Genomic DNA, 71,192 nt, shown 5'->3' on the forward strand with positions numbered 1-71,192 from the left:
TGTCCCCAAGGGGAATTTTGTTCTCACCACCATAGCAGTCTTGTCACAGCCTACATCAGGCATACATAAGGCATTAATCACAGACATCAAGACATTAAACACCATTGAACATTGACATACTAGACATTGATGACAGTCACATAGATGCAGTACATACCCTCTCAGACATTGACAGACAGCACAAAACACAGCATGATGACAGACACTGTATACACTCTAGGAGGGTCAAATGCTGGGGTCACTGTGGGATGTTGTTTAGTGCCGTGTTTCTCAACAGGGGTGCCGCGGGCCCCCCTCAGGGGTGCCGTGGAAACGTGGCTGATAAATAAATTATGTAATATAACGGTAATACATATTTGTCTAAATTGATAAGTTAGTGCTCGTCAGTGGAATCTTTCATCTGCCATTTACACACAATAAAGTAAATATAGGTCGCCCCAGTCAGCTGCAACTTCGAACGTAGGTCATGCGACGTCTGCAAATGTGTTACTTTTCTAAGCTTGTGTGTCGGATGCGGTGCCATGTTACGGCTTGTTGGTTTGGGGTGCCTTGAAATTTTTCATGATTTGAAAGGGTGCCTCGCCTAAAAAAAGGTTGAGAAACACTGGTTTAGTGCAGTAATGGCATTTGGAACCAAGCTTTTGCTGAAGCATGCTCGCCCCATATAATAATTTCACATAAGTCATATTCAGAACTCGCATTGTTTTGCTCTGTTGCCGCTTTCATTATATAGGTAGATGAGGAACGATTGCACCAATATACGGTAAATTCCACCATGGAGAAGCCTTGTAATGTGCACTGTTTTTGCCAGTGTCAGTGAAACAATTTACTATCCTCTAACTCAAAATCTAACCACGGTAGTACTAAATAGCAAAATCACCAGTGTCAATATAACTCCGTTTCAGATAAATTTGGTCTCACTTTACTCTTTGGTCAGTGTAACATTTTGCTCACATAGAGCAAACAAAGTGCAACAAATGGAAACATACAGTTGAAATTACACTGGCCACCTGCAGAATTTTACACTGACTTTTGACTCCACTGTTACAGTAACTTGTAAATACTCTATTTGGTTTTATTGAACCTACTCTAAAATAGCGACACTAGATTTTTCTTATAGTGCACTTTACTGTATAAGACATTACACAGAGACACGGTCATTGCCATTCTGGTGACAACAAACTCATAACAGAGTACATACGTATATCTTAAACTTCGGAGAGCCCTGTACTGGGTCCAATGACTTTTAACTTCAACTTGATCTTCATTCCGCAATTGTTTGTAATCCAGGTGGTGTAATAAACCCAGGAACATTTTATATCATTGGAAAGCTTAGACCCTCAGGAATACATTTAGTACTACTTTACAGAGGTTTGAACATATTGTATGTGCATTATTATGAATTTATTACACAATGTCACCTTTCAAATTTGACCCCCTCAAGCACCCCTCGCCTGATGTCTCCCTACCTTCCTAGGATGAGTGGACATCCAAACATGAACATATCCTTATCGGCATGGTCTCAAAATGTCTGTTACAATCCAAGGTTTATGAGAGTGCAGTCTTTTTTTTTTTTTACTTTATTTCAACCACAAGTTGTACAACTCCACTCAAACTAAACCACTTTATTGTGAAAAAATGATCATGTTTTTCCCCTCAGGAATTCTGCTGTTTTTGCCCACACTTCCATATTTTTCACATGATCCCCAGACTCTGATGATTACATGGGTAGCACTAGAGTGACTCTGTGACATTCCTGCCCTGAAAGACAAGCCTTAGAAGAGAAGTAGGCAGGTCCTGTTTTACACAGCTTCATATTGGCTCATTTGCTTTGAATGACGGCAGCTCCCTCAAAGCAAGAGCTAGAAACTCCATTCAAAGACTGAGTGATAGTCCAGAGTCAGAGTCCAGGTTTTCAAATGAGTCATATACAGTGAGTCCAATATGTATTTGATCCCTTGCTGATTTTGCCGGTTTGCCCACTAATAAAGACATGATCTGTCTATAATTTTTTGATAATATGTATTCAAACATGGATAGACAGAATATCAAAAAGAAATTACAGAAAATAACTTAAAATAATATATTTTAATTTATATGTCTTTAATTTAGGCAAATAAGTATTTGACCCCTCTAGCTAAAGAAGATAAAGTGCTTTGTGGCAAAGCCCTAGTTGTCTAGCACTGAGGTCAGATGCTTCTTTTAGTTGATGACAATGTTTGTGCATATAGTAGAAAATATTTTTGCCCATTTTTCTTTGCACATTATCTCTAAAACATTAATAGTTTGTGGCTGTAGCTTGGCAAATGGGAGGTTCAGTTCTCTCCATAGAATTACTATAGGGTTAATATTTGGAGACTGTCTAGGCTACTTCACGACTTTAATATGCTTCTTATTGAGCCACTCCTTCGTTGCTTTGACTGTATGTTGTGTATTATTGTCATGTTGGGAGATCCAAAAATGGCCCACCCTTCAGTGTAGTGGTGGAGGGAAGGACGTTTGCACTCAGGATTGCACATTACATGTCTCCCTCCATCCATTCGTTGACGATGTGAAGTTGTCCTGTGCCTTGGCCAGACAAACACCCTCAAACCATAATGATACCACTTTCATGCATGATGGTGAGGAGGGTGTTCTTGGGATCATAGACAGCAGTACTCTTTCTCAAAACACATTCAATTGTGATAATGCCAAACAGCTTGATTTTGGTTTCATCTGACTACAGCACATCCTTATCATATCCTAAACCAGTCTGATGTCCGTTGGCAAACCTCAAGTGGGACTGCACAGGTTGCTTCTGAAGTAGAGGTACCATGTGTGCACTACAGGATTTTAAAACTCTGTGGCATTAAGTGCTACCAGTAGTTTTCTCAGAGATTTTGGTCCCAGTAGCTTTGATATCATTGCCTAGTTCATCCCGTACAACTCTAGGGTGATTTCTTTCTGTTCTCATGGTTATCAAATCCCTACAAAAGGTCAAATCTTGTATAGAACCTCAGACAGCCTGATGGATAGTCGTTTTGTATTCCTTACATTTTGGAAGAAACGCATCAACAGCTGGGTCATTAATACCCAGTCTCTTTCTTGTGGCTTTGCAGCCCATTTAATCTTTGTTCAGGTCTAAAATCGTGTCCCTGATATCATTTGACCACTCTTTGGTCTTTCCCATGCTGGTGAGGTTGGAGTGTGACTGATTCACTCATGCTATGGACTGATTCCCCTGATTCAATGTGTCTTTTATGCATGTTAGTATGTACAGGTGTCTTTAATTCAGATGACAAGTTGATCGGAAGTGCCCATCTGGTCTGTGGGCCCGGAACTGTAATCAGTTGGCAGGGGATCAAATACTTATTTTGCTCGATGAAATGGAAATAAATTAATATATATTCTCTTCAGTTAATTTCTGGATTTTCTTTTTGATATTCTTTCTCTCCATATTAAAATACATATTATCATAACATTTATTGACTTATCATGTCTTTGTTAGTAGGCAAACCAACAAAATCAGCAAGGGATCAAATACATATTGGACTCACTGTAGCTCTTCAGTATTACACCCAGGGACAGAGGAATCTCAAATCTGCTCAACAATACCCATTTCTTCCCATGTTTTTACTGTACATAGTAATAATAATAATAATAATAATAATTATTATTATTATTATTATTATTATTATTAGTGTACAGTACCGTACAGTACTGTACAGCAACATCTCTGTAATACTACCCAAAAATTTTGACTAACTAAAAAAAATACAAAAGGACACTTGATAAAACGCATGTGTATATCCACACACAATTGTCTTGGTAAAGGTCATATATAACTGTAGCAAGTTCTCCTTTGACAAACAGCTTCAGTAGACCTGTGATTAAGTCTTAATATGTTTCCAAGGCCAAATGTATCAGCTATACTGCTGAAATGTAGTAATTTCTAGGGGGTCTTCATGAACGCATTTCAGAAAAAAAATGTTCTAACCCCTGTAAGTCCTTGGCAGTACATCACAAAATCTTCCTGTCACTTCCTCAGGATTCTACAGAGTCTCTACTTTCAAGTGGTACCAGCCACTTCATGATGGCTCAAAGTATGCAGACACAGGAAGCATCTAAGTAGACATTGTGCAAAACCTGAAAAAACTCAAAATAGCCCCGAAGCTTAAGAGGTTATGGTAGAGACAGAAATTCGAAAGGTCACAGGTCAAATGCAGTGAATTGATTGAATCTATACTATATTTTTTTTCTTATGCAAGCTGTTTGTCCTGGTAAAGATTGTGGGATTAGAGGTATATCGTAACTGGTGTCAGATGTGGGCTGAGGGTCAAACATGGGCAGCATCAGCAGCATACTGTATATAGTTTTGCCTCATTGGGATTACTGCCAGTAGGGCTATTATTAGTCCGCATGGTTACTGTTTATGCTTATGGGTTATGTGTTTGTTCCACATACCGTATGTAGAGCATGTACGTACGTGTATATAGTGATGCCCTTACAGTGACCTAATGGATATTTGACTGGAGTAGGTGGACGTAAATTCAACAGGTATGGAATTTAAAAAGCAGAGAAAGAAAGAGAAAGAAACATGACAGACAGAGAAAGAAACATGACAGACAGACAGAAAAAACTGACCTGTGACTTGTGAGGGTCGTAGGCTCATCAGCTAAGTGTAATGTAATGTAATGTGTAATGTAGTAATGGCACCAACTGTCAGAAATGCTATTGAGGTACCCTGACAGAGGATTTTGCATTGAGGACAATGCCGAAGTGTGTACTGTGGTGTGCAGTAATGGTGTAATCTCAGTGACAAACGGCAATTATTTTCATACACACTGAATATAAAGACTCATATAGACTCATACTGAATATGTAGACTTTACTTTACTGTATTTGGTATGTACATATATGGCGTTGATAGCCATACATACATTTACCGTTTATACTATTACAATAGTATTTCAATATATTGCCTTTACAAAAGGACAACAAATCACACCTGATGACGCAGTAAGTATAGCAAGCCCACACATGTGTCCTTAAAACACGTCACAGATATGTTTGTCTCCAAGATATGATATGCTTACATTACAAAAACTATAATCAGATTTAGCGTCCTGAAATAGTTGTCAAAGTAGTTTTCACTACTCCTGACCTACAATAACCTGTGTGGTGTTTTTCAGGGACTTTCTCCAGGCAGGTAATGAGGATAAGTAGTCAGTCTTTCTGTCTAAACAAGACCCCTTGGTAAAGACCATGGCTTAACCTGTCTTTCTGTCTTCTGCTGTTGACTCCATCGACTAGCTTAGCTGGTGGATTCATGTTCTAGTGTGTTTGTTTATCAGGCTCTAGGTGAGCTGTATATTGTATATGTTGTTTTACACAAGGAACTCCATTTGGCTCTTGGAAGAGGGTTTTTCATCTTTAAAATGGTCACAAAATGTGTCTGGTTTACCTGGCTAGGCGAGTTCTATGACTGAAAGTGTTCAACAGAACAATTGTGCTTAACTTCCAAAATAATAATAATAATAAAAAGGTTTTGGATGCAAGTTTTAAAAAAAGACTACGCACTGACAATGCCTTAGGCCGAAGTGCTACTTTTCCTCTACCTTAATTGGAGAGACATAGGACTGCTACTCTGTAAGTTTCCACCGTTCCTATAGCTGTTAATTTGTGCCTGAAGAAGAAAACACATATGCATTCAGAGCAGCATCCACTGTATCTCTCTACTGACAGTAACTGGGTCTTCTGAAGCACTGGCATCCCACAACACAGATGTGCTTTTAACACGTGTTGTCTCCACAATTGATTTTTTAGTACAGTGACAGTCCCCCATCACTTTGCACACTACCAGACAATTAGTATTAAAAGGTCAGCGGAACCAGACGCTGGTCATTTCCACAACAGGTTCAATTTGATTTCTCATACCGTTGTTGTTTTATTTTTAGGGTGTGGTGGTGTGCATGCAGAGTAAAAAAGAAAAATAGTGCTAATTCAACACATAGAGAGTACACTGGAACCATAGCATTCTAGAAGGTGCTAAAATGGACTGTCTGAATGTTAAATTAACACTGTGTTTTTGACTGTGTTGTGGTGGGCAGGGCTGGAGGCTGCTAAGAGTCTGATGAGAGAGCAAATGGAGCAGGGCTGGAGACATGGCTTGCGGGGGTGCGACGTGGTGGCCCAGATTCAGTCTTCATGAAGGAGAACCCGTCATATCCCAAATGGGGTCAGACAGCAAGCAGGAAACATGGTAATCACATCACACAGCCATTTCATTAGACATGATTATTGCCCCATATACAGTACAGTATTTACACATTTTGGGGTTATGTTATGCACCATACGCATAGACGTACTGTAGTTGATGAAAATCCATCTGTTTTAGAATACCGGTAGTCTAATACATATTAACAATTATCAATCTTCAAGCAGTCATTTCAATAGACATGATGCTTATTGTTGCTCAATGTATAATACAGTACATACATGCTTTAGATTACATTATAGTACATGTAAACGAGGCAAAATGAGTCCAATAGTTCAATGCTGTTGTGCAGGTCGTGTGTTTGGTAAGTTTGGTTTGGTAAGATCTTGGTAAAATCCCTCTGTTTTGGAATAGTCGTTGGAATAGTATTGGTATGGCGAACAACAGAGGTAAACAAACGTGAAGCTTGTTGGCAGTGGTGACTTGTGAGGCTGCAGTGTTGACATGGGTCATTAGTAATGTGTGTGCAGAGGTGCGGGTGGATGTGTGGGCGAGGAGGAACCCATCGTTTATCAGCTGGTTTATCGGTGTGGGCAATGTGCCCGCCGAAAGACCCCGCTGCCGACCGTAACATCATCCTGTCACACGCTCTATCTCACACCTTCACACACACACACGCACGCACGCGCACGCACACACACTCACGCACACACACACACGCTCACACACACAAACACACGAGCGCGCGCGCGCACACACACACACACAAACACACACACACACACACACACACACACACACACACACACACACACACACACACACACACACACACACACACACACACACACACACACACACACACACACACACACACACACACACACACACACATACATGCATGCTCACAGCAGAATCACACACACATAAACAAATGCTCTCTTTCTCTTTCTCTTTCTATCTCTATCTCTCTCTCTCTCTCTCTCTCTCTCTCTCTCTCTCTCTCTCTCTCTCTCTCTCACACACACACACACGCTCACACACACACACAAACAATTCTTGTGGTACCCTCCTATTACAGTAAAAGTCTAGTACGCTAAAGGTTGTCCTGTCCAAACCCATCCATAATCCAAAATTCTCAGTAAAGAATGATTCGGCACTTTCATTAAAAAAAAACACTTATAGACACACACACACACACACACACACACACACACACACACACACACACACACACACACACACACACACACACACACACACACACACACACACACACACACACACAGTAGGGATGAGCAATCCTCCCCCTCTCCCTACACTCCATAACTATTGACAGGTTTGACTTGCTCAGTGAGTGGAAAGTATGGGCAAATTGGAATTTCAGCGTGAGGTCGGTTGGGCGGTCGGACGGCAGCCCCTAGGCCACAGTCAGTGTCTGTAATGGAAAGATTAAAAGCTCCTACCCTACCCCTACCCCTACCCTACCCTACCCATCAGCCTTCCTCTTTAGCCCCTCCCTCAAACCCGTCCCTTTCACTGAGACCAGACTTAACCCCCCATCCACCACCACGCATACACACACACACACACACTCTACGTCCACGTTCAGCCAGCCCAGCCCAGCCCTTCTAAATAGATTACAGGAGCTCACTTATTTAAAGACCCGAGCAAAACCTGCATGTGGTTATTTTGAGCAACTAGCTTAACAACAACAAGCCACACGTCGGGCGCCATAAACAGAGCAAGAGGGATCTAATTAAGGCTCGACCTCCATTCACTGGGTAACTTGCTCATCCTCAGTCCACCTTGCTGAGCGCAGCATAGAGGATAAGGCTGTTCAACAGAGGATCATACCAGGGACAGGAGCAGTTTGTACCGCACGGAGCTCTAACCACATCCACACTCACATTTCGCACATCCCTCACAGCACCCAGGCACTCACACAAACCCACATCAGGTCAGTCGGTTGCATCCCTGGTTGTGGTTGGTTTTTTTCCTCTACTTTTTTGCTGATTACCTGGGGCAGGACCACTCTCATCCAGGAGCCCCCCCACCCTGCAAGCCTCCCCAATTTACGAACCTCCTGACGTCCCCCCACACAGGCCTCCAAGCTGTCTCTCCGGCTGCTCCCCGCGTTCGTCATGGACAACGAGGAGGACGATGACGGGAACTTCACCAAGTGGATGAGCAGCTACTGGGGCCACGGAGACGGCAAACAAGAGCAGCAGCATCATCACAAGGAGCGCAAGCACAGCTTCCGCACGCCGGCCGGACGCCGTCAGGCCGACCGCCGCGCCTCGCTGCCTTGCCCGGTAAGGAGAAGCACTGATGAGGAGGAGGATGGGCAAGAACATGGGCGCCTGAGGAGGGCGGTGAGATGATGATGATTTCCGGAGGGTTTATTGCACGTGGATATGGCTGAGCTGAGCTACTGGGACTGATGCTGAGGCTGAGGCTGGGGATGGGGATGGCTGCTGGCACTGGGGCTGGGGCTGGGGTTGGGGTTTGGGCCGGGGCTGTGCATGGCCGTGGTAGAGAGCTACACTCGTGCATGGCTGCAGTAGAGAAAGAGTCAGACATAGAGCTAGAAATAGATGGGTGCCGATCGATGCGTTTGGGTTGATGAGAGTTTAAATTAGATGTTCTGCTTGTCTGTGGTAAAGGCTGGCTTCTGGGGCATGTGCTGCTGAATAACAGCTTTGAGAAAATTACTTCATGCTTAGGGGCTGTAACAGGTCAGCTTGAATGTTGCATGTCTGAATGCTGTTTTGCTTATGTTTTACTATTCTTTATGTCTATAAGCAGTGTTTTAAGTGCAGCTGTTCTTAGGAGAGGAAATTATCAGCAACTCTGTGAACTGGCACAGCATTGTTTGACAGTTTATAAAGTGGTCACTGTTAGTATTCAGATAGCAGTTGTGTCTGAAGCTCTGATTTTGGAATTAACGATTGACAAGTACAGTTCACGAAATACAGGTAGTTACACTGTTATATAACACAAAAGGAGCATGTCCTAACAAGTGACTTGGTCATCAATTACCACACACAGCCGAGGGCACAATTTCCTTTCTCATTACAGATGAATAGATACGCACTCATTTCAACACTGTCACACATGCGTTTCTTTCACACGCTAAGGTGAAAAGGTCAATATGAAACGTGGTGGTACATGGTGAGATCAAGGATGTGTTTTGCACAGGACTGCAATCACATAACTAGGGGGTGGGTGGGGGACTTCTGCTCTTACTTTGAAAGTACATGCAGTACTAAAGGGGCTTTTCGTGCAATTAATCGCTCATTGGTCTTATTACTTTTTCATTACGCATAATGTGCACTGTGTAGGTTTATGGCCAGAGTAGATATTGTAAGTATGCTGTTCATTGAAACTGTTCTTCCTATTGCCAAATCTGATCTTTTCATGATTGTTTACAGAGTAATAAACTAATGTTTACCAGCATAACCAAAGTACAGTAAGTTTTGCAGCTAAAAATGTCTATTTCTGGAAATTCGAAATGGCCGACCATGGAGAAGATCCCCCTTTTCATATATGAAAAATGCAATTTTCCAAGTCATAATGAATATTTAGTATGTGATCGTGGTGGAAAGTATTCATGAAAAAGGTAACAAATGGGCAATAAACAGAATAAACTTCTAAAAATATTACACAGTGCACCTTTAACAGCAACAGAACAACCATTCACTTCCCAGACTGTCTAACCACAAGGACACAGCAGCCTCAGTGTTAAAATTCTGCTACTGCACATGTAGCCACTGGTGTAATTAGCTGGAAGTGGTCCAGCTGCCAGGGCCCTGAAGCATCAGACAGTCATCATTTCAGTCTGTCAATTGGAAATCATCAATTGTCTGTCAGTGCACATTTTATGAATGATGTACTGCATCATGAATAGAGGAGTATAGGTTTTGGATACCGACAAATTGGGTTTAGTTGTAAGATGCTATGAATTAATAGTTTATCAAAACACTCAGAGGTAAATCAGCCGGAAGGAGGTATATTTAAAAAGCCCTGATGAAGACCTATATGGTCGAAACATGTTGGGATTTTAATTTCAATTATGAGTAGCCACAATCAATAAAGGCTTTTTAATATACCTCCTTCCGGCAGATTTACCTCTGAGTGCCTGGGACCTGCTGCTTTTCTAATTCTGGATTTCCCAACCTCAAGAGCACCATTTTGGACTGTTTTTTTCACACACCTGAGCGCCGGGTTGACTTCTCTCTTTTTATAAAATGTGTAACCATTTGGATGCTTTTGGATGAAAGGCCACACGCCTTTATAAGTTGGCCTTTGTTTTCTTTTCTTATTAACACAACAGTGCATCCATTTAGGATATACTTTTTTCTGTAGCAAGAGATCGCAAGATATTTCCTTTGTTTCATGCACTGTTGTGTCTATTTCTAAGCATTGACCTAGTGGTGGGCATTCTTGCACTAGTCGGATGATTGCAATCAGAGGGTTGCAGGTTCAAATACCGCTTGAAGTTCCCTTGAGCAAGACACCAAATCCCACATTGGACCAGGGATTGTAACCAATACCCTGTAGTAACTGTACGTTGCTTTGCATAAAAGTGCAGGGCAGGAGAGTCACCCCACCTGACTTCAAACCTTGGCCTCCAAGGTATCAAACATGGACTCAGGCTGGCTTGGCATGACTGTCAGAGGACACCCACAACCATGCTGATAGTAACTCCATCATGCCCCCTAACCCTTGACAAGGGAAAATATCAGTATCATATCAATTTGTCTAGAACACACGCCACAGGGGGGCTACACCATTGATCTGCATAGTGGTAGGAGGCATGGATGTTTGATTTACGTACAGTACATCTGCACCCTATGATATCACGTTAATGTGGAATTGCTTTTGATGTTTGGCTCTTTTAGGTTACAGTATGAACTTATTGATCACACCCACACTGATTGTCTTGGTTGAGTGTTGACATGAGGCTCTGTGAAGTCAATTTCAATGTGGGGTGATGGGGGATGGAGTGAGATCTTTTTTTGTCTTCTGATATCTGTGGGATATCCTTTTGTGTTGAAATTAGCACAGGATCTAATTGCTACCATCCAGAAAGAACAATATGAGTACTATTGTTCCAGACGGATAGACTGAGTGTTTTCTCTCTCTGCCAAGGAGGTAATGTTTTCGGTTGCGTTTGTCTGTCTGTCTGTCTGTTTGTTTGTTTGTCAGCAGGACAAGTCAAAAAGTTATGAACGGATTTTGATGAAACTGTTTGGAGTTGTTGGAAATGACAAAAGGAACGGGTGATTAAATCCGGATCCAGGAATTTTTGAAAAAAATCAAATTTTCACATTCCAGCTTCTAACTCAGAAAGACTTGAAAAAAATATGGATGTATTATAGTCAAATGCTCTATCAAACAGCTTCTTTGGTGGAGGTCTGCACACCCTGAGTGCATTTTTAGTAATTATTAGGCTGACTTCTTGAAGTCAAGCTATGTATGCATAGCAATAATAATTTGCCCACAAGATAACTTTTGTGCACAAATGCATCACGTACAGTAGTGGTAGGCTTTCCTCTGTCTTGCTGACTCTCTCCTCCCAGAGATGCTTCTTTCAGTATCTGTGATTGACATACTCTATGTATATGCACCAATATCATTTCTCACACATTTTGCACAGAAGATTGTGATGATTACAGTCATTTGGACTGTTACTGAATGTTCACTGCTCTGTAAGATCTCACAGTAACATTAGCTCAGTGTGAGGAGCTTACGCCGCCATTCTAGGCCACCGGCATTATAATTAAGCCATTACTCTCAGTGCTCGCCTTTAAGACGCTCTCTCCCATCATCCCTACAAACACATAAATATATCTCTTACAGGCATGTGCACCTGTAGCTATTTTTATGTCAGCACTGCCACTGCACCTAAGATGATTATGTCACCACTAAAGTTTGTGACAAGACCCATTGATAGGCTGAGGGATCCACATGGTGGTCCAACTCAGAGGTGTCAAAAGTAAAGTAAAAGTACTTTTGTGGTGTAAGTACACTAGCACATGGTATCACATAGCTGTTACACCCTTCACTCCATAGTACCTAATGAGATGGACTGTGTTGTTACTGAAAAACACTGAAAACCTAACAAGAACCCACCACAAACTTGATCCAACCAGTGCAGTTAGCTGATCGTAAGACAAGTACACAGGTCTACTGGTTACTCAGATAAGTTACTTGTGTTGAAAGGAAACTGTGTTTCTTTTTTTTAAACTTTAACTTTTGACACCTCTGGTCCAACTACATGTGTGTTGTCAGCGGATGGTTGGACGTGACAGTCAGTCTTGAAGGATGGCATCCATAGTTTACACAGTAAACATTTCAGAGTTAATTCCACACTTGGAGTGTCAAATCTATCACTCAGTCTAACTGTAACACTCACACAGTGTTTCTACTCTCTAAGTGTTAACACAGTGTTAATTGTATGTTTTCAAAAAATATGTAAATTATTCTATTGACCATTACGTAATTGGACATAAGTATTGGCTCAGGCTCACTGGTCCACGTGCAAGGGCATTGCAGGTCACTTGGCTTGACAGTCATTATCAGGGGCCTTCAGTTAACTGACAATACTGTTTCAAGCTGAAACTACTGGATACCAACAGCTGTGGTTCATTGCTGTGAATCAAACTATCACTTTGAGGGAAATTGAATTTTGAGATGAGAGGTAATATGCGACAAGTAAGCAGAAATCGATTATGCTAGCCCATGGGCACTGGTGTCCGTTTAATAGACAAACACTTTTTTTAGAGCGTTTTGGTTCATTATTTTTTGTTATTGCGAATTGTTTTGCTTTGTCTCAGGGTCTTTGAAATACCTTTTCCATCCGTGTGACTGGCCTCCCATATCCTATCATCTTCTGATTGAAGACAGAAAAGCATACAGGGCAACATTTTTTACCATTTGCATCATCTAACACACTAGATTCCTCAAGTGTCTAAAGGTACAAGATGATCTTAATCTACTTACAGTCTACCTTGATGTCGCTCTCTAAATATGTCTGTCTATGTGTTAGGGGTGTAAACAATAATCGAAATGTATCGATATATCGCGATATAGTCTGATGATTGAATCGATTCACTTCGTATCGTGGGGCATTCTTAAGTATCGAAAATAATCAAATCGCTGGGCCCTGCCCAAAAACATAATAGAAGGGGAAAATTCGAATCGAATCGAATTTAATTGAATCGTATCGTATCGTATCGTGGGGCATTCTTAAGTATAGGCTAGAAAATAATCGAATCGCATCGAATAATACGATATTGATATTGAATCGTATCGTCATGGAGGCTGACACTGTCTGTCTGTATACCTGCTTTCTGTCCCAATTTCCCCGGCTGTCTTTCCCTACTCTCAGTCACAGCTAGATGCCATGCACCTGAGTCGACTGCACACTGCCACAATGGCTGCCGCCCCGGCGCACCTGAAGACGGGCCGCGAAGACAAGGACACCAGGTTACACCCTCGGGCGCGCAGGGTCTCGTCTGACGAAAACGCCCGCAGGAGCAACATCCCGGCCCCCAACATCACCACTATCCCAGAGCTCGCAGAGACCTTCGAGAAGAGGTTGCGCTTCCGCAACCAGAAAATCTTGTCATTGGTGAATATCAGCTGCCGTCAAAACCTAAACATGATGAAGACATGCTGTTGTGTCTTGAGGATTCTCATTCATCCTGGTTGTCTTTGTCAAAAGAGTTGTACATATACAACAGGACTTGTGTTTTGAGCTCTTTCTATTTCAAGCTCCAAAGAGACATGTCTACAAAGTACATTTTTACAGAGTGAATTCAACATTTACCGAGTAGGACCAGCACCACAGGTGTTCAATTAGACTCTCTATGTATCAAACACAAACAGATAATTGGAGTGCTTCTGGGTCTTCACCTTTTACCTGGGTGCTCATCAGTGTAGGGGCTCTCAAGTTTAGTCCAGGAAGAGAAGTTCTGAGGCACTCAAGGTTGTGATTTTGTAATACTCTTTATTTTGCTACAAAGACGTGTTTCAGCCATAAAGGCTTTCTTTGGCTGAAACGCGTAGGCAATTGTAGCCAAATAAAAAGTATTGAAAAAATCACAAACTTGACTGCCTCAGAACTCCTCTTCCTTGACTAGACTCTCTAACATTAACTCTGTAATGTGTACAACTAAATTATTTTCAATCCACATGTAGTTGTGGCTATCTGACCTGAGGATGGCCGGGACCGCTGTTAAGATTTTGGAGGCCCTTAGCATACCTGGTCAGGAGGCCCCCTCATGATAAAATAATAATAATATTAATGCGGTTTTTTTTAGTCAATCTCAATTTAGGAGGCCCTAATTTTGAAGGCAAAGTGGTTGAGGCCCTAAGCACTCTGCTTACTCTGCTCTGCGGCCCTGGATGTGTCTAGTCTACCTCCTTTCACGGTGAGGTCTCACTTTTCTAGATTAACTGTGTAGCTTTTATGGTTGCAGGGTGACGCCGACAATATCTGCCTGCTTTGCCATGAGGACAAGCGCACGGGGCCCGTCCAAGAACTGCACTGCTCACATGGATTTCATAAAGAGGTAAGGAGCTCTCTGTTACCGTCTTGGGGCATGGGGTGTGTAGTTGGTGAGGGATTTCAGATTACAGTGCATGGTTTGGTGACAAGCTTGGCTTGGTTACCTCAGGGAGGAATTGAGATCTTCAAGAAAAATAGGGATTCCTTCTCTTAGCAACTAGAACCTTACTTTGGGTAAACTAACCCGTGTTTTGTTACTAAATATATACTGTAACTCAGGCATGTGCATGAAAAAGGATATTCTCACCAAGAACTTGCATGCCATCTCTTAGACTCTCTCTTTATCTCCCCTGATGCTGGAGTGCGCTGCACTGCATGATATAGTGAAAAACACTCATACAGATTTTTCCCCTTTATGGATCCATCTCTCCATTAATATTTTTCCATGCACCCCTTGATGCATGTTCATCTACCCACTACTCCATGCATGTTCATCCACCCACTAGTCCATGCAAGGCAACTGACGGCTTTGGCCAGGTCCAGGACATTTTTTTCTGAAAGGGCACCCCCGAATACATACAATGTAAGGAGGACCCAATTCTGGGCCCCACCTCTCCCTGGGCCTGGAACAACTGACCCCTTTGTCACCGTCCCCTTGTCAGCTTCCCTGCGTCCATGCATGTTTTTCAATACTGAGAGCTGAAACCTTTGGATTTTAAAAACTCTCCATTGTGATGTGGTTGGCACTGAAGCCAGCAACGAACGTGAAGTTGGACCAGGTGCGTCCCCGCAGCCGCAGCTCGGCAGCCGCCTGCGACCGGAGGAAGGGCAGAGGCGAGAAGAAGACGTCAGGAGACTCAAACACACTCACTGTGGAGGAGGATGACTTCCACCCTCCTCGCCGCCAACTGTCTTTGCGGAGACAGCGCTAGCAGGGCCAACACAAAAGATTTGTTTTCTTTTTTCATAGCACTTTGTAAATAACAACTTCCTAATACGCATTTAGTTTACATTACCACATGGGTGTCGCTAGGGGAGAAAGACGTTACAGATTCTAAGGACCCAAGCACTGACAGGGGACAAAACTTTGACTCTTTCACGGGCCCCAAAATTTCTGTTGAGGCCCCTGCATTACCTAACGTTCATGACTCGGTAGTCATTGCTTTATTTATAAACTATTTACTATCACAACTTTTTCTGCTTTCACATTTGTCAATACCATACAATACATTAAGTACTGATGAGAAATAGTTTAAGTGGAATGGTTATCAAATCACGAACAAAGTCTTGAGTAAGAGTTAATTGATTCATAATAAACACTTATTTGGAGGCAATAATTAAAATCTGCCACATTTTTGCTTCAGGATGAGACTTGTTCATTTTTCAGCCACTTGTCCTGAAGGTTTGTGGTGTCACTCTTCAGTGCATCGGAGAGTCTCTATTTAACTGTAACTCCACAAGAACATGTTAGAGGCAGAGGCGGACTTTCCATTAGGCAAACCTAGGCAATTGCCTAGGGCCCCAACCAAATCAGTCCTCCATAGGGGCCCCAACTGTCTTGGCAGTTGCGGTAAAAGCATACAAAAAAGACTTGATCTTAATGTGTCGCTTATGTACAGTAATCAAAGATCTATATGAGACGAAACACTTGAACAGCACCAAAACACAGAATGTTATGTCTATACAATGACTTTTGAGGGCCCCGTGTTTATATTTCACCTAGGGCCCAAACATGGCTAGATCTGCCCCTGGTTAGAGGTGATATTAGAGTTAAATTCAGTATGCCCTGGGTATATTGTCCTATACTGTATATGTTGAACTTAAAAGACGATCTCATGATCTTCCTCTTTCATTTTGACCTTGATTTAATAAATAAGCCTATATGTATCATACAAGTGTTTGAAAATTATTAATTGAAATCCAAAGCCATTTAAGGTGTGGGGCTGGTGGGTTGAAGGCCATCTGATTGATGGCCCAAACCTTGAATGGCTACTTGCAAATTATGTAAAGCACTGTGCAGAAACCTTCGACTGTCTCCCCTGACTAATGGAATTCTTGGTGTTGTGATTGTCAACATGTTTTCATATACAGTAGTTGTTCTGATTTTATGTGTCTGTTTATGACATTTTTATCCATCCAGTGTTGATTTCATGACTTAATCAAAATCACCAGTAAACACACATTTTGATTTCCTTCTTGATCCAAAAAATACAACTTTTGATTTCTTCCTTATCCAAAGAGATGAGTTCTCTGAGTTCACAGTGCATCGTTATATGTACATAGTACTTGGTAAGCCTCCATTCACGTGTTAAAACAACGTGGGAATGCATGTTGCATGCTTGCGGACAAAATCTTTACTGTTGTCACTGTGGTCATTGTGGGCTGATGAATTAGGTCACATCCATATGTCAGCCTCATGTATGAGTGACCTGTATAGGGGGTCATCAAGGGAGGTTGTTGTCCCTTGGTCACTAGTCGAGAGGGGCACGATGTTGTCTGTTTTGAAGGCTAAATAGGTCACCACCCTTCCTGGAAACTAGTTGGAGGCTAGGTGGATCTCTTTTCAAATAGTGGAAAACCCTTTCCAGCAATAGGAATCAATAGCTATCAATGAGCCCAGTGTGTCACTCACGAATGGGCATCCATGAAGGCATAAGCTGCCTTGCACTATAGGTTCAAATGTATTTCACACTTTCTGTGCATGCATGGCATCTTCTGCTGTCTGACTGTGCCTATGACATTAAACTATAAAGCTAGGATAGCAGTTTGGAACTATTGTGATTGCGATTGACTTGCACTGTCAAAATAGCCAATTGTTGGAAGAACCTTTTTTATTTCAGTGTAAGCCAAGCCATGTTTAATATACTATAATAAGACATGATGGGCAAAGCATGTACATGTATCTGTCGCAGAGATTGCATGTTAAAAAAATAGCTAACACACCGTCCTATTGGCAGACTGTGACTAATGGCCCATTGTGTGTTTGCAGTGCCTGGAGCAGTGGCTCTGGAATGAGAGCAAATGCCCCATCTGCAAAGCCAAAGTGGCCATGCCTCAACCCTCCTACTGGTCCTCTGCACGTGTCCAGTTCCCCTGATTCTGACCTGGTCGGGACCGGCACCTGGGGTCTCCTCCATCCACCACCACCCAGCATGCCCTTACTTTTCCCACTCCCCTGCTTCTCCTCCCATCTCTGCATGCAGCTACTACTACCACTAACAAGACACGCGTCAGGCTGATCATGGGCTTTTTTCAATGTGATGTCAGACAAGTTCCCTTTGGAAGCGAAAGAATGTTTTTATACGTATGTGTCTATGGCAACGGATGCAACTTATGCCTGTTTTGAGTGCATAAAATGTTCAGTATTTGAATGTGTCTGACGTCATGTGGAAAAGGCCCACTGCATGTGCTCTGCTTTGCTGTCTGGCTTGGGTGTTTCTCAGAGCAAGAGCGCCACCCAGAGGACATTTAGTGCAACACCGAACCTGAGAGCAGTAACTCAAAGCCACTTGCAGCCTCAAGAAGTCATAGAGCCAACTGCAATCCAAGCTACAGTTAACTCCAAATCTAAGCTAACTAATTACTAGGTGTAGGCTTGTCATCGGTTGGCTCAGTGCTGGATAATGGCAGTTATGTCATGCTCACTGCCAGTGACTCTTCAACCAGGTACAGGGCAAGGGTCACGTCAGTACACTTTACTGGACTTAGCAGTTAACACATTCCATTTCAGAGTTAACAAAAAAGGACAAAAAAAGCAACATTGTATGTTTCAGGCAAGGAGAATCTCACAAACCTCATTGTTTTGTAAATAGGCATGTCTTTCTCTCTATTATTATTGTCAAGGCCAGATCCCCATAGCTTGATGCTGACAATCTCAATCTTTGTAAATGTGTTTTTTTTCTCTGTTGGGGAAAGCAATAGTGCTCTCCCCTTTGGTACTGTATTTTAATTATGTACTTTTTCTTACCCCTTTATTACACTATTATACTTCCATATAGTCATGATGAACTTCTATGTAATTAAATGGTGACGTGATTTTTTTTAATAGCTGTCGGTCGTTCCCTTGTCTTTAGGTGGCTATGGTCTACTGTACGATGTGGGAAAGATATTTTCTTTTGCTTCATGCCAAACTGTCTCAAGTTTTTACAACTTAGACAAAAATAATGTTCTGTAAATACTGTAAATATTTAAAATTATTTAATTCTTTTGAGTGATTCTTTTACAATGAATAGATCTAGCACACTTTGCTTTCCAGCGTCACACTGCTGTTGACATTGTGATTAGGGGAAATGCTTTGGTGTGCAATGCCGACTAACCACTTGCCAATATCTACAGCGATTCTTATGTACCAGTTCATTAGCCTAAAAGCAAAATGGACTTTTCACTTCCATGGCCAAAACATTAACTGTGACTATCTTCTTCCTAGTCCGGTGTAAAATTCTGTGACAGTGAATAGGTGAAAATACTGCAAGTGTGTTGATAACCAGCTGAAATAAAGTGACGATGGACAGACTCTGCCCCAGACTACATTCATTACAAATAGTGTCCTTAATATGCACTTTCAATTTTTGTAAAGTAGGCCTTCATTAAAACTCATGTAATTTTGTAGTGTAATAGAATTTACAGACATAATTTTACCGTTTTGTCACAATGTGTTTTCAAAGTGACATTCATTTTGTTCCAGGAACTGCTGACAATGCTTATCACAATACAACACATTCTGTTTTATTTTGTGTGCATTCACTGTCGATGACTGATGCAGCTCTCATAGCCAAGACTTAAGACATCAGTTTCAGAATAGGCAGTGACAAAGCTATAAGTGATGTCTGCAAATAATAAAATACTTTACAAAGTTTTAAAAGGTAGAGCATGTCATTTTTAGTAGTTAACTTCCAGAATTTAAGCAGCCCATTCACAAATTAGAGCTTTTTCATGAGTATTTTTCATTACCAATCAAGTATTCATTGTGACAGGGCAATGACACTTTTCATACATAAAAGGGGGGGAATTTTTCGCCATGTGTCATTTTGAATTTCCAGTAATAGACATCTTAAACGGCAAGTCGTATGTGCTTTCGTCAGACCAGTAAATTAGTTTATTGCTTAATAAACACTCATGGAAAGATACAATTTGGGAATGGGCAGAATAATTGTAATGCCTGCTATCCGACATACTCTACCATCCTCAACTTGATTCAATGTGGGTCTAGCACTGCTAAGCAACCATTTGAATGTTGTTGTTTTTTCCTCCATGTTTTGAAATCCAGTACCATTATTCATCACAAGTTGTACAAGCCTCTCTTCAAGACCACATACACGTTTGTGCACAGTAAGAAAAGACTGGTATTGAATGAAGTATGGTTCGGTTGTTGTTTTTCAGTAATATATTTTTTGCACATATATGAACAAAATTTGTTTTTCCATTGCAATTAGGATTGTCACTGTTTTACATTACCTGTTGTCAAGGGAGGAGGGGGGGGGGGGGGGGTTAAACAAGAAATAAGACATGGGTAAAGGACAGCAACCTTTATAATGCAATGATTCAGGACACTTAGATTTCTCAATGCTTTTACAGTATGGTACACAAAAAAAGAAGATATTTAGCAACTTAAAACACAAAAAAAATGTTACAAAATGTGCATTGATCGCAAACATAAACACAGAAAATAAAATCCCAAATCAAGTAAGCTTCTTGAAAGTAAATCCTGAATGTGTACAAGGCAGTCCTGATGCAAATCAATACAATTCTGTAAACATCCAAAACAGACACAAAAAGAATCCTCATTTCTTTTCTTTTCACACCTCAATTGTCTTCTCATCGTCCGCCTTTTAAAAATGGAGGGCACATGCTCAACATGATTTGGCCTTCCTCTCTGTGTGTGTTATCGTACTCGGGTGAAGAGATTCAAGACAGATACGGACTCCTGTAAAAAAAAAAAGCAAACAAAGGAAATCAATCTTCTTAAAATAACAAGAGCAATCATAGATGGCAGCCTGGCACCCTGCACAATACCAGATGCATGATGTGTTTGGCGCCACCCACCCGGGTGACCCAAAACACTGCAGGCAGACACACGCATGCGCGTGCGCGCACACACACACACACACACACACACACACACACACACACACACACACACACACACACACACACACACACACACACACACACACACACACACACACACACACACACACACACACACACACACACACACAGCAATACCTGGCCCATGTTAATGCATTGAGAGAGTGTTTGTACTGTGAGTCTAAGTTGAGAATACCGTGACTATGATACCGTAATATTGTTGTGTTACTGATTCAGACACACCCCCCCCCCCATACTTGTGTTGACCACGTAAAATATAATACAATGGCCTCTAAATACAATGCCAAGACATTTTACAGTACAGTAGGCTCTCAATGTGCAAAAGCCTTTTGTACCACATGATCACATGCAGATTCACAGTTAGTAATAAGAATGAATAAGTTATTGCTAAAGGTGTGATAAGGGGGTGGGGTGGAGTGTGAGCAGTACCTTAGTGGAGCGGGTTTTGCTAAAGACATTCCAGAAGCGCAGAGTCTCGTCGCCAGCTCCTGTGACTATGGCCTCCCCGTCAGGTGACATGGCCTACACACACACACACACACACACACACACACACACACACACACACACACACACACACACACACACACACACACACACACACACACACACAAGTAACAGGCGGTTCAGTGCACAGGTAAGGTCGTCACAGCTGGTGGGCTGATAGCAGTCACGGACAGCTAATTACAAACTCATTCACTTGAGCACTGGACATTTACTGAAGAATTGTACTTAATCCTTCACTTGAGGACATTTTGATAACTTTTCACAATGACTTGCATTTTACTACTGTACATTTTCAAATGCTAATATTGTACTTTTTTTCCTCCACTATGTCGTAGTATGTACTGCAGCGCCCTCTTCTTGCTGATAGGGTCCCTGTGCTCTTACCAGATAAAGGACTCGATAGGAGTGTCCTGTCAGTTTGGCCACCTGGGTGAGGGAGGGGTACTTCCACACCAGTATCTGGTTCTGCGAGTATCCATGTGTGCTTACCTTTGGAGACAGAAGAAACAATCGAGAAACAATCAGAAATTAAACCTTTTTACCAGCCCCAACCCCCCCATACCCCTCCCATCAACAACAGCAGAGTGTTAACAGTTCAAACAACCGGTATCAAGCTGTTAACAGAAACTGTGCTGATAAGACAAACCATGAGTTCATCTTTGGAGGAAAATAACTTCAGTTAATGGAGGAAAATGTACTAGTTAAAACCTCACAAACTCTAGAACTACTCCCACTCACTCAACCTAATCTTATCTTTTTTTGCACACCTCCACGACCGACCCCACCCCCACAGCCTTGTAAACACAACACTACAAACTTAGCAGACAGTTTTATTCAGACAGCGTTTCTCAAAAACAGAGACGGTTCACTTCTTGACAAGGCTTCTAGCCAAAACATGTCAAGGTGTTTTAATCACGCTTACACATAAAATAAAGGCCTTTTCGACACTGTAGCAGATGAGTGCTTTGGCATTTTCCAAACTTATGAAAGAGATCTTAAAGCTGCAGAAGAAAAAAAAACATGTGGCACGTACCAGCTCATTGGCGTGCTTGGACCAGGCCAGGTTGCAGACCTGTGAGCCGGTGTCGATGGACTGCAGGGGCTGGCCCGTCAGCGTGTTCCAGAAGCGGATGCTGCGGTCGGCCGTGCCTCCCCCGGAGGCCAGCAGGCCGTGCTGGTGCGGCGACCAGGCGATGGCCTTCACCGCCGCCAGGTGCTCCGTGTACTGCTGCACCGGCACCACGCTCGAGTGGTTCCACACCAGCAGCTAAACACACACAGCGGAGAGACAGGAAGACCGTTAAGACAGAGCTTTTTCATATCGTTTTCATAAATATCATTTTCCATTTCCAGGCGCTTTTTCAATTAATTCACGGCTGTTTGCACGGAGTTTGTCACAATCGGTTACACATTTACACCACTTGGGCAATTTCCAGGACATTTGGGAACTGTATCAAATTCCAAGGTTGGAAACAACCCTCTAAAATTCCAGGATTCCCAAAACGTGCGCGAACGCTGTGAAATTTGAGAGGATTAATAGTCTTGGAATGGGAGAGGTTCCAAACGACAATGTGTAGGGGAGAAAGACATGGTTCCAGGACAGGAGAAATGACTAGGGATTGATAAATAAAACAAATGCTTATTCATGAGGAGCACCCAACAGTCAGTCAGTGACACACACACACACACACACACACACACACACACACACACACACACACACACACACACACACACACACACACACACACACACACACACAAACACACAAACACACAAACACACACACACTTGAACTAGTGCAGTGTTAAGCCCATCGCAGACCAGCTCTGACATAACTGCAGGGCAATGCTCTGCCAACGTTCGATTCCATCATTTTTTAATACAACCTTACCTTACACACCACTGGGCACACTCTACCATGGCTGACTGCTAATTACCATCTATTTTGTTGGCGCCCATAGTCCCCGATCAATAACAACACACGCCAGCAGGGACACAGACAGTTGGGGATAAAGGTGTCAGCTGTCCTGGGCTCAGGGAGAGCGTGGGGCCAGAATTGGGTCCCCATTACACTGCACTGTATCATTTCCTCCTTGTAAGTCACTTTGGTCAAAGCCGTCTGCTAAATGTAATGTAATGTAAGATATTAGGTTAGGGAGTAGCGGGTGGCCTTTCAGAGGACCTTGTCCCAGGCCCCGTCCAAAGTTGTCAGCGGCCCTGCACGGCAGTTGTGAGTCACCTTGTTGTCGTTGCCCCCGGAGGCCAGCAGCTGGTGGTCCGTGCTCCACTTGAGGCCGCACACCTCCTGCCTGTGGCCCTGGAGACGGCGTTCCGACTGCTGCGGCGGCGTACGCACGTCCCTCTGCAGGATCATGCGGTCCCTGCTGCCCGACGACAGCTGGTCCGCGTTCCACGCCAGAGCACCTGATATGAGGGAAGAGCGAGTGAGTTTTGGGGGAAACCTGTGTAGGAGAATATTTTGATGCAGCATTTGGTGGCAAGAGAATTGGACCACTTTAAGGCTGACGATGACAAGAAGTGACTTATTTATTTATTTTTAATGGTTTCTGATATACAGCATGCTTGTTATGCATAATCAACACAGGCGATCTTACAAGGTACCTAAATAAAATCTGACAGGAATACTCGAGGTGCAAGATATTTTTAACTGGTTCCGAATATAATGCATGCTTGTTTCCCTACATACCGTACTGTTGTGAGCATCTAAAATTCAGTGTCTGTATGAGAGGGGGTCCCATCTTACCAACTCTTGCCGTGTGGCCCTCGAGCGCAAAGAGCTTCTTGCCGGCAGCCGCGTCCCATATCTGCACAAAGCCTTTGTGTGTGCCCACCGCCACTAGATTCCCCTGCAACAGAAACAACCGACATCAGCACACATCACATGGCTGGCCTGCCCATGGCGCATGGCGCATGCAGAGTAACGGTTACCATTTATATGTGGAGCACACTCGTGTGTGTGTGTGTGTGTGTGTGGGTGTGTGTGTGTGTGTGTGTGTGTGTGTGTGTGTGTGTGTGTGTGTGTGTGTGTGTGTGTGTGTGGGTGTGTGTGTACTCACTCGTTCTGACCAGCCAACTGATGTGACCGAGTCGCCCTCTACTGACAGATCACAAAGACGCGTAACCTGTTAAAAATAACACAATATGAAAATTACTCACACACCTTCACTCCCTAAACATTCATTAAAACAACAAGAGTACATTGCTACACTTCAACGCTGTTCATGGAAAGTTCAACGCAAGCTTTTGTTCAGATTGACCATTTACATGTACAAATAAGGTGAATGGAAGAAAAATATCATAATGCCCGTATTGACTGAACTGTGATTTCACAGAGTTCTAGAACCATTAGTCTTCATTCAAGAGCATCTGCAAAACTTGTAGCTGTGACAAGAAAAATCTTAAGAATAAGAAGTGTTCCAACACACACATACTGAGACACTATGAAACTGAACAGCAGCAGCCCAATCTAACTAGAAGTCTGAATGCTATATTCTGTGGTGGTTATTAGATGTCTGAATGCTATATTCTGTGGTGGTCATTAGAAGTCTGAATGCTATATTCTGTGGTGGTTATTAGAAGTCTGAATGCTATATTCTGTGGTGGTTATTAGATGTCTGAATGCTATATTCTGTGGTCTGAATGCTATATTCTGTGGTGGTTATTGAATGCTATATTCTGTGGTGGTTATTAGAAGTCTGAATGCTATATTCTGTGGTGGTTATTAGATGTCTGAATGCTATATTCTGTGGTGGTTATTAGATGCCTGAATGCTATATTCTGTGGTGGTTATTAGATGTCTGAATGCTATATTCTGTGGTGGTTATTACCTGGCTGGTGCAGGCACTCCACAGGTAGACGCAGGTCCCCAGGCCCACACTGAGGACGTTGAGCGATGACCAGTCCACCAGGTTCAGGTAGAAGTCATCTTGCAGTTCCGGAGCGTCCAGCACCTTAAAGGGGATCTTGGAGATTTTGCGCGTTGGCTTCCGTGGTGAACGTAATAACTTCTGGCTGCAGAGGTCAGAAAAGGTGTAGGCTACCATTAGCAACAGCCAAAGTCCCCAATCCCCAAAGATTAGATTCCACTTTATTGTCACTACTCATGTAAAAATGCAGAGGAACAAAACTGCAGTTTTGCCATTTTCAATCACACGTTCCAGGCACAAAGCCTGAATCAGATGTAAAATTAATTCAAAACAAAGGACATTTAAGTCATATGAATGTATCAGCAGTTTACCTCTTACTACTGACAGGTGATAGGGAGTATGGCGAGAGAGTATTGTTGTCATCGGGTGATGATCGCTTGGCACTGAGAGAATACTGCAGATGGAGAGAGAGAGAGAGAGCGTGTGTGAGAGAGATGTTACTTACATCTTACTTACTTACATTTTTTTTATTTCATCACAATGTTTTGACCCATTTGTTCCTAGATCATAATTTAGAAGTACAATGTGCATGTGCTACACTATATTACTGACAAGCTAAGATGTACTACACCACATAACTGAAAAGCTAATATGTAAGATGAGCATGTCATGTATGGGACCCTCACATTAAAGAGTCTCCTCCTCTCTGGTGTGGATGGTAGCAGCCGCTGGTCCTCACTCTGGGGGTCCTGGACCTTCTCGATTCCCGCCCCCAGCAGCTCGTTCTTCAGCAGGGCTGAGTAGGCCAGCCCGTCTGCTGCTGAAATATGGAGAAGAGAACAGCAGGTTAGGAGATGATGACACACGCAGAAGACATGTTTCAAAACAAAGGAAGAGGTACACAGGCATATCCTATATAGATCATCTAAATAGGTGCTGAGCTCAAACCACAAGGAATGCAGGATAGTCTAAACATGACGATAGCCATCTGCTTCAGTTCTGTATGGGCGGTGAGTGGGTGGTAGGGAGGGAGGGTAGAGATAACAGCTAACTAATTAGGCTCACCTTTAGTATTGTCTGTGGTGGCATCTTTCGTTTTTCTGTTCTGACTGGGCGAACGATCGTTCTCCTGAAAATGAAACAGATTTATTTAACAATTCAAGAAGGAGTGTTATGATTGCAGGTTCATATTGGGCAAGAAAAAGTCAGTAACACACATGCAATGCTCCACCACTTACATTAATTCTGTGGAAGTTGATGCTCCAGTTGGCCCCGGCGCGGGATGGGATGAAGCGGTCCCCGTGCTTGCTGGGTGACGATAGTGGAGAGCTAGTAGGCGTCAGGTTGCGGATCCCCTCTGTCGCTTTCTGTTTGAGGAGCACAATGAAACGTGGCTGTGAGCATTATCTTCTAAGTAAAGTAATTCAAAGAGGTTGGTTGTAAGCATTGCTTGGGGACCCTCAGCATTGCTTACAACCAAGCATGTATGGACCAGACTCAGTTGAGGAATTTCAATCAACCTACATGCCGTGCGGAGTTGCTTACAACTAAAATTCTTATGGAAACTTTCAATGTCTACATCATGATCTCAAACCTTACGGCAGTTTAAAACAATCTGCAAAAAGTACATCAACATTTATAGAGGACAGAAAATGGGACTTACAATAGGACTGCAGTTTACATTCTGCACGTTGATCTGCCGCAACAGCCGCCTCTCATACTCCTGGTCCATTGAGGAACCTTGCTGACATAAAATAAAGAAAAAACACTATCAGTGACACACAGTTATTAGGGAATCTGAAACCCAATCACCATCACGTATGTTAACGAGGGAGATGAAAGAACATGTGACATCTTCATCTCCAATCACTGAAGGTGAAGAATTGATGACTTACAGGCACGAAATAACCGACAGGTCATCATGACATGAAGGCTCAGGCAAAAACATTCAACACCATCATAATCAAGACAGACAATCGTAACTCTGCCAAAACCAGCCACCCATCAACACTGATCAATTCGCATCAGGTTCACCAATGACATATACGACGTGCATGGCATTTTCATCGGGTTAATCATGATCTCTCATTGAGGCGAAACTCTTACCACAACAATAGCTGCAAAGTCACCTAGACACCGCTTGACCACTTTTATGGCCTCAGGGTGGTGGTCAGACAGCTAAATCCTTGATTTACCACAACTGAGCTCACGATATAACCAACGACTTCTCATGGTAGAAGTAATTCGATCAATACACAACAATTGCAAAACAATTACTTGATTCGTGTTAAAAAAAAACCCTCTTATTTCGTCGCTTTTACTTGTCTAATTGTTTCCCTTGACATAAAAGGTATGCTAAATAACCTACCCTGCTAACAGATTAGCTGGAGGACAAAACAGACACAGTGACAAAATAACGCCGTCTTACCTCGTTTACTTAGTTAAAAATAGTCTGTGGATGAAAACTGTATCACTTTGTTCAATGCTGTGAATATATTACTGATAGATTGAAGGTCTGTTTAGCTGACTAAAATGTAGCCTTCGAAGATGTTTGGGTGGTTTGTGTGAAAGCGCAATGCACTCTGGGTATGTGTTTGGAATGCTGACGTCATGTGATTTGAATCAAAACAAACCCGCCACGATAGACAGCAGGGAAAGACAAAATGCCCCGACTGAGTGGAATAATAAATATATATTAAAATGACAAGTTTGTGAAACACGTGTACCCAATTTGTTTTCTTTTAATCGATTATCGTTCGCATAATTTAGGTAGGCAACTACAAAGGAGGGCTCACAGCTTTCCTTGAGTAGGCTGCTTGATGTCCTATCACCCTCATGACAACTGCATCTGGTCTGCTGCTATTGGGAGGGAAAGTGGAAAACAGCGATCCTAGCGGTTACGTTCCAAACACCAGGATGATCCTATTGAAACTCCCATAGACAAGTTTTAAAAAAAATCCCACAAAGATATGACTTGGAACTATAACACCAGACACATTTTTCAGCGTACACAATAGCACGAACTACTACCTGTGAAAATCTCAAGTCATTTTTTGCCCTTTTAAGAAAAATAGAAATTGTGCCAATCTGGTCGGAAACGGACTACAGCTCCCAGCATGCTGTGCTTCGCGCCTCGTTGACAACACAGAGAAACAAATGAACGCGAACGAACGCAAGTTCTTCGCATATCTTCACATTCTTGTAATCCTATGAGTTCCACATTGTCTTCTTATTACACATATATACACGCGATCATTTTGGTATGGTTTTAAATTCTCTAGTAGATATGATGGCTTCTGTGGTGACGAGTAACCACCTCTCTGGCTCATGTTTGGCTATGCTAATTTGGCTATGCTAATTACATGGAGTAAACAAGCCACACATGCCAGTCAGTGTAGTTCTGTATTAGCTTTTTAAAGAATATTAAAATCAGCTCAGATCAGTGAAAAACCGAACATTTTACCACCTGGTTCGATAAAACGGGCCAACATACCCATAATATGACTGCCACTACTTCTACTTCGTCGTCAGGGCCGAGATGTAATTTTTCAAAGAAAAAAAACATTCATTTGTTGCAGGGGGTTGGAACGTTGCCAGCAGGGGGCGATGAGATTACTTTCCCTATAGGGCACAATTTCTATTTTTCTTAAAAGGGCAAAAAATGACTTAAGATTTTCACAGGTAGTAGTTCATGCTATTGTGTACGCTGAAAAATGTGTCTGGTGTTATAGTTCCAAGTCATATCTTTGTGGGATTTTTTTTAAAAACTTGTCTATGGGAGTTTCAATAGGATCACCCTGGTGTTTGGAACGTAACCGCTAGGATCGCTGTTTTCCACTTTCCCTCCCAATTTGTCACCCTTTTGTGCCGTAAACACATGTTTTGAATTTGGGTATTACCTTGTCATTAGAATGAAACGGAGATTTATTATACAATTGATTACTGTCTTTAAACCTATCTCTCCTCGCTTTAACCGAGACCATTCATTCATTTTGATTCAACCATGGACCATATTGCACGCTTTCTATTCCTCGTCAGTAGGGGGCGACACCTGAGAAATACGCAAAGTAACATGAACCCTTCTCTGTCTCGTCTGTTTCCCCAGCAGAGCCAGCTTCACGTGAGAAGTTATGGCACAGGCGTATTAAAGTGCATTACAGTAGGTAATATTGTCTTAAAAACTATAGTTTTTTAAATAATGTTAAAGCATTCATGTCAAGTTCCTGACTGGTGTATGGTTTGGTTTGTATTTGCGCCTCCAAAAAGAAAACTAGGATATATTGTTTCTCTGTTAGCTAATAGCATAGCAAGGGTTTTGTAACTGCGTGCCGTGGCATTCATTTACCAGCTGACTGACAAGTCACTCATTGAGTGATTCTTCCCAAACATCTGCAATTCATATGGGACTTTAGCTAAATTGATTGAGAGTTGCCTTTTATAAGAGGAGAGTTCTGCCTCAAAGAGAGACAGACTTGACAGCTCAACATTGTGTTAGGTGGTGTGTGTATGTCCCGCTCAGTGATAGTTTATGGTGATGTAAGCCATTGGTCCTCGTTTAGTTTAGTATTAGCCTAAATAGACTAATGTCATCTTACTTATTTCCCCATTGCTCTGATGCATGGAATATTACGAACAACAGAGCATGATTTACAGGGACTTTATTAGAGTGACAGCCACTGTCATTATTATGCATGCAATTGAATGTTCTTGTCTCTATCTCAATCATTGAAGGCGAAGTGTTACCATCATGTTCGACGAGAAGGATGTGGTCGCAATCGGCCAAATGCTGGTCAACCCAAAAAAAGACCTGGCTTCAAGGTTTCGGGCACTTTTCACGCTCCGCAACTTGGGTGGAGCAGAAGCCATCAAATGGATAAGTCAAGCATTCGAGGATGAGTCTGCCTTACTGAAACATGAACTGGCGTACTGCTTGGGTCAAATGCAAGACGAGGGCGCCATTCCTGTTCTGGAGACGGTCCTAAAAGATGTCAGCCAGGAGCCTATGGTCAGACATGAAGCAGGTAGGCAAGCAGTGAGCTCCCCACGTCTCCTGTGCTCATGCATCATTTTAACTTGTGCCTTCGCACTCAGTCAGACCCAAACATAGGCCTATATCTAGGCTTTAAAGCTGCAGTCTGCAGGGTTTTTTTAAGCATAAGCCCATTTTAAGTGTAAGACCATTGGGAAACTCCAACTCCCATTGTCATTGTGACACAGCACTCCACAGCACACAGTGAACACTGCACACAACAAAATTGCATTTATGCCTCACCTGTGCAAGGGGCAGCCCTCAATGGCACCCCCGGGGAGCAGTGCGGCGGGACAGTACCATGCTCAGGGTACCTCAGTCATGGAGGAGGATGGGGGAGAGCACTGGTTGATTACTCCTCCCACCAACCGGCAACCTTTGGGCTACAAGTCTGACGCCCTAACCGCTTACCCATGACTGCCCTAATGCCTTGCACTGTCATATAGGCCTATGTTTGGGTCTGACTGCAAAGGCACACATTAAAATGATGTATGAGCACAGGAGACGTGGGGAGCTTAATTAACACCCTTTACTGTCTGTTTGAAAACAATACACTGTACAGTGTGTCCCATATGGATCCTGTTTCTTCATTATCACCCTGCCTGTCGTCTTTGTGCTAGGTGAAGCTTTGGGAGCCATTGGAAATCCAAAGGTGTTGAATTTGCTCAAGGAGTACTCTGAAGATCCCGTCATAGAGGTAAACACATCATTAAAAGCAATAGATAGAAGTTAACATTGAGTCCTATGAGACCAGCTGGCGGCTAACTGGTCTCATAGGAGTCAATGTTAACTGCTAGCATGGAGGTAAAATTTGCACTGCCGTACTCGGAGAACGGTTGAAAGTACAGGAGAAAGGTACAACTCAATTATTTAACTCAAGGCGAGGTGTAATATGAGCTTATTTCCAAAAATGGGACAGTATCACTTCAAGAAGCTGTGGTATATCAAGCAATGTGCTCCAGCTTCTTCTTTGCACTAACACTGTCCTACTGTGAAGCACCTGCCAGCTGGATGGTGTTTATACTGAGTCCCCTTTTAAAGGAGTATGCCACTATTTTGGGGCTTAATATAGTTAAAATCGTTGGCTGGTGTTTATAAAGGTGGTAAAGTGTCTTATTTTTCATGTTAAGCGTTGTCTTGCTTTAAGACAAGTTAAAAGAGGGAATATGTCGCTAAGCTAGTGAAAGTCAATGTATCCGTGTAGCATTGTTGTATGCTACATGGATCCATTGACTTTCACTAGCTTAGCGACATATTCCCTCTTTTAACTTGTCTTAAAGCAAGACAACGGCTTACATGAAAAATAAGACACGTTACCACCTTTATAAACACCAGCCAACGATTTTAACTGTATTAAGACCCAAAATAGTGGCATACCCCTTTAAGCTAACGAAGAAAATCACTTTGGAGTACTGCAGTATTAATTAAAACAAGACTGCATTCTTGCAGAAAAAGGAAGATGTGGGCTTATACGTGAGGTGAAACTGTGCGAAAAGAATCATGGGACTGTTATAAATAATTGTAATTAACTTTTTAAACTTTTTAAAAAATCTATTTTCCAACATTAGTATGCCACATTATAATTCAGGGAAGTCTACCACTACTTTGTTTATTTTTACCTGGTTGGTTTGAATGGGCATGTCTGTGGTTGGTTGTGCAGGTGGCTGAGACGTGTCAGTTGGCCGTGAGGCGGCTGGAGTGGCTGATGAGCGGTGGGAGTGAAGAGGGGGCTGATGGGAACCCGTACAGCTCGGTGGACCCTGCGCCGCCCGCCACCCAGAAGAGCGTGTCAGAGCTCAGGACGCAGCTCCTGGACGAGAGCCTCCCGCTGTTCGAGAGATACAGGGCCATGTTTGCCCTGCGCAATATGGGCACTGAGGAGGCCGTGCTGGCTCTTGGCGATGGTGAGGGCTTCCAAAGCGTGTCAGATAGTGCAGCACAATTACCTGTTTATGTGTGCAGTATGTATGAGGGCAGAAGTTGATATATGTATTGTGCTGTGTTGTGTGGTCATCACATGAAGAGAGAGTGTGTGTGTGTGTGTGTGTGTTTGTTTGTGTGAATGAGCAAAGCATAAGATACAAAGGCCAAATAAGTTTGTATAAAGCCGTTTAAATTGTTTTAATTGCTGTACAGTAGGGGTGGGCAATTATGGCAAAAATGTCATAGCACGATTTTTTTAACATAAAATCACGATTCCGATTTTATATCACGATCGTCCATCGAGGAAAAAAAAAAAAAAGGCATTTTTATATACTTGCAATTTGTATATAGCAATTAATGATGACACTTCATAAACATAAAGTGCACAATTGGAATACAATAATGTAAAAACTAAGTGAAAGTGAAGACAACAACACTAAGTAAATAGACATCACTCTGACACTGATAAGTAAACATTAGCAAGCCGAAAATATTTGTTCAAGGTGAAACATAACGTGGCATTTTTATGACGTTGGGTCAGACTCAGAAACACAAAGAAAGGCATTTGAGAATGTTCCTGTAGAACAGTCGGCTTCATTATTGTTTTTTTGTACTATTATTATTGTTCTTTAGTATTTTGGTACTCTATACCTTTTAATTTCCCTCTGGATTAATAAAAGTACTCTAATAAAAGAACTCTACTAGTATTTCAATGCTAATGTGACACCACTTCCTGGTTCTCCTGTGGGCCTAGGTCTCCAGTGCAGCAGCGCCCTGTTCCGGCACGAGATCGGCTATGTGCTGGGCCAGATCCAGCACGAGGCCAGCATCCCACAGCTGTGCGCGGCGCTGGAGAAGGCGGACGAGAGCGCCATGGTGCGGCACGAGTGCGCAGAGGCGCTGGGCTCCATTGGCAAAGAGGCCTGCCTGGAGGTGCTGCAGCGCTACCGCCAGGACCAGGAGCGCGTGGTCAAGGAGAGCTGCGAGGTGGCCCTCGACATGCTGGAGTACGAGAACTCGGGACAGTTCCAGTATGCAGACGGACTGATGCGCCTTCAGGGCGTCTCGTGAGAGAAAGAGAGAGACTGAGTAAAGGGAGGTTGGCTGAGAGACTGGATGGCGTGTAGGCTGGAAGTTTTCCTATTACTGAAGCAGCCTCCCCTCTGCTGGCACTAATCATTAAAAAATAACATTTTATGGTGTGCTGGTTTGAAAAATGTGCAAATGGGTGGAAAAGAAAAACAAATGACGAGTATTTGCTTATTATTTTATTCACAGAGTGCAATCCATTATGTTGTGCAAGAGTTTTTTGGCAGACATATTTATGCCTTTGGAATATTATTACATATGTATCCCAGGCAAGCCAAGGCTATTTCTCACAATTCCTTCCTCCCAATTACGGTCAGCTTTAAATTGTCTTGAAGAGATTTAATGTGGCTGTTTTTTTTGTGTGTGAAGGGCACTAACTAAAATATACATAACCTCTCTGTTGTCAGCGCATTTTATAATTGGCATTAAATCATTTTGTGTGAAATAGTGTTAATGTCTCTGTGTTGAATGACCTCACAAAAAAAAAGAGTAATCCCACTAGGGTGAGCTGAGCTTATGGAGCACGTGTCCGTATGGCTGGCCGGCCTTTAGGATCACAGGTTTTACGCAAAGGCCAAGTAATCCGCACAGCAGTGCGTCTTTCTACTTTATTAAGGTTTAGGATTCCTCCTAAGTGGCGTCTTATCTATCCGCAGTGGTCTCACTGGGACTTCTTATCCTGCTGAGGTGGAATCTTTTGAGGGAAAGTGGCTGAGTCATCATGCCCTAACTGCAGTTATGTCCTCCTCCTCCTCCTCCTCTTCCTCACACAGACATGACACCTGTGGTACCCCTGCTAGTGTATTAATAACCTGAGTAAGTAAGCGTTCTTTTCCCGATTCATAAGATGTCATGCTATCTTAGAATTTTTGCTTCACTGCAGTATTAATGAAAATATGCATTGTAGTTCACAGTGTCGACATGCACCAGGGTTGGCATACACATATTCAATATTAAAGTAGTGATTGTGTCTTGGATTGAAAAATGGAGAAGACAGCCAGCATACTTTACCAAGGTACTTCATCTTTATTACAATGGGTAACTTGGCAAATATTAAACATTAGACTTCTTCAAACATTAAAATGACTAAATATGAGATAGGTAGATAATATAATATAAAAAAATAACTTTTTTCACTGTCATATTGTTTCCTTTTCATTAACCCATCAATTAGAATTCGTATTTTTAAAGACCAGGATGTGTTATGCACCTCCATGTGACACTTATGATGTCAGTTTGTTTTTGTTTTGCCGGCCATCTGCTCACTTGTCCCTTTAAGTGGGCCGTGTCGCCGGCATCACAAGAGGGTTTGCATAATGGATTGCCTATCCTACACAGAGCTCTCTGACACGATTAAGCATCCAGTCTCTGATATAAGTATGAGGCCTCATCCAGACAAGAAGGGCAGGAACCGAAGGAAGAGAAACGAGGGAGAAAGGCTTTTTAAGTCTTGAGTCAGGAGTGAGCAGGCAGGCACAAGATCCATGAGCGAGGAGTAGTTGTAGCTGTGCTGTTTGGGCCCAGGTTAGCTGTAGCGATTGCAAGACCTCCTTCTCCCTTCACCCTTCCACAGGGGTCAGCATGCTGCACCCCATCATGATCGGCATAGTCACCCTCAACACCTCCATCACCCTCATATACTGGGCCTTCATTCTCATAGAGGCCTTCCACAAGAAGGTGGAGGACGAGCCTGCCAAAGACAACCCCGCCTAAACTATCCGTAACCTTAACAGCCACTTGGCACACCACACAGATCCTGGAGAACTGTGGACAAAATATTTCTATTTGAGTGAGTAGAGTAGACGGTTTCGTAGTGGTTTTTTTTTTCCAGGATGCACCTGGACAAAACAACCAAAGGAAAAAACTACCAGTTTATTAAAGCTTTGTGGTATCTAACCTTTGTGGATTATGCATTTTCCAAGAGCGAGCCATCAGGTAATGTGATTGGGGGTTTACTTTTTTCCATCCTGTAGATGCAGATTGCATTTCATTTGTAAATAAGTGATAGTATGTTTTGTGTTCAATCTGGCATTAGCCATGACTGATCTAACTTATTACAGCATCTGTCGAGATTAATCTCTGCATAGACGGAAGGAGAAGACTGGAAAACAATTTGTTAGTGGGATAGTGCTGGGCTTTTCAGCAGATTATAGAAAGTAAATCTCTGCTGAAGCCATCTCTCCCCTTCCTCTTTAGGTCTATTTTTCATCGTCCAGACATTAGGGGAGAAAGCTTTACGGCAGCTGTCACGCAGGAGGAAAATAATACGTTATAGAAAATCTCCTCTCCCTGAATCCTGGAAAGAAGGACCTGAAAGCATGTTGGAAAGTGCATGGGCAGATTACCTGTCGTTACCAGGCCAAAGAAGATCTTTCAATAAGGTATGTCTGGAGTTTCATGTGGTTTTAAATTCCAATGCATTTTTTTTATTATACTGTCATGTAAATGATATTGACAATTCATGATATAAATTAATAGTAGTATGTGTTCGTGTGTGGGTGAATAAATCATTTTGTTTCATGAAATTTGGCTTATTATACAAGTTGTGTTTTGTGATTGTTGTCATGTAATGTAATTTGCTGTTGGTCTGAAGAGTTTCTCTTGGCTAAATCAGCTGGCAATCATTTGACCACTACTACGGTCATTCTCCTTAACAAACAAGTTTGCACTATAAATGGACTTCATGTAGACGGTCACATTTTGATGGGATTCATGTATTACATTGCCATCATCATCATCATCATCATCATCATCATCATCCTTATGTTTCATACATGTCATGTATGTCCTCATCAGTGGTGAAGACTTGTCAGAGGGATTGACCTCTTTCGAGAGGCTCTAACCAGCCTCTAAATTTTAGGTCAGACACACACGTGGTCTACAGCTGATAAGTACCTCACAGAGGTTGTCAAGACTCTCATTTGGTGTTGCCCAGATGACAGAACCTCTGTGATCTGTAGACAGGTGTGTTACAGGCTTCAATTGGCCTCTGCCACCTACAAAACACTCAAATTCAGACAGAGAGACATGTTCGGCTTACATCCCATCATGGTGGGCATTGTCACAGCCAACACGACTCTGACGTTGGTTCTCTGGAACTTCTTCTTTGTACAACTCTTCCGCAAGATGATCACGGCTGACTCGGAACCCACAGAAGAAGTCCCAGCCTGAGTGAGCAAGTTATATTTTGCACCTTATTAATTAGTTGAAAAAATAGCAGCCATTCTGATGTCTAGTGGAAGATTGGTTGTATGGTTGATTTATCAACTGTCTTCATGCCTGTTATTTACAGTGTTGATGCTGTCTTTTGTATGTCTTTTGGAAGTTTTTTTTTTAGTTCAGATTGTTCTCTGTTAGAGTATCATGACATTTATTTACCTAGATGTTTTGGGAATCAATCTCTTTGTCAAACCTTAAATGGCATTCATGTGTCTTTGAGTGTATGACTACTGACTACCCCTAAATGTGAATAGCAGGAAGAGGAACAAGAGTTAGCTGGCAGGGTTGTCATAGCCTGGTCTATCTTCATTATGTAATGAGGGAACAGATAGATAGGATTCTCACACTCGATCTGCAGAGTGGTTTTCACCAAACTTGGAACATGGGATGCCCTGACTGATCTGTCCATTCACTTCTTCCTCTTTTGTGGTTGCGGCCACACATCTGCTGATCCAATCACATGAATTACATTTGTTCATCTGGAGTCATTTTTCACTGTGATTCATCAAGTCCCTGTCTGTCATTGTCATCAGTCTCACCAGTCATTGCATATGGAATGATTATCATGTACTCTGGTTGGAGCGTGCCCCAAATACATGCTGTGCTTTTCTGCAAACCATGCGTCATGCCTTTTGATCTTTATCCGTCAATTTCTTTACTTGTATTGTGATGCCAGGCCACCATCTCAGCTGCCACATCCATATTCATCAGAGCTTGTGAAAGTTTTGTCACAGAGCATCCATCTATCTCAATACAGAGAGCCTGAGAGCGTGGCCAGAAGGTGCCGGTACTTGCCAACGACTGCATCTGCGAACAGTCTCCAGAATCCCCTTTCGGGACGGATGGAATGATGCTCTGGAACATCTCCACAGAAGATCACAAGCTCCGCCGTCTTCTTCAGAATGAGGAGAAAGTGGAGGAAGAAGCCAAGCTTTTTCTTAATTACGTCCCTCCTCCCAGGGACGTTATTGCCCTGCCCAGACATGTTCTTTACATCCTGATGGGAACTCTTGTGGTTGTTGTTGGACTTTATGGCATAGTGGGACATCTGATAAAAGACCTGTTCCATGACTTTACAGGTAACCTCATTTGTGTCGATTGACCAGCAGATGTTGGTCAGCACCAGGGAATTCTGTCTTTTGTAAACGTCAACTCAAGTGTACCTTATTGTCAAAAATCTATGTAGGGTTAGCACAGAAGTTTGAAATTGCGTTTGACCAGTCTCCAATGTGCTGGTGATGAACTGGTGATGAACTAAGCCAAAATACAACATTTGAGAATATGACATCTCAATGGACAGAAGGACAACTACCGAAACAATACTTGCTTCTCCGACCAACCATAGTGTTGCCGTAGTGTATTGTTATAGTTATAATTATAGTGATAGGATAATGATCCACCATGGCTTAATCTGCCAGACTTGCACTCATAGTTTATTGATAGGGCTTAAGCATCCCGTGTGCCCGGAGTGTCCAGACGTCATGCCCCTGTGGGCAGTCTGGTCACCCTCCACAGGGAACGGAGAGCCACCTCTGCTCTGACCAGATTAATCAGATTATAGGTCAGATTATTAAACCCCCCTCCCCCCCACTCTCCCCCCACCTACAAACCAACCCCCCTTTGTTGTTCATGCTGCAAAACTCTCACCTTCACTCACGCCGTTGTCTGTGGCGATAAGATGTGAAGCCATGAGTGTCAGCATAGATGCTATTAGAGGCTTGTCTGCAGATTAGGCAGGGCATTCTCATGTGAGAGAAGAGGGAGAGATTTTGCAACCCTGACCCATGCTCACTTGTGTATCATTCCACTTCAAAGGTGCATTGTGTAACATTTTTAGCAGTTTCTTTCCAGACTTTATGCTGCCCATTCACAAATGTTACCCAGTTCATGAATACTTACTACTGCCATGACATCCTAAGGGTTCATTATGACTGGGAAAATTGCTCTTCTCCATGTCCACCTTTTTGAATTTCCATAAATAGACATTTTTAACTGCAAAAAAATAAGTTATTTGGCCATACTAGTAAATATTAGTTTATTATTTCTTGAATATTCATGAAAACATCAAATTTGGCAGTAGATAGCACAGTTTCATTGAGAAGCATAGTTGCAATACCCACTCTGTCCACCATCCTACACAGTGCACCTTTTAAATGAGAGTAATACAAATGTATTTAATGTTGTGCCGTCTGCTTAATTGTGCTTGATACAGGTTGGGCCCTTGGACTGAACCACGTGGAGAAAGATTTGTATGACCAGCTAGGAGAGGATGAGAGGGGGAGGAGGAAGAGGAAGATGAAGAAGAAGAGGAGTCAGAAGGACGCCAAGATGCTGGAGGAGAACCAACAGCCTCTACCAGGATTTCAGATTGTGATGTGAATCTGCACTTTAGATTTCCTTTTCCACAAATATTTTCCCTGTATGAAGAAAAAAAAGATCTTGGACTGTCCCAACTATATTGGCTCTGCCCTCAGTCTTTCATTGTAAAGATTCTCTGATTTATTATCTTTATAATACTTTCACACTTATTATTATTATTATTATTATTATATTTCATTTAATGTATTGGTCAATATCCCACTATCATAGCATCAGACACCCTGTGTAATCTAAAAGACTGTCCCTATAACAACATTCATTCTTTTTCAAGCAAAGGGTTATATGTATCTCAGCTGTTATACTGTATATGCCTATATCTTCATGGTGGCAAATACAGCCCCACTGGACTGCAGTGCATATCTCCTTCATGGTTCATTCATACATTTTACAGCGAGTCTATGTCTGAAAACCTACTAAACATTGAGTGCCATTCTATTGCCCAAACTCGGCAGCCTACCCCATTTCAAATTATGTATTCATTATTGAATAAAAACTGAACTAGATATCTTGGTGTGATTTCTGTCTGAATGCCGTTTTGTGTTGTGTGTCTGTGTGTCTGTGTGTGTCTGTGTGTCTGTGTGTGTGTCTCTGTGTGAGTGTGCGCATGTGCGATTGCGCTGCCAAGGTATACAGCCATACGCATCACACCTACCTTGACGAGAGTGTGTCAGGGGTCTGCTCATCCATCTTCTTACTTTCATCCAGCATTATCAGTCCAGGCTTATAACGGTCTTATCCCTTCAGGGGTTCTGAACCGAGAACTCTTTGTTGCTTTGGCTTATGCCATTGTGAAATTGCATGTTTATATCAAGTGGATACACTGATTTAAGAGATTAAACAGAATGGATGCAAACTATACCACAGATCAGAGATGTTGATCTCTCTGTAGGCTGTGTACACTACACAATACAATTAAGATCTGTCTTGAGCTTTGTAAACAAACCTGTGTAAACCCATGTCAATCAGCCTAGAAGATCAGAAGACAGATCAAAAGGTTCCTTAAGTTCAATAGTTTTGTAATAAAAACATGCTGCTTTTTCCTTCAGTAAAAAGGGATTTTTTTCTGTAGGTTAACCATTTTTTCCCCCGCAGACACATTCTAGGCGTTATTATTGTCAACCGTAATCATACACCAACCCTGCAGGGGGTGCCACTAGCATCTCACTTTACACTGAATGGAATTTGCCTATGTGATGTGACATTAGTAATTGATGACAGTTATTGAGCACTTCTTTGCATGTCACCATGATTAGTCAGTGATTCATACATACTTCAGGATGCAATCGCTAGTCACCCATGATATCACCCAGATCAATTAGCAAATCAGTGCATATTTCAGGGTGCAGTTATATCATTTTGACAGTGAAAGTGAAAGCCCAACTGGGAAACTCCAACTCCCATTGTCATTGTGACACAGCACTTCACAGCACACAAGTGCACATTGCACACCAATGCCTCACCCTTGCAAGGAGGCAGCCGCCAATGGTGCCCGAAAGAGAGCAGTGCGGCAGGACGATACCATGCTTCCGGTACCTCAATCATGGAAGAGGATGGGGGAGAGCACAGGTTAATTACTCCCCCCACCAATCTGGCAGGTCGGGAGTCGAACCGGCAACCTTTGGGCTACAAGTCTGACGCCCTTACCCATGACCGCCCTGTGGTCGATATCAGCTTTAGGGCGCCCCCTGTAGGGCACTACCTCCCCAGACATCTGTCTCCCTCAGAGCTCTGCTCCACAGAGTTCAATCCAGGCTCTGCAGGACAGGCGCCCTTGACCCAGTGCTTATGCCACTAAGTGCATTAGCTGTCTTATTTCCGGTTGTGAGGGCAGTGCCCAAGCTGACGCACCATAGTCATGGTTGTCTGCCTCAACCCTTGGTTGTCATAACACAGTGTTGCCTTGGCATCTTTGGAGGAGTCAATAAGTTAGGGCGTCCTGTGCATGAACAGGTCTTGTTTGGGATTTCCTCTGTGTAGTTCATTCATACACCTTAACTGTATGAAGAGGGACAAGGGGATTAGAAGATTACAGGATTGTCACAACAAGCAGACGAGACAAAATTCTCAACGGTAAGAGCTTCTCTTCATTTCCCTATATCTTTCCTGTTGTTTTATTAGACACTCTTACCTCAAGTTTGAGACAAACTGTAAGGGTGTTTTGGTCTAGGTTTAAATTCATTAAATGAATTGATTAACTCACTTTGATTGGTTAACAGAATCGTGAGATCTGTTGCTGATACACGTGAGTCTCCAGGCCAACATGACAGCAGCACCGTCTTCTAGATACAACACACTGGCCTCCCACTAACTAGTAACTCCCATTAAGATGGATGTAACTGAAGCTACTGTGGACCCCAGTGTAACGGAAGAAGTGCTATTTAAGAGCTACAAACCTCCGGCCAGAGATGCCATCACCCTGCCCAACTACGTCATCTACCTGCTGCTGGCCTCCACGGGGGCCCTTATCGCCCTCTACGCCATCATACGACACCTCATCAAAGACCTCCTCCACGACTGCGCAGGTAGGCCTGCATTTATGAACATCTCAACAAGAAACAGATATAGATACTGTATATAGGCTAGTATATAATCACAACCTCACATATACGCAATAGTGGGATTGGTAGCTTTTAAGATGTTGGTCTCAGCGTATAGGACACCTCATCAAAGACCTTCTCCTCGACTGTGTAGGTAGGCCAGCATTTATAAACATCTCAAGAAACAGATATATAGATACATGTCTAGTATATATAATCACAACCTCACATGCGTATACGCAATAGTGGGAGTGGTAGTTGTTAAACTGTAGGTCACAGCGTATAGGACGCCTGCATCTCAACAAGAAACAGATATAAACAGGGGTGGAAAATAACTAATTACATTTACTCAAGTATTGTACTTGAGTAGCTTTTATGAGTACGTTGTACTTATAAAGTAGTTTTTAAAATTAATACTTTTACTTGTACTTGAGTACATTTTGACCCAAGTACTTTACTCAATTACACTGGAACCTGGCCTGAGTACTGAGTAAAAAAATAGACAAAATGCCATGCAAAATAATGCCACAATCTGCCGGAAATGAAAGATTATGCAGGATGGCACACATCATTGGATGATGGCTGGTGCCAAGCAAGAGATAGAGGTCATGGAGGACGATATTCAAGAAAAAGAAACATTAAATGATTGAGAGGAAAGGTAATTAAAAGTAACTAAGTACTTTTACTCAAATTACATTTTTAAGTGAAGTACTTTTTACTTTTACTTGAGTAGATTTTTAGATAGGTACTTTAACTTTTACTTGAGTAGGAATTAGGCAAAGTAAAGATACTTTTACTTGAGTACAAATTTTCTGTACTCTTTCCACCTCGGCATACAGTATATAGTATACAGTATATAATCAAAACCTCACACATACGCAGTAGTAGGAGTGGTAGTTGTTAAAATTAAGCTGTTGGTCACAGCGTAGGACACCTCATCAAAGACCTCCTCAACCACCTGGCAGGTATGACCATCTTAATGACAAACATATTTAGACAATCCCACGCTCACACACTGTAGACACAACAGTGGCAGTGGTGATAGGGGAACATACCTATGTTCCCCTGGTCCTATGTTCCCCTGTCTTTGTTAGGGACCGGGGAACTTAGGACCCTTTTTCTAAAAAATATTCCCCGCCTTGTATGTTTCCGAGTTTTCAAATTGTGCCCTTCCCAAAACCATCCCTAAGCCTAACCTGTCAGTAATGCAAGGTTTCTGAGTTGTAAATTTGTGTCCTGACCAAAACTATCCCTAAACCTAATCTGTCAGAGGTGCAACAAAAACCTGCGCTTTGCCATGCGGCAGCAGTCTGGAAGCAGTGGGGAACATAGAACCCTTTTTTGAAAAAAGGGTCCTATGTTCCCCGGTAGAGGGGAACATAGGACCCGGGGAACATAGGGATGACCCCGGTGATAGTTATTGAGCTGTTGGTCACAGCGTACAGCACCATGTATAGTACACCAGATCAAAGACCTCCTCGACCGCCTGGCTGGTAAACAAGAAACATATTCAGATAATCCAGTCCTCACACACACAACAACTGTGTGGCTGTGGCGGTAGTTATTAAGCTGTTGGTCACAGCGCACAACACCTCCGAGTCCTCCACCACCTGGCACGTAAACAAGAAACATACTCAGATAATCACATGCTCACATATACTGTGCACAATAGTGGGAGTGGAAGTTATTAAGCTGTTGGCCACAGCATGAGGCACTTCATCCTCCATGACGCGACAGGTATAAACATCTCACGATATTTAGATAATCACATCCACACATGTACTGTGCACAATAGTGGACTTGGTGGTAGTTATCACAGCAGCGTTGGTCACAGCATATGACACCAGATCAAGGACATCCTCCTTAACCTGGCAGATATAAACATCTCAATGAGAAACATATTCAGATAATCACACCCTCACATTGTTGTTGTAAACTGGTGGTGGGTCACAGTGTAATCTCCTTTAACAACTGGATATCCCACCAAGGGATCAAGACCCCACTATTGTGATGGAAAATATTGAGGTTTTGTCGAATGGGATTCACCAATATCAGTTTTCAGGCAGTTCTCTTTTGTCTGGCGGTTCAGTTAAGTTCTACCTTTAAAGGTCATCACAATATTCTTTGTTAAACAACTATTCAACTCAAAAGGAGCACTACATCCTTGTCCAAAATGAATACAAGTCAGTGAGGATACAAATATAAATGTCATTAGAGTAAGAAAATATTTTTGGCTGCTTTAGTTAAAATATTTACTTTGGCTTAGTGAGCAGATGTGCTTGAAATGTCTCTGGCTTGTAGTGTTTATCTGAATTTTCCAGGGCATGAAAAAAGCATAAATATACACTAAAAGGAACAATGAAACAAAAATACATGTCAGATAACCGAAATCAACATTTACATAACTGATAACTATGGTTTTCCCCACAATCATTTCCTGGAATATTTTGTACTAAATAACTGATACAAAACATTTGAACATTTTGAACTACTACAGTCAGCCACAATAAACTGACAAATCCTCAAAGCTCAAACCAGAAAGAAAATCAGGAGTTCTGTAGGCCTACTAAACTGGATGCTTTGTCAGTTGAGGAAAACAAAGTCTCAAGAAATAAATCTATCAAGAACCCCCCCCCCCCCTTTCTTTTTCCTTTTCAATTGTCTCACAAACATTTCAGGCTGACACCTTCCTCCTTCCATATGGCGAGTTGACCTTTGACCTCAATAGGTGCAACTTCAGAGGTCATTTAATGCACACCTATTAGGGTCAAAGGTGAAATCACAATCTCACATGGAAGAAGGTTGTCAGCCAACATTTGTGAGGCAATAATAATAATAAAAAAATAATTTGTGAGGCAATTAAAAAAGAAAACTGTTGAGTGCTTATTAAGCTGGCTTGCAGAGCAAGGCCCGATTCTAGTCATCTCTAGGTACGTTTATGCTTGCTTGCTTTGTTGCTTTCTTGTGCAGGGCAGTAAAAATAGAAAATGGTTCTCCTCCTAGGCCTTTCGAGATAGAGACACCGTTCAAACACTAAAACGACCGGCTCGGCTTGGAGATCATTTGTACTGATATAGTGTGTCTGTGTCTGTTGTCGTTTTTCCGTTTTTGGCGATTTTGTGCAAGTTTGGGTCCCCATTGAAAACAATGGTAGAACCTTCATGAACCAAGGTTCCGCCACTCTACAGATCAGAGTGTGGGAGGCTTTTTCGGTCAAAACATCAACACTTTCACCTAGAAGTTTAGTTGACGCGTTGTTAGCGAGCTCTATGGGATGTCTCCATGTTGTGAAAGTTTCATGTCCCAACTCCCATTACTTTTTAAATGGCAGGTGTGTAAAAACGGCAGGGCTGGCCCCATTGCTTTTCCCATTGACTCTTGAAGTGTCTTTCTGAAGAGGTCAGCACATCTTCCACAAGAGGTCCATTTGTGACTGACCGGTTTAACCTATAAACCTATATTAACTTCATTCAAGGACTGTTAGAAAGATCACATGTATGACTCCAATCTGTTGAAAGGAAATGTGCCAATTCTTTTTAGTTTTTTTACAACGATAAGCTTAAGACCTAGAAACTGTTATTGATTCTGCAGTCTGCCTTAGAGCACCATACTAACTGCTATACAGACAATCACAACAGGTGTTGTCAATAAAGGGTTCCATCTCAACTGTCACTTTCTCTCAATATTCTATTCTTAACGAGCAGCTGCACTACAGTTCTAGAAGTCTATTGTTCAGCTCTTCAATGCAATCTGATATTGTCTTGCTGGAATGCTTTTGGCAGGCAGCTGCTTGGCCCAATGGTGAAGGTGCTGGATTAAAATATGGAGGTAGGGAGTTCAAATCCCACTCGGACCCATGTTGATTTTCAAAAGTATATCATATGCAGTGTTCCTTAGCCAACTTAAAATACCATGTATGTCATTTGGTATCAATGGCAAAGGTGCTGGATTATAGATATGGAGGTTGTGAGTTCGAATCCCTCTCGGACCCATGTTGATTTTCAAAATTATATCATATGCAGTGTTCCTTAGCCAACTTAAAATACCATGTATGTCATTTAGTATCAATGGCAAAGGTGCTGGATTACAGATATGGAGGTTGTGAGTTCGAATCCCACTCGGACCCATGTTGATTTTCAAAATTATATCATATGCAGTGTTCCTTCGCCAATTTAAAATACCATGTATGTAATTTAGTATATCCCCAAAACGCGGAGCTACAACACTTTCAAGATGGCTGAATCCAAGATGGCTGAATTGTTTGGCCCATAACTTCTGACTGGGTGGATGGATTTTTTCCAACATTTCTTTTAGCTTTGTTATCTCAATAGTAGTTTGTTTTTAATTTAGGGATAGAGACATCAAAAATAAAACTGCTCATCTCTGCCCCAAAAGGCAAGCCCGCTTCCAGCATTTTCTGTGAGAATGCAATCTAGTTTATTCAGTTATTCCTTAAATCAAAACCATCATCATTTCCAAACAGACATGTAGTAGCCTATAGAGTATTAAATATTCTAATGTTTTGGCGTCATGTGTATCAGTGTTGTGTTATGTTGCAGCTACGTGTATGTAGGCCTATGTCCAAGAAAAATCTTGATCTACTGTATTTTAAGACAGCAGGTGGATTGCCTCCTCTCTCTCTCTCTCTCTCTCTCTCTCTCTCTCTCTCTTTCTCTTATTCTACTTTTTTGGCGACATGTCATGTGTATCATGACAAGTCATGTGCTGTGTGTTATGTTGTAGCTACGTGTATGTCCAAGAAAAAAACAATAAAAAGAACCTTGAATCTTGATCTATGTAAAGACAGCAGGTGGATTGCCTCCTCTCTCTCTCTCTCTCTCTCTCTCTCTCTCTCTCTCTCTCTCTCTCTCTCTCTCTCTCTCTCCGTAGACTACGTGTTTGGGGAGCAGATAGAGGAGGAGGCAGTGAACTACTTTGAGTGCAAGGACAAGTTCCAGATTGACTGGTGCCCGGAGACCAACCCGGAGCTGGAGGCCATGGTGAAGGCCGAGGAGTTCCAGGTGCTGTTGGAGGGCAACAAGAACAACCCGGCCATCTGGGTCATCTCCGACGGACGCGAGCCGCGCGCACCCCGCAATGCCCCACGGGTGGCGTTCGGACGCTTCAGCTAGGTGGTTGGTGGTGTCAAAATGGGCTGCCACCAGTATGGCAGGCCAAACCCTAGCTGGAGTTACTGTAGCCTAATGCATTGTAATGGCCTTCAACAGACACTTTCGGACGCTTTAGCTAGCTGGCCGGTGTTCTGACTATTTTGGGAATGGGCTGCTTCATCAAAATGAACTCCAATTGGGATTGCCCAATCCCAATCCATAATCCTAATCCTAGGGGCGCTACTGCATTGTGGTGTCATGGCCCAACAACCCCCCCAACACGGACGCTTCTGCTATCCGGTCGGTGTTGCGACTGACGAAATGGGCTGCTTCTTCGAACTGCTCTACCTAGGCTAGGGTCATTTTTAGTGTTAGGGCTCGGGTTAACTTCACGTTAACTGTAACTGTAATATTGGTAGTTCAGCTTGATGGGTAGCTCACATCGACATAACACTGCTCTGTTGACATGGGCTGCTTTTTCGAAATTAGCTACCTGTGTTAACAAACCCTAACCCTAACCCTTGCTCTAACCACTGACCCAGGAGTGGTTTGTAGTTCAGCTCAGTGGGCAGGTCATATCAACAGGTCACTGGCCCAGGAGCTGAAAGAAGATGAAGAGGACCACTGACCATATCTGGAGAAACCCGTTAATGATGGGATGATGGAGTTGGTGATGGCTGTTGACAAACAGTTGCGTCCTTTAGATAAGCTACTGCATACGTTACATAAGCTGTACATCCCACCCTCTCCACTACATCCACCACAAGGATACTTTGGCTTACACATGTGACGGACGTACAGAAAAACAGACAGACAGATGGGTTTGGAAAAGGACACTGTTTAGTTTTTGACCATAGTATTTGCCAGCTTTGACCATGGTATTGCTCTCTTTACAGCCATTCACAGGCAAATACACAGTGTTTGTGTGTGAGAGAGAAGAGGAGTGATATGACAAATTTGCTTGGAATCGACATTGCTGACTGTACACTCAACACAAAGGACTTTAAATTCTGCACAGTTATGTGTGAACGTGTAAGTGTTTGACACAAGTGGCTGCTACCCATTTTATCACAGCTCTATGGCTTATTACTGCAAAATGAACTGCAATTAAGCACAAAATATTGAAACCTAAGTGCTGTTTCATCATTTCATTAGGAAGAAGGTTAATATGCTATGGCTATTAGTCTTGCAAGCTATAGACTAAAATACTTTTTGCCAATGATGCAGATTTCTACGTACTGTGTATGCTATGTATTGAACCAGTCGCTTGCTTCACTCATTACAGGCAGATGTGGATGAGGAGTAGTCTGGATGATTGAAAGTTTGGATTGTGAAATCCAAAGTGTAAGTGATCAATAAAGGATTTTTTTCACATATAATCCTTCCAGGTGTCAGTTCAGTTCTGCACATTTTCCACAACACGATAATTATATAACTGACCAAAATAGTTACAGTACATCACTTCATTGTTTTCTTTAATTTAAGAATATGCACAGTAACTTTGTCACTGAATCCTATCTAAAGGTGATGTTTATAGTAGTGCAGTTTTGAATGGGCTCAGCACAACAGCTACCTAAAGTAATTTGTTTTGTTTTGTTTCAAACATGTACTTTCTACCTTGGCATTTTTAGAAGGTTTAACTTCAGAGGTTCACATGGATGTTGGTGTGCTTTCAAATCAGCTGATGTTATGGAGGTGTCACGTTCCTGTTAGTATTGACAGGTCAGTCACACCTCCTGCTGCCAGTGTTGCCCCATCGGGATGGTGCTCCAGGTGTGGGAGAACATATGCACATAATACAACAGTGGTATCTGTTGCGGAAGTTACACCGTCGACTTGATTTACTAAGAAGACGTAATGAGCGTAATACATCTACAGTAGAAACCTGTTGGAGTGCCCTCCAGGGCAGCTTGCCGCTTTTGCTGGGCCCAGGAAAAAGTCATCTGAAAGGGCCCCCACCTAATTATCATTTAATGTAATGAGGACCCAATTCTGCCAATTCTGACGGTGTGCCTGGGCCCAGGACATCTGACCCCTATGTTCCCCCCCGTCTGCTTCCCTGCCTGGCCCTGCCCTAGCATAGCACCAACTCATTCTGGTTTACTAAGGTACTGGTCTGACTGACAGATCACCCATCTGATCAGAGAATACCTCATCTCTTATGTTCACCACATAGCACTTTATAAAACTGTGGATCTCAGCGATTCGGCCAGAGATGAACTGCACTGCAGGCCAAGCCTTCAACACATTTCGCTGCAGCGCTGACGCCTTGAATCAGGCCTCACAGCTGCGTCCAAGACCATGGATGCCTGACAGATATAAGAAATGAGAGAGAGAGAGGGGGAGAGGGGGGAGAGAGAAAGAAAGAAAGAAAGAAAGAAAGAAAGAGAGAGAGAGAGAGAGAGAGAGAGAGAGAGAGAGAGAGAGAGAGAGAGAGAGAGAGAGAGAGAGAGAGAGAGAGGAGAAATGGCAATCTCGCAGCCATAAACTACCTGTTAATCTGCAGTGATTTACTGTCATGCTGATTGAGCCGCACTTTGAACCCGCTGGCGAGACTTCGGTCTCACGGCTGCAGCCAAGCAGCACTCGCAACCCAGCAGTGGAAAGCACTGGAAGGAAGAAGAAGGCACACGGATCAGATCCGTCACCATGTCTCTGCGCACATATGTGTTAGCTGGCACCCTGTTGGCGCTGTCCGTATGCCAGGCACAGAGTGGTAAGTCAATACAACACCGAGGCTCCCGCCAGCACAGAACACTGGGTTTGAGTTACTAGATGTAGAGGGAAAGAGCGAGCGAAAGAAAGACTCTCTATTGCCTCTTTTCCATTGCCGGTTTTGTGGTAGGCCTATAGTTTGACACAGCTTGACTCGGACACCACTTTTTGCCTTACGATTGAGCTGTGTCGAGTCTATTTGAAAAGCAAAAAGTGGCGGCCGAGTCGTGCTGTGTCAAGCTGTAGGCCTACTCGAAAACCGGCAGTGGAAAAGAGGCATAAGGTTCTTTCATGATGACTATGCAGAGAGAGTTATTCAGTGACAGTCACACCAGGTGTGTCTTTAAGTTTTGTGTTTGTGACAGTGCAAAGCAAGGCGACTACATTATTGTCAGTGATTGACAGTATCTTCACCATTGTATAACTTGCTCTAAACTGAGAAGTGTTTTCAGTGTAACATGACACTTTCTGATTCATAGCCTACCCCAACAAACTAACTCATGACAGCAAAAACTACCTACGTATGTCAGTGATATGCTAACCATGTAATTGCAGTGGAGCTATATTCAGAGGTGGAACCACAACATACTGTTTGATTTGGAATATGATGAAGAGGTGCTGGAAGTGTTTGAATAGACTATCAGCTCAGATTTTTAAAGATACACACTGGGAGCTCAGGGGATCTCTTTTGTGCCTGTACACTCACCACTGCCCAGATAACTTTGGCAGCCGGTCTCTCGTATGAAGCACATATTTAAAGGATAACTTCTGCCAATTTCAATATGCGGTTGTATTGCTCACGCTACCCTTGACTTGTCAATAACTGGTGATGCTGCATTTTTTGAGTCAGCCCTTTCCGAGATCTGAGCTATTCTTATGGGGGCAGATTTACATTAAAAAACCTTCTTAACATATGCCTACTCCAAATCTTATCCCAAAAGGTATCACTGTTTGCTAGTTGTCTGCTGATGTTGCATAACCTTTTGGATGTTATTGGGAATAAATCAAGATTTTTTTTGAAATGTAAACAAACTGCCCCCATTACAATGACCAGGATCTCGGAAAAGGCTGAAGAAAAAAAATAAATTCTCAGGTCCAGGCTAGTGTGAGCACTACAACTGCATGTCGAAATTGGCAGAAGTTACCCTTTAAGAGTTCAAAGACTTTGCCTTATGACAACACAGTCTCCTTCCACACTCTCCTAAACAGTCCATGGTTTGGATGGGAACTGTGGATTGCTACTGATATTTTTTGAGGCTCTTAATTCTCCTTCATGACACTACTTCACCACCAGGGGGCGTGAGGGAGGCCGGCTCCTCGACCAACCCACCCAAGACTCGTCTGCAGCCCTGGCTCATCGGCCTGGCAGCCGTCGTGGGCTTCCTCTTCATCGTCTTCGTGGTGCTTATTGCCAAGAGGCTCATATCCGGGAGAGAGGAGGATGAGTATGTCTGCTTCCTCCTGTTCCCCTCCATTGGCCTTGTTTGTGATGGTGCATCATACTGCGTAGCCATAGATCAATCTGCACAGCATGCTCCATCACAAACGAGCCTTCTTAAAGTGATGCTGTGCCATTTTTGGAAATAAGCTTATTTTATACCCTCCTTGAGTTAAATGATTGAGCTGGTCTCATAGGATTCAATGTTAACTGCTAGCTTGGAGGTAAAATTTGCACTGCCATACTCAGAGAATGGCTGGAAGTACAGGAGAAAGGTAAAACTCAATCATTTAACTGAAGTGGAGGTGTAATACAGATATGAACGTATTTCCAAAAATGGTATAGCATCACTTTAAGCTAGGGGTGTCAAAATCATTTCAATTCAGGGGTCACATACAGCCTATTGGATCTCAAATGGCATGCACCAGTAACGTACTTGTGCAATGTCACAAATTTCTGCTTCATATGAGATTCACATTGGTAGCCAATCATCTCGAGGTGGATGACAGCGGTTATATCAGGAGCATTGACTGTCAATGATGACCAAGAAATGCATTTGTTCTAAACTTAAGTATTAAACATCTGAAATGTCAGAAAACTGCAGCAAATTTTGTAATGGCCTAGACTCTAGCTAGAGATTTACCTCTTTTTTTGACATTCTTTTTTTTTTTTGCTCTACGAGTCTGGGGCTGGATTGAACAATTTGGTGGGCTGCATCCGGCCCCTTAGTCTTTTTTTGGGGTCTTTTTGACATTATTTATGATAGGATAGTGAAGGTGGTGACAGGAAGCGAGTGGAAACAGAGAGACGGGGAAGGGCTGGCAAAGGACCCGGGCCGGGAATCGAACCTGGGTCGGCCGGCCACATGGTAGACAAGTGCCCTACCGTTTGGCCACGGCAGGGCCCCGGCCCCTGGGTCTCATGTTTGACACCCCCATCAGGTGGTCTTATGTGGCAAGGTGCAGTGCACGTGTGCTGCGTGTTTCTCAGGGGTTTACAACTTAGCCAAGCACACTTTGAACTCTGTAGCGAAGTAATTACCCAACAGTTGTCAGTCTAATTGCTTTACTGTATGGTCCCTGTCAGGAGAAGTGCCTGTTTCTGGCTTATCATCGTGTCTGACTCAGATATTCAGGAGGCCATTCGCTAGGCCATGTAAATAAACCAACCATTAGATGCAGTCTGTGGTTGTAATATGGGCCCTTTTATCAGTGATTTACAATAAAAGTATGTCGTAATTCACTTACAGAGTGACACAAAGTAAACACGAGATCTAAATTAAAAGCGTCTGTATTATACCATTCGTTTGGTGTTGCCCTTTGTCACTCAAGGTTGTTTTTTATTTGTTTGAATGATTGCCTGTTTGTTTTTAACAGAGAAAAACAAGACCTGGAAAATGCTAAAAAACAGGATGATGGTTCATCGGATGAGGAAGGTGATGTCAAACAGACTGTCTTGTAAAGATATGGACCAAGGAAACAGCCTCTACAACCATCTGAACAAGTGCCTACACACATATTATCACTGTAAACCAGCCTGCTATTTATTATTTTTGCTACAATGGAATTCATTTCTTTATTCAGCCTGTGGTGCAATTATACAGTATGTATGAAATTTTCCAGTTGTACGGTGTATGCAGTTGTAATAGTAGACCGATGGCCTACACTGCCCCATGCAAGCTCCGTACACGAGATTCACATCAACCACTAGATGGCGTGGTGCTGCAGAGCCTACAAATGCAGACATACTCCAACACCATCACTTAAGCATTGAATCGTAAAGCTGGCACAGACAGACATACAATTTAAGATGTTTCGTATTCCCCCAAAGATGGCTGCCATGTATGGACCAAATTCCAATGTCTGTGAGAAGGCTGAGGTGTCACTGATGCATTTAGCATAGGTTTTAATCCCAACCCACCAACCATACAGTAGCCTACTAAAGAAAGATGGTGTCCTATATGGTACCCAAGTGTTATTCTCTACTCTGCATGGCCACAATTAACTTTTGAACCTAGAAAAGTTTGGGACATAAGATTCTCACTGATTGCAAACCTTTGCCAAATGATGCAAAATATTTACAATATCATATGCTGTCATTTGCTCATAGGGTGAGTTTCTTTGGGCTTTGGCAATTCTGCTGCAGCCAGATGCAGAGAGTCTAGCAGAGCAAAGAATGGGAAGTCTTGTTTTTGGACAACCACTCTCCCTTGGCAAAGCTTTGAAAACAACTAGATACATGTGACTGATGTGGCTGGTACAGATGCAGACTTGGTCTCATATGCAGATGCAAAGCAGTTTCTCTGGTGTTTGTGGCATCTTTTATTTAGCACACGCATGTTGCTTTACTCAAAAGGATTGCACTATCTATTGACTATTGAGCCAAAATGTACTGGATGGGGTCCAAAATGATAGCCACCTTTGATGACTTTGATCTCTGGAATGAAGTTCTACCTGATTTCATGGCATGATGATCTGTTTCTGCTCTTATGTGCTCCTCACTATCCATCATTATAAGGTGACTTGGCAGAGCCAGTTGCAGAATTGTTTATTCAATATTAATTCCTGAGAAAGAGGGCAGCATTTTGTAATACACAATCAGTAAATAAATACATAAACTCTATGAGCAATGTTATGCATTTTGTGATCATTTAGTTTGTATGAAAATAAGTTTGACCATGTACATATATTCTCAACTACAATGTAAGAGTTTGAACTGTGGGTGGAGACTGGATGTTCTGAGTGCAGAATTTAAATTGGATAATCGACTGCAAAAGTAGGCAGAGATCAGAATAAAAAATAAAGGGGAAATAGATTTGTTTTTTATATGATTGTAGGGTTCACATAACCACAGAGATGACACCTGACTCGGGTGGTGGTGGGATAAGAGTCAATAGGGTTTCAATTGATGTGGCTTTTTCTGGTGTGGACTGGCAGCATCACAGAACTGGAGGAGCTTGTATTGCATTTTGTGACATTTTTTCTGAAATGGGCATGTATATATGCAAAGAGGGTTATGGCATGAAGTCGATTACTCATTTTGAATGGCAGTCCTGACAGCCTAAATGTTTCCAGTGATGTGATGTAACATCTAGCAAAAAGCATTTTCTCATATGGGGTCTAGATCTGCGTCTCAAAGGGAAAAAAATTGGCAAGGGCCAGAGAAAATGAGCAACATAAGCAAATTCAAATTTAACGGACATGAAGTGAATATACTGTACAATCACAGAAGAAAGGGATTTGTTGAGTCATAATGAATTTCCATCAACTGGAATGAATAGTATGTGCGGCTATGCTATCAATTCACAGTATCCCTAATTTTACCATAATTTACAATAAACTTAACCACTATCCTCATAAATATCCTCAAAAACACTGCATGCCAATTCTTTTGATTGGTCACAAATGCTCATTCACTTGCTATAAATCAAAGTAGTGATGCTTCTCTGTCACTGAAATATTTGGCAGAGATATGCAATGGGGTTGAATGGGGTTATTGCAGATGCATCATGATATAGGCAGGTGCAGTGTAACACCTGTACATGAAGTTATCATTAATTCACTGCATATGACTGATCATCAAATAAAAACAAAAGGCCCTGTTTTAGCAACAGTATGCCTCTCTTAAATATGCAGTAATTATGATAAACCCATGGTGCGACAGCCTATAGCCTATTCATGAAATTGCAATGACTTCACAAAAGCATAATGAGTTATTATGCAAACATTACAATATGAATTATATTAGCATGTAAACCATGTGCGTAATAATATGCATCGGTTGAAGTAGCGGAGGGGTGACTTTATGTGTTGCTAAAGAACAATTGGTTGACGTCATTCTTGCAAAGCAGCGGGACGTGACAGTGATATATTGGACTCAGCACGTAGCGGTTTCTGACCATGACCTCACCCATCTCATACTTCTTCTGTTAAGAGATTTAGGAGTTGGACTCACTCTGTTTAGGGTTTAGGGTTTTATATCAGTAAATGGTTCCAAGGTTTTGCATCAACCACTTCAGATTTGTCAGAAGACCAAAAGAAAGTAAAAATGAAGAAACCACCCTCCACTACATGTGTTGGTAAACCACTCACACCATGTGTGCGTTCCAATATGCAGACTCCCATCCTCGACCTGTGCTTGTGACCTCGCGTTTTGCCTCCGTGGCGAAAACAATAAAGTTTACCCGCAGTCAGCTATAGGCACAGCAACTTTTAGGGGACTATTCTTCATTCACCATACCGATTACAAATGAGAAAATGACATTAGGATTGCGCTTTTGCGATATATTGAAAATCAGTGACGTCATCACAAGGCCACAAGCATGCAAGGGAGAACGGGAGGATGGGAGTCCGCATATTAGAATGCACTCCATAACCTCACTGATATATAAGAGTTTTTGGGAGTTTGGTCACATGAACAGTTTAATTTATAGTTTAGCGAACAATTGAAATCTGTAATACACTATGCATCATGAATTTCACATTTGTAAGAAAAAACAAGAGAAAAAAAACCCCAAAGAAATGGAGTAACTAGCTCTACATGTGTGAATAAATGATAGTATGCCTAAACGTCCCCGCTGCCCTGTTAAATGTCTACATATGCCGAGGAGGAACCCCATGTGAACTTCTCCACTGTTTTTGAATTCATTTACTATTCCTGGCCGGAGCCTGTCGGTGCTATTTTGACAGAGAGCCACCGCTCCTGGAGGTGGATTCCCTGACTGTGAAAGCAACAAGCCCACTTTTCCATCTCCGGTGCAATCTGCTCTCCAGTGTCTGGAGTGTCGATGCGATTCAGGAAAGAGCAGAGTTAATCCATTAAAGAGAGGCAGAACAGATGGGAACCAGCAACCAGCAGAGGTAGAGAAGCAGCGGCAGCAGCAGCAGTATCACACCACCTTCTGGGCCTGGAGCGCTCTTGGCAAGGGGCAGCGATGGACTGCACAGCAGCAGCAGAGAGAGAGAGACAGAGAGAGACAGAGAGAGTGAGCAGAATTGTACAAAATAGAAGTAGAAGTGTTCTTTACAAATGTAATAACAACTCAAGTGATGTGATATTACATGGTTTCAACTTTGGAAAATCAAACTACTAGTGTTGTAATTACATCTCTAAGAGTACTTCTACTTCTTCTTTATGCAACTCTGAGTGACAGAGAGTGAGAGAGAGAGAGAGAGAGAGAGAGAGAGAGAGAGAGAGAGAGAGAGAGAGAGAGAGAGAGAGAGAGAGAGAGAGAGAGAGAGAGAGAGAGAGAGAGAGAGAGAGAGAGAGAGAGAGAGAGAGAGAGAGGTCCTAATCCTCTGCCCTGAGTCTGTTTCTCCAGCCCTGCTCCCTATCTCACTCTTGCTATAACATTCAACGCTGTGTTGAGATATCAGGCCCACGTGGGCTAATCCAGATTCAGTACATGGCCTATAGCTTATTTCCATTCATGGTGATGTACTTGAGTGAGCTCGTCAGCTCTTTCGAGAGGTTTATGTAAGGATTTTTAGAAACATTGTTTGGAATTTCAGACAACCGAGCAATAGTCCAACTGTATATTTAAAATGTCACCACAAGGGCCAATCTCTTTTTTCCCCTCCTCACGCATCAATGTCTATTTTTTCCCAGTAACTTTCTATATACTTTGGTAATTTGATTGCTATCGTGCTGTTGAGAGAGAGAGAGAGAGAGAGAGGGAGAGCTCAAGGGGGAACGCAGTCCCTCGTTTGGACATCTGGAACCGTTTGCCATGGTGTTTTTACAAGGCGCTCACATCATATACTGTAAATTGAGTTATTAAATTCATAAGCACAGGGCCCACTAGGGCAAGGCTGAAGGACAAGGAAAAAAGTCTGCTCAAAGTCATGAGGTCTTTCAATATGCACAGAACAAAATAAAGGTGCTTAAATGGTTCTTTAAATATCTGCGTGGTTTCATGGAGAGTGAAAGCATCATGGCAAATCATTTCATTGTGTGGAGGACTCCGAACTCATTAGAAATGGTCAAATCATCTGTGTGCATAATGGTCAGAAATATACATCAGCCTACGTATTCATGAAAATCTCCATCAAGTGGTTCTTTAAAGAACTCTTGTCTTGACGGTTCTTAAAGTACCACAGTTCTTGTGTGTGTCATCTGGATTGTACTGCTCTGATACCTGTACAGGCCTCATTGTTTCTTCGAGAGGTTGTGTGTGTGTGTGTGTGTGTGTGTGTGTGTGTGTGTGTGTGTGTGTGTGTGTGTGTGTGTGTGTGTGTGTGTGTGTGTGTGTGTGTGCATACGCATACGTGTGTGCGTTCTTGTGTGCATGCATCTAACTATGGGACCGAAAGGCCCCTAATATGATTTGCTGGGAACAAATTGTGGGGCCCACTACTATAACCATGTTTGGTAACACTTTCTATGAAGCCCATATCTATAGCGCATTATGAGTGCATTTATAACAAATTATAATGCGCATTATAATTACTTACAAAGGATTATGACTACACCCATGAGGATTCATGATGCTTTATATTGACAGGCATGAATAACCATGAATCTGGCTTATAATGCTTTATAAATCCAAGGGTGGTATGAGTGCTCATGACTTGTTATAAACTACAGGCTGCCTAATAGGGCTTATAGTACATTATGAGTACTTATACCCCTCTATGCACAGACCTGGATGATAAACTGTCATACGGACTCATAAGATGCTATAATGTTTCACGCGAGATCATAAGTCATCAATGTGTGCTCTAAGTAAAGTGAAGTTCATATGGATGCATTTATAATGCACTGTAGAATGCACATCTATAATGCATCATAATGTACTGTAAGCCCCATCAGGCACCCTGTAGTTTATAAACAGTCACAAACACTCATAACACCCTTGGATTTATAAAGCATTATAAGCCAGATTCATGGTTATCCATTACTGTTATCATACAGCATCACGAAACATCATGGATGTAGTCATTATGCGTTGTAAGTAATTATAATGTGCATTATGATTTGTTATAAATGCACTTATAATGCGCTATAGATATGGGCTTCATAGACAGTGTTACCCAATGGGTACCCTTACAGTAATACTGTTTCTGGTGAAACTAAAAGTGCCAAAATATGTCTTCACTGAGAGGTTAGAATTAGGAATTGCTTTGGTCTGTACACAGTTTTAGTCCAGCTTTTTTTTTAGTTAGCATTAGGGTTAATATGAATGGGAATCAGTGGAAGGTCCGCAGTGTGTGTGTGTGTGTGTGCGTGCGCGCGCGCGCGTGCGTGTGTGCGTGCATGGGTGAGTGCAAGCGTGCGTGTGTGCGCGCGCGCGCGCGTGTGTGTGTGTGTGTGTGTGTGTGTGTGTGTGCGTGTGTGTGTGAGCGCGCGCGCGCGCGCGTGCGTGCGTGCGTGTGTGTGTATGTATACATATTTTTGCATCCCCTTTCTTCCCTATTCCGCACAACTCTGGCTCTGAGTCCTATGGGTCTTCTTCTCTCGTCCTGTTGCATTGGCCAATACAACAGACATGGCCCCCGGCAGGGAGCAAACTTAGCCTTTGGGGCCTGGGCCTGCACCTTTACCATCTCACTCTACATATCCGTAAACCTGGAGGCTGAGGCCCTGCCGTGGCCCACCAGTAGGGCACTCGCCTGCCAATGCGGCTGACCTGGGTTCGATTGCCGGCACGGATCCTTTTGCCGACCCCTCCCCGTCTCTCTCCCAATTCGCTTCCTCTCCACCTGTCGCACTGTCCTATCAAAATAAAGTAAAAAAAGACCCAAGATTTAAGTCTTTAAATCTGGAGGGTGGGCAGGCTCTGGTGAACTTTTGTCTCCATGGCCAAGTGATGTTGTTCAAATGTGAGCAGGCCCTTAACAGGGGTGGGGCAAAGAGGACGCTAATCCCGGGCCCAGTGAAAGGACGGGCCCAGAATCAGACCTACATAACATCGCACGTATTGAGGGGGGGGGCTGTGTCGGATGACTTTGTTCCAGGCCCAGTCAAAGCTGTCAGCACCCTGCATGCGAGTGTGCAGATGTGCCATGACTCACAGGCTGTTTGGGCGAGCATGGACGCTTTGTACATCACGCGGGGATGAGATATCTGAAAATTTACCTTTTGAACAAGCTGTTGCGTGGGCGTGCCAGTTCAGAGCAGAGAGAGATGAAATACTGTATGCCACATCAAGAAAGAGAAGTGTGCTTCTCATCTGAGATATTTTTTCCACCGGTTCTTCAATCTGTCCAATATTTACATAAACTGATTGCAAGACGTGGATCCTGCTAGAGTGTATAAAGTGCGTTTCCTATAAGCTGTCACAGTATCATTTTTTAAATACTGTTCAAAAACGCTTTCTTCTGGCAGGACCACAGGCAAGCATGTTCTGCACACTTCGACTGACGTATTCGCATGATGATGCCACCTGCTGCAAGAATTCCACTTTGTGGTCCAGGATTTCATCTGGTCAGTCTGTAAGGTGCAATTGATCCTGCTTTTTAAAAAAAGCACAGATTTATTACAACTGTGCTGAGCGATTTGAGTCATGTATCTCACCAAACACCAATTTGAAGGCTTTTTAGTTCCATAGGATTTTTCTGGAAGCCATATTGGCCCATTACAGGGGAACTGATCATTCACGATGAATAATATTTACCCCTGGCCTGAGGTGATCTTTCCAAAACAAACGGTCTGGGGATAACTCGAGTACAGTCGGTCAGGGAAACGGGGAACGCAGCTGCAGAACTCATTCACGGCGCGTCCGTAGCTTGCTGAAGCCTCTCTCTTCGAACGTTTTATTGATATTCAAGCACTGATATTAAAAGTCTCGATGACAGTTCCCAGACCAAGATCGGTTGCTGCAACAATACATTATGTGGGGCCGGGCCGTAGAGTAATTAATTGGTGTCCGGGGTGGAACACGTGCCCTCTCCTCGCCGGCCAAACACAGCCTGGTGTGTAATTAAAATGTTCCTTTTTGTGAGTTTGTACAGTGTTCATGAATCAGACTCTCTCGTCTTCTATATGCTGCGGTTCCCCTTTGTAAAAACAACTGACTTTGTCTGGGAGGCATGTTGTTTTCTTTGGAGCCCGGGGCGGTGTAATTTCAGGGCTGGGAGAGGCCGAGCGCTCTTGCAGGCCGGTCCTTCGGGGAGTTGGCCCATTAGCTATTCTACATCCAGCGAAAGTTTTGAGTCGTTATATCATAACACTGGCCCACTGCAGGGTGCTTCATTCGCTTCCCTCTTCATTCGCGCTCCCTCCCCTGTTCCTCTTTCATTAACCTGCTCCAGAAAGCTGTTTTCGAGCCGTCACTTTCCATTTGCTCCACTTGACTATACAGCTTTCCATATTGTGCTTAAGTTTCGAATTAACACAGTTAAAGCAGTGGCTCCAACCCAGGGCCGATGACATTTTTTGCTGGGCCTGGGACAAAGTCTTCTGAAAGGGCCCCCTACCTAATACATACAATTTAATAGGGACCAAATTCTGGGCACCCTATCTCCCTGGGCACGGGTCAACATACCCCTTTGTCCCCCCCCTGTCGACGGGCCTGCTCCCAACCTTCATTACGGCAGGCCTCACTCTGATGGTGCCTCTTGTCACTTCCAAAAACACAGTGCAAAGACAGACATGCTCACATAAGGCTGCTACCTGTTTTTAATTAAATAAAATCAAGATGTCCAGAAGGATGACTAGCAGCTGTGGTACGACACTCACTGTAGTGTTACATTTGAACAGTTAAATGTTTTTGTAGCAATACTATATTTTGTCCTCATTCAGTTAAATTACAGTTAGTGACCTAATAACCTTACTGCTTCCATTATGATTATTCTTGTCCTCATGTAGCTAATGATTATTAGTTTCACCAATAATCAACATCAAACACAATTCAGCATCCAAACGGTTATAACTTCAAAGCTATTGTGATGAATCACATAGAACTACCCCCCCCCCCCTCTCAAATTTTGTGTTGAAATGCTTTACATGACACCCTAAACAGCTTCAGGATGACCAATGGGCTATAAGGACAGCTATATCCTCGAACGCTTTTGGGAAAAAAAGGCTGCGACCCTGTCATGTTAGTGCAAAGTGGGTTATAAAGTCGTAACCTGTAGCAACATAACTTAACTCTTGATTGGTGGGTCCGTGCAGTCGTCCTGTGTGTTTGTGTGTTTTTTATTATCTATGTTTTTGGCCCCTACCCATGATGCATTGCCACCCCCCATGGAGAGAATGGAGAATGAAGGTCTCCGTGTGCTGCAGCGGCTCGGGAGAATTTATGGCGGAGCAGCAAATCTCCCGCAGAGAGCCATGGGATGGCATGCTGAGTCCGAGGTTTTAGTATGGCACCGTTGCTTATGCTAGGTGTTTTTTGGTGTTACGCCCGCCCGTCGTCGTATACGCTAAAGCCCCACGGTGAAAAGTGTTGCTCTCCTGCGCATACATACACATCATCCCCTCCAGTGTTTTGAAGGGAGAAACACACACACACAAAAAAATCTGCTGCGCTGTGCTGGCTGATGCGCTTTTTTTTTCAATCATTAAAATGAAATAAAACTTGACTTCCTTTCCAAAGGCCTGAAATTGAAATTTTCCAAAGCGGGTTCCAGGGTGAACTTATATCAGGGTGATGGATAGAGGAATGACTGGAGTCAGGTGCGTCAGATGGCGCAGCCGGCCAAGTCTCAAACTCAAAACACACTCGTCTCAGCAAACCTGCTGCTCGCTCCTCTTCTCTCCTCTCCTCTCCTCTCCTCTCCCCTACCCTCCTCTCCTCTGCCCTCCTCTCCTCTCCTCTCCTATCCTCTGCACCTTTCCTCTCATCTCATCTCCTCTCCACTGCCCTACTCTGCAACTCTTCTCTCTCCTCTCCTCTATCTTGCCTGGCCCTGTCCTGCTCTCCTCTCCTCTGCTCTGCTCTCCTCTCCTAGTCTCCTGTCCTCTCCTCTGCTCTCCCCTCCTCTCCTCTCCCCCCATCTCTCCTCTCCTCTCCTCTGCCCTGCCCTGCTCTCCTCTCCTCTGTTCTCCTCTCCACTGTACCTTTTCTCTCTCCTCTCCTCTCCACTGCCCTCCTCTGCACCTCTTTCCTCTTCTCTCCTCTCCCCTGCCCTGCTCTCCTCTCGCCTCCTCTCCCCTGCCATGCCCTGCACCTTTTTCCTCTCCTCTGCTCTCCTCTCCTCTCCTCTGCTCTCCTCTCCTCTGCTCTCCTCTCCTCTCCTCTGCTCTCCTCTCCTCTCCTCTCCCCTGCTTTACATCTGAGTTGCACGCTGGTGTCAGCTGAGATTGTTGAGGTATTAATATTGCCTTTGATTTTCCAGCTGGTGTGTGTATGTTTTCTATAGTGTCTAAACACATTTTCTCTCTCTCTCTCTCTCTCTCTTTCTCTCTGTGCATGTGTGTGGTTCAGCTGTGGAAAGGTAAGGATGACAGTGTAAGCTGACCCCTTTGCTTTGAATGAGGCTTATGGATCAGAGAGAAATGAACGAGCGGGCGGCTAAAGTTTCAGTGGAATAACGTCCTCCGCCGCCACCACCACCACCGCTTCGATGGAAGCCCTGCCAACACACACTGATTCCCCATACAGCTGGCTACTCCACTCAGATATTATGGCTGGAAAAATTAATTTGGAAGCGAACATGTGTCAGATGTAGCATTCGGGAAGGAGAGCCATAAGTAAAATTCCTTTTACCTAAGAGTAGAGAGAGAGAGAGAGAGAGAGAGAGAGAGAGAGAGTCAGCAGAGGGTTTTTGGCGATCAGTCATTGCCCTCATCTCACTGTGCCAAATGGCGTTACTAGGCCTGTGCATTTTAGATAATTGCACAGAACATTATCTGCCATGATGTTGTAAGTGAAGATTTGCATTTCCATTTCCATTTGGATGTCTATTGTCAGGAAAATGGGGAAAATTCAAACCCAGTAAGTAAGTAAGTAAGTAAGTAAGTAAGTTGTAGGGCAATCATGGGTAAGCGGTTAGGGCGTCAACTCAAAGGTTGCCAGTTCAACTCCCGATCCGCCAGGTTGATGGGGCAAGTAATTAACCAGTGCTCTCCCCCATCCTCCTCCATGACTGAGGTACCCTGAGCCTTGGTACCGTCTCGCCGCACTGCTCCTTGGGGCGCCATTGAGGGCTGCCCCCCTGCACGGTTGAGGCATAAATGCATTTTTGTTGTGTGCAGTGTTCACTTGTGTGCTATGGAGTGCTGTGTCACGATGACAATGGGAGTTGGAGTTTCCCAATTGGGTTCACACTTAAGGTAGTGGTGTTTAAGTGCATTTGGGGGGAAAGCAACTTATTCAGAAAAAACAGCAAACAGAGTATGAAAATATTGTGCATTTTTATAATAATTATATGATATACATGTAATATAATAAATTAGCTTTATGTAGCATTTTCATGACACTCAACAAAGCTTTTTAAAAATGTCCTCCCATCACTGGAACATCCAACTTATTCTGATAGCAAACTGCATTGCCACAGTGTAACGAACCACAAACGATGGAGATTGATTGGTGTCCCAATAGCACCACTGATGGCCATTGTTACACTGTAACACCCCGTTTACTCTGTGACCACAGCAAACAGTGCAGTGCCACGATGTGAGTTCGTGCAGCGTTCGCTTTTACGCACCGTTCCACAGCCAAACCGACGTCGACGTCGACAGCAAGCGCTGCTGACTCTCTTTCTAGTTTCTTTCCAAACCCCACAAAGCTCGCACTTTGAACCGTAGCAGGGAGCGTACAAAATGTGGGTCCGAGAGCCCGGGGACGAGGCCAACGGGGTGCTAAAATTAGGCTGTTGTCTGACATGGCTACAATGTGCTGTCAGCTCTGCTACACTCTGAGCTGGGCCTTGCCTGGAGACTGCTGGCCAGCAGGACTGGCTGACAACGGAGAAACAACACAGACTTGTCATCTGTATTCAGCAAGCTCCACATGGGCCAGCCTGCATATGTTCAGCATCCTAGTGTCGTACAGACGACTAACAGACGGTTTAATGTTATGTGAATTGTATAATGTGAAGTGAAGTATGCTGTATGCATAGGCACACTGTAGTGTGTGTGTGTGTGTGTGTGTGTGTGTGTGTGTGTGTGTGTGTGTGTGTGTGTGTGTGTGTGTACTGTGTACATCTCACTTTCTGGAGCATTTCTTTCTACTAAAACACAAATGAAGTACAAACACAAATGAAAGAAAGGAAGAAAGGAAGACAGAAAGAAAACAAACAAAGAAACAAAGATAAAAAGAAAAAAAAGAAAAGATTTGAACAAATAAACACAGACTACTGATTGTTCTGAGTTGTAGCATAGCTTGTTTATTATTTTTATATTTTTTTGCATAGGGAAACATACTCACTTCCAGTAATGTAATGATGAGCATTTTGCTAACAGCGATGGCTGAATACAATGTTATAATGAAATATTGTCAAAGCTGTAAATTCCCCCCCACACCAGTTCAAAAACACATGGCAAATTTTGTTGTTTACTTTAGCTGTGTGTGTGTGTTTGTATGAGGAAAAAAAAAAGATCTTTGTCCTCCATATCCAAATAATTATTAAAATATGGTTACCGACTTTTGCTGATAAAAAGTTTCCATCCCAACAGTTTCGGAAGAGAAAACGATCAGAAGCATGAAAAATAAGGAAAAATAAAATCACAAGCTGTCAAAAGAGACCCGTGTGTTAATGTCTGTTTGATTTGAGCTCTGTTTCTACTGGTTGTGTCTGAACTAAATGTGCAAGTGCTCTTCCCTGGTGTGAAGTGTATGTCTGTGCAGCAAGCAAGCGATAATGAGTAACTACTATTGTAATATTTGTAAAGAATAATGAGAAACAAAAACAAAAAAAGAGAAACAAAATCCTTAATTTTTTAACACTGCATTCGAATGTTCTCTGAGAAACATTTCAACCTCATCCCTTCTCCACCAGATCAACTCACATTGAAAAAGTTCAGCATGCTTTTGAAAAGAACAACAAAGAAAAAAGAAAACTGTGAAAAGAAAGCAGTACTAAAAGAAAAGAAAACAAAAGCGAGTGTTGTGACCAAAAAAAGGGGAGCACCTCAGGTCAGCCCAGAGACCACCAGTCTCAATCCAACATCATGTCAGTTTAGTTTTCAGTCTTTAGCCATTAGGAGCCTTTTGAGTATTCTGGCCTTGAAAGAAGACCACCGAAATGATTTATCTTGTTATTAATGTTACCATTGTCATCATTTACTTTAACATGTGAGGTGATATGAATGAATAACATGTTGAAAAGGGGGTCCTGGAACCGCAAGAAAAAAAAAATGATCATGGCTTTTTAACCCTGCTGACAGAGGGGAGTGCTTTCCAAACACTCTCTGATCTGTGTTGCGTTGAAACCATATGCTACGCAGTGGAGTATTACTAAGAGGTGGCCGAGATGTATGGTGGTAGGTGGAACCCCAAAACCCATCCCTCTTGTAACTTCAAAATGGCTTTAGACATAAAGGCAGGACACATGGTGTGTGTGTGTCTGTGTGTGTGTCATTGAACTTATAAAGAGTGTCTGAAGGTGAACGCGCTAAAACTGATACAGATTAGCAGTCAAATGAGAGGCACTGCTTGTTGAAGGAATTTTTGGTATTGCCTACTTGGTGTATGGATATCATTTTGCTTTTACCTGCTGGTTTCACTGAGGATTTATGTTAAAAAGAAGAAAACAAATACGTTAAAAAAAAAAAAAACAGAACTGGATTTTGCTCAGCCACAATTATATAAATGTGACTAAATGTGGTACTGTCATAACTGAGAGGTGTTGTTTATTCTTTAGGAAATGTGTTCTAAACCAAAGGAACAGTTTGTAAAGTCTTAATGTGAACATGGCTCTCAAACTATGCAATGAAATGAGCTCTCTTACACAGACTCCCACAGCAGGGCAGGGGTGGATCTAGTAAACCATGCATTTGACTGTCGTAAGATAATGTCCTGGAAGTTGAGCTTGTCAGGCAACGGCCTCGTCCAACCGCCTTGGATAAGCATGGCTTGAGTTTATCATGTCTCTGAGAACAGTCTCACAGTCCAGCATATCTACATGAGCCAATTCTTTAAAAAAACCTCCCAAAATCCCATCCTTAACGTTGACTGAAGGCTTTTTAAAAACACACATACATCAATTTCTATTCAGATGTCGTGACCAACGATTTTATGACCAAGTGTGCCATTTTTATTCTGATGGTGACTTGGATCCAAGTTCATGCTCAGGGCCTTCTCCGAAGCACTTAGCCCTTACTGTGATTAAAGGACTGGATATTTCACATGGACATTTTGACAGGCTGGATCAAATGCATGTGTTTTTTGTGTCTCATTTCGGCTGAATGATGAAAAACAAACTAATAAACAATCGAAACAAACAAGAGACAAGGCCTTGGCTGTAATGGCACAGCTGAAAACTGAAGCCTGGGATGGATGATGGAGGGAAATCAAGACGATGTAGTTCCTGCCCTGAAGAAATTGTCCAGCCCTTGCTTAAAGAGGAAAAACATGGCGCTAAATGGAATTTGCAAGCGTCATACAAAAACTGCGTTTGAAAAGGAGAAAACAAAATTTGACAAACGAAAAGTCAAAGCAATGCACAGGGGGTTTCGGGGAAGGGGGGAAAAGAAACTATTTAATGTGGTTTTTTTTTCGTCTTCTTCTCCTCATTAACCTCTGGCTAACCTGAGTCTCTGACCTCATTTGACATCCCTCCATGATGATCAGCTGACATGTGGATTCGCCCTGGCCTAACATCGTCATGCTCTACACCGGGACAATTGGGCCTCCCTCCTCAAAAGTGCCAACTGGGGGACGCCAAACGACCTCTCCGAACTTCACTTCCTGATGTGTTCAGTGCTCTACGCTGCTACGCTAGCTAGAAGCTACTTTGTGCTTTGCCAGATCACTATGTGACCGACTGACCAACCAGACACTGTTGGGAGATATACAGTATATCACCCCTTTGTCCTTTTCATAAAAAAGACACCTTGCAAGGACAGCAGCAGTTTCCCTTTTCGATTCGCTCAATTCAGTGCATCCCTGTGCCTACAGTCTTACAGAGACATTCAGTTTGGGTCTATGGTGAGAAAGGCACTCAGAATAGCGGAGGGGATGGGGTGGGGTGGGGTTGGGTGGGAGTATGTTTGTGTGGGTGGGTGGGGGCTTCCTTCACTCTCAGACACTTTGCCAATACCCAGCGGCCTCCAGTCACACTGTGTGAGCGTCCGCCTGGCCGGTGATTGTCGAGAACCGGACCGTGAGCAACACATGCCAACTTAGAACCTCCCTCAGCGTTCCAGGTCCAATGTTTTCAAACTGAGCAGGAAGACCCTACGACTCCAAGACACAAGACCCACTTCATCCACTGCGGATTTCATTACATGAGGGGAAATAAATACAAATTGCTGGCTGGCTTCAATATAGATAAATACAGCTTAAAAATAATAAAAAGAGAATAAAAAACAACAACAAAGCAGCTCATTCTCCAATCGAGTTCTTTCTCTTGTTTGAATCAAGCTACACTATAGAAGGTTGAAAGTCTCGAAATATTTCTAGAGATGCACATCTTTAAAAAAAAAAAAAAAAAGAAGTATCCTTAGACAACAATACCAAAAAGCAAGTTATCTAGTGCAATCTTCCAAATAGAAACACGAAAAGGAAAAAAAAAGTTTTGTATTTTTTTTTAAAGATCTTGAAGCTTGCACAATAGTGAAAATGCAAGAAGTGCAAAAACTGTTAAAAATATGAGTTGTGGAGAAGGAGAGATAGAGAGAGAAAAAAATGGCAATAGAATTTGCATATCCCCTCGAAAAATAAAAGCTAAGTCTGTTTTTAAAACAACGACAGGTTGATGCTGAAATTACTGGAGTTTGGAGCCCAGGCAGGTCTGCCCGAGGCGAGGACAGGACAGGTACCTTCTTTTAAAAAGGCTTGCAGCATTGCCAGGTGGGCTTTTTTTCACCTCACCGGCCACAACAGATCCCTTAGAAGGAATTCGCATTTTACTGTGGCTTGGCCACAAGCTTATGACAACTAAACCCAAACACAAGAAACATAAACATATATTTTCTCATACAAAAAAAGAAGAATTTTTATGTACATTTTACCTTTTTTTCTCAATTCTACTTGATATACTGTAAGGATTTATACACAGGATAATGTGTTCAAAAATGTAACAATAAAACATTAAGCATAACAATAATTACTAAAACTATAGAAAAAAGGGTTTAGAAAGAAGATGAGGATCATATTTTACATGCATCCACTAATGCATAATATTGTCAGTGTAAGTTCAAATCGTCAAATATCACCAATTGGAAAACAGAAAGGTGTTTGGGGATAAAAGGAAACCTGCCCAGACAGATGGACTCATATCTGGGTGGTGCTCAGATTCGTGTGTGTTTGTCAGTTTGTCTGGCGTGGCTGTGTTAAGGTACGAAAAAGAAAAAAAAGCATAGGACGAATAAGAAGGCGCGTGCGTGCACGCAAACACAAACACACACACACAAATACACACAGCGGTATGTGTGTGTGTGTGTGTGTGTGAGTGTGTGTGTGCATCAATGCGTGCATGCTGCAGACCTATTGCAGGACCACTGTGCTGGTTAGGCTAGATGGTGGCATCGGACATCCGTCCCTGTGTGCCGCTGGCCAGACCCAGGTTGGCGTTGTGACAGAGTTGGATGAGTGAGTCTGGAGCAGTGCAAATCTTCACGGGACAGGTGATGGGGCGAGACAGTCTGGCCTGGGGCCTTGGGTGGGGGTAGTCTGTGTGTGCTGATGCAGTATTAATACAAATATTAGGCTTTGTGTGTTTGTGTATTAGTGTGTGTGTGTGTGTGTGTGTGTGTGTGTGTGTGTGTGTGTGTGTGTGAGTGAGTGAGTGAGTGAGTGAGTGAGTGAGTGAGGGAAACAGACTGCTGGAATGATAGGAGGTAGGCCAATTGTGCACAGAAGACAAGTACTATAGGCATTGAGCTGCATGGGGTGGGATGGCATGGCCGGTTGGGAGACTGGAAATATGTCATAGAATTTTGGTCACCTCTGTGGTAGATTATACAGCAGTCACTGAATTTGAAGTTACAAATACAAGCCCCAAGGGGACATAAACTCATGTTTGTGATGAACACACAGCACAGGTTTGGCCAATCAAATATCTGAATAGAGAGAGAAAACGAGGCATTTTTGAAGGCCTCCATGGGTTGGCAAGCAGACCATTCTCATTCCGTCACCTGTCCTGTTTATTTTTTAAATAACAAAGTTGCTTGCTGAATGATGGCAGCATCTTGCTAGACGTGTGAAGTCGTATGAATCTGATGGAATGCCTTTTGGCAACAGCACTCCACTTCAACCTGGGCCCACGCCAGGGCACACGAACCGTCACTGCCAAGATCTTAAGACGAGCATGTAAACAATTCCTCTTGTTCTGCCGTTTCACTGAAAACTCTTTATAGCTACCAGCAAATCTTAATAGCTACCAGCGTTGCAATATCCATTGCAGAAACAATACTGTACACTGCATAACAAACTATCACACACAGGCCTTTTGACCCAGCTGAAGAGAAAAAAAACACACACAATATCTTCTCTTATTCAATAATAATCCCATTACGCTACCAAGTAAGAAATTATAAATTATCACCTAACCACTAATTTTTTAAAAAAGACGAAGGAAAAAATCTACAGAAATATACTGTGTTTAAAAAAAAACTCATTTTTAAACAAGTTCCTAAAAAATCATCATGGTGGCTATGGTTGGGCTTTCTTCACCTCTTCCAAACACAGACTTAATACGGTTGGAATACAAGTTGCTTGCTTTTATTCGCCACAAGCATGGCAAATAGCAAAGCTAAGGGTGTCGAAGTTATGTTGAATTTTACGGGTCAAATTCACGCTAAAAGGCATGTACAAAGTCACAAAAGTATAATACTCCACGTCATACGAAGCTAAGTCTATGGTAGACCGTGTTATGGAGCTCATGTAAAAGGTATTAAGAAGAAGAAGAAGAAGAAGAAGAGGAAGAAGAAGAAGAAGAAGAAGAAGAAGAAGAGGAAGAAGAAAAGGAACAAGCAAAGATCTCAGAACCAGAGAGGGTCAGCGCTATTTGTGCCTACTCTGGCTCAGGCTCTGGTTTCCATGGTGCTGTTGCTTAGAGTTTTTCCATTGTTGTCATCACTGCACTACGACCACAATACAAGATCCAAAGTAACTAAAACTTCAGTAATGACATAAAAACATAAAACGTCCGGGGGAGTGAGAACTATTCAGATGTATGTGTCTGAGGGACCTAACATTAGCAAAATATTCTTGGGGAGGTTTGAGATGGACAATGTCATGTGAGTTATTGCATTTTTTTCAACAGTTCTTGTGCAACAGTCTTTTCAAGGCTCCTTTACAACACATATTAGTAGTGCTCCATTGACATGTCTACAGAAACAAATTTAGAAACCTTGGAGTCAAAAGAAGTTAGCGTTCTCTGTCTACTCTCTGTCTTAACTTTGAAAAAGTCTGTCCAAATACTCATCGCCCCCAGGTCTGTGGCACATTTGCGCTCATATGTACAATCTGAGAAAGACAGCAAAGTGCTACGGTAGATCAGATTTCTTTAACTCATCCACCTCAACACATTCGTTCTTCTCCTTGTCCTGTCTCTCTCCCTGTCACCAACTTGCGTCGAGAAATACAAATCACAATACCCCTCAAACAGACATTCATACATACATTGCATAATCGCACATCCAAGGACATATTAAAACGCACACACACACACAGACACACAATTTCTGAAGCACTGCACACAGCGCAACATTGACGAATGCAACAAGACAGTGTACATTCTACATAGGAATTTCTCATAGAAATTATTATTCTTTTTTGCTATTCCAGTCATAGTTCTTTCCACGATTCTTCAGCATTTCAATACTGCTGTATAAATGCAAGTACAAAAGTTCTCAACTCTGATCTAACTGTTCATAGCTAGAATTTGAACACATGGCTTTCAACGTCTGTAGCAAAAAAAGGTTGGATTTCAATTTCAAATGCACTGAGGACAGCTTATAAAAGTGCTGAGACCGCCACTCCGTCGACTATGACCAACTCAGGATCATAAAACCCCCAAGTGATCCAAAGTGAGTCAAGGGTACCTGATCCTGCTCCTTAAAAATAACTAGAAAGCCTAACTCAGTACTCTACAATCCTATTCTGTGCAAATACTTTCCTCTCATCCCAGTGACGTCAATCATGCTTCTCTGTTCTCCTCCTTCTAAACTGATTTCACTCCTGTCGCCACAGGAGCAACCCCGCCTAAAAAAAAAGACAACCTTACACTATGTACTGGTGCAAAAAAACAAAACCTGCAACAGCTTGATTGGCTCTTCTCTGGTCGTGAACACCCTCTCTGTTGTGCGAGTCTAGATTACACACTGCACAGCACTTCCTCTCTTCCTCTCATATATGCGTGATACATTCAATCTCCTCTTGTTAGAAAAGAAAAATAAAAAAAGACTGAACTGGGAGGAAAAAAAACCCACTGCCAATGTGGAAATGAGAACTGGAATTGCATATTTCACATTGCATAAGCGA

General features: G+C 42.7%; 5 protein-coding genes and 1 long non-coding RNA gene across 14 annotated transcripts in view; 4 read left to right on the forward strand and 2 right to left on the reverse strand.

Annotated features, from left to right (window-relative positions):
* Nucleotides 1-6,113: 6,113 nt before the first annotated feature.
* Nucleotides 6,114-19,350, forward strand: lnp1 (leukemia NUP98 fusion partner 1). The gene is made up of 5 exons (XM_063201549.1): nt 6,114-6,241; nt 8,302-8,511; nt 13,593-13,835; nt 14,686-14,778; nt 17,704-19,350. The coding sequence occupies exons 1-5, from the start codon at nt 6,239-6,241 to the stop codon at nt 17,809-17,811; spliced, it is 657 nt and encodes a 218-aa protein (XP_063057619.1). The 5' UTR covers nt 6,114-6,238; the 3' UTR covers nt 17,812-19,350.
* An 874-nt stretch (nt 19,351-20,224) lies between these two features.
* On the reverse strand, nt 20,225-27,803 carry fzr1a (fizzy/cell division cycle 20 related 1a). Of its 2 annotated transcripts, none has more exons than XM_063201547.1 (14): nt 27,648-27,803; nt 26,883-26,963; nt 26,458-26,586; nt 26,285-26,348; nt 25,906-26,039; nt 25,591-25,673; nt 25,181-25,364; nt 24,410-24,475; nt 24,097-24,199; nt 23,572-23,756; nt 22,363-22,596; nt 21,714-21,818; nt 21,252-21,344; nt 20,225-20,637 (listed from the first exon to the last, which is right to left on the reverse strand). In XM_063201547.1, the coding sequence occupies exons 2-14, from the start codon at nt 26,949-26,951 to the stop codon at nt 20,596-20,598; spliced, it is 1,491 nt and encodes a 496-aa protein (XP_063057617.1). In that variant the 5' UTR covers nt 26,952-26,963; nt 27,648-27,803; the 3' UTR covers nt 20,225-20,595. The 2 variants fall into 2 exon arrangements, with proteins under 2 accessions (XP_063057617.1, XP_063057618.1); XM_063201548.1 differs by having other exon boundaries at nt 26,883-26,959; nt 27,648-27,794.
* A 1,477-nt stretch (nt 27,804-29,280) lies between these two features.
* On the forward strand, nt 29,281-33,708 carry dohh (deoxyhypusine hydroxylase/monooxygenase). Of its 2 annotated transcripts, none has more exons than XM_063201550.1 (5): nt 29,281-29,382; nt 29,951-30,240; nt 30,869-30,945; nt 31,909-32,152; nt 32,926-33,708. In XM_063201550.1, the coding sequence occupies exons 2-5, from the start codon at nt 29,967-29,969 to the stop codon at nt 33,240-33,242; spliced, it is 912 nt and encodes a 303-aa protein (XP_063057620.1). In that variant the 5' UTR covers nt 29,281-29,382; nt 29,951-29,966; the 3' UTR covers nt 33,243-33,708. The 2 variants fall into 2 exon arrangements, with proteins under 2 accessions (XP_063057620.1, XP_063057621.1); XM_063201551.1 differs by having other exon boundaries at nt 29,281-29,378.
* Nucleotides 33,709-34,092: 384 nt separating this feature from the next.
* Nucleotides 34,093-39,355, forward strand: LOC134451248 (uncharacterized). Of its 2 annotated transcripts, none has more exons than XR_010035212.1 (3): nt 34,093-34,275; nt 35,457-35,641; nt 38,692-39,355. It is a non-coding gene; the product is annotated as an uncharacterized LOC134451248 (long non-coding RNA). The 2 variants fall into 2 exon arrangements; XR_010035213.1 differs by lacking the exon at nt 34,093-34,275 and adding an exon at nt 34,314-35,195.
* Nucleotides 39,356-49,058: 9,703 nt separating this feature from the next.
* On the forward strand, nt 49,059-53,281 carry LOC134450380 (small integral membrane protein 24-like). Its single transcript, XM_063200225.1, has 3 exons — nt 49,059-49,222; nt 50,516-50,666; nt 52,036-53,281. The coding sequence occupies exons 1-3, from the start codon at nt 49,156-49,158 to the stop codon at nt 52,118-52,120; spliced, it is 303 nt and encodes a 100-aa protein (XP_063056295.1). The 5' UTR covers nt 49,059-49,155; the 3' UTR covers nt 52,121-53,281.
* Nucleotides 53,282-63,904: 10,623 nt separating this feature from the next.
* Nucleotides 63,905-71,192, reverse strand: part of nfic (nuclear factor I/C) — a 177,998-nt gene continuing 170,710 nt past the window's right edge. For all 6 annotated transcript variants that reach the window (XM_063201554.1, XM_063201553.1, XM_063201555.1 and 3 more), the window contains one exon: nt 63,905-71,192. This exon is cut by the window's right edge and continues 4,048 nt beyond it. The gene's annotated coding sequence lies outside the window, so the exon portion shown is untranslated.

This window comes from Engraulis encrasicolus, chromosome 6, assembly GCF_034702125.1.
Source record: "Engraulis encrasicolus isolate BLACKSEA-1 chromosome 6, IST_EnEncr_1.0, whole genome shotgun sequence".
Lineage (NCBI taxonomy): Eukaryota > Metazoa > Chordata > Actinopteri > Clupeiformes > Engraulidae > Engraulis > Engraulis encrasicolus.

Coding starts and splice junctions, on each gene's coding strand:
- lnp1 (XM_063201549.1), top strand. Junction 13,836..14,685: donor ACCAGAAAATCTTGTCATTG/GTGAATATCAGC, acceptor TTATGGTTGCAG/GGTGACGCCGACAATATCTG. Junction 14,779..17,703: donor CACATGGATTTCATAAAGAG/GTAAGGAGCTCT, acceptor GTGTGTTTGCAG/TGCCTGGAGCAGTGGCTCTG.
- dohh (XM_063201550.1), top strand. CDS start 29,967: ATGTTCGACGAGAAGGATGTGGTCGCAATCGGCCAAATGCTGGTCAAC. Junction 30,946..31,908: donor CTGAAGATCCCGTCATAGAG/GTAAACACATCA, acceptor TTGGTTGTGCAG/GTGGCTGAGACGTGTCAGTT. Junction 32,153..32,925: donor CGTGCTGGCTCTTGGCGATG/GTGAGGGCTTCC, acceptor CTGTGGGCCTAG/GTCTCCAGTGCAGCAGCGCC.
- fzr1a (XM_063201547.1), bottom strand. CDS start 26,951: ATGGACCAGGAGTATGAGAGGCGGCTGTTGCGGCAGATCAACGTGCAG. Junction 24,476..25,180: donor GGAGTGCCTGCACCAGCCAG/GTAATAACCACC, acceptor TATTTTTAACAG/GTTACGCGTCTTTGTGATCT. Junction 20,638..21,251: donor GCAAAACCCGCTCCACTAAG/GTACTGCTCACA, acceptor TTTTTTTTACAG/GAGTCCGTATCTGTCTTGAA.
- LOC134450380 (XM_063200225.1), top strand. CDS start 49,156: ATGTCTCTGCGCACATATGTGTTAGCTGGCACCCTGTTGGCGCTGTCC. Junction 49,223..50,515: donor CGTATGCCAGGCACAGAGTG/GTAAGTCAATAC, acceptor CTTCACCACCAG/GGGGCGTGAGGGAGGCCGGC. Junction 50,667..52,035: donor TCCGGGAGAGAGGAGGATGA/GTATGTCTGCTT, acceptor TGTTTTTAACAG/AGAAAAACAAGACCTGGAAA.